Below are 72,089 nucleotides of genomic sequence, written 5' to 3' on the forward strand. Positions count from 1 at the left end.
GTTCATAGTGAAAATCGAAGTGCTGCTTCAGTGGACGTAGGCTATTGTCAAACCACGTAAATCTTGTGCGTTCTACTTGTGTTTTTTGTTCTTCTTATTATTCTTAATTTGCTTCTTGAGTATATTTCAGCATCGAGTGTTTGCATTGGTGGTAGTTAATTGATTCGTGTGTGATTGCATGCTTCTACTGCGCGTATTCGGCTAATGAAACAACAACAAGTGGTATCAGAGCCTTTGTTTATCACAAGAATTGGTATCTGAACTGAATACTTGTTGCTTGTTTGGGAATCGAATCAACAATTACCAACTCTAATTTGTGTTGAATACTAATTTTTCCAAGTCATCTGCCATTGATTAGTTTTTGGGATGACTTTGTCTTTTTAAAAACAAAAGCTAGGGGTAACACAAATGGTAAAACAATTTTTTTTCAAGCTTTTAAGAAGTTCATATTAGATTTTTTTTTTTTTTGTGTAGTTCTTAAAAGAGTTTGAAACTCTTCAAAATTAGAAGTTATTTTTAAAAATATTATTCTATTCTACGAATGTCCTTACTTTTTGAAGTATTAAAAAAAATTGACTTTGTATTCACATTCCTACAATACTTTATTCATTTAGATTATTCAAACATTTTAGAGAGCTTATAACTTTTTTCTCAAGATATTTCGAAAAATTTGTTACTTTCTAATAAGTCATTTTTATATATGAAAGGTAGGAAAATTAATCCATACACAACCCAAAGTAGCATTTTTCATCAAGTGCTCTTTAAAAGTTCTTTTTCATTAGCAATAGGAAGAAATAGAGGAGGGAACGAGGCTCCAATTGTTATATCCCTATATAATAGCTATTTATTTTTTTCGTCCTACTCCAATCCATGAATATACTAGCTAATTATTTTTATGTTGTTTAACCAAACTTTAAAAAAAGGTTTGTATTTTTAACCTATGAAATAATCTCTCTTTTTTTTTTGTCTTTTCAAGTCAATTGCAGATCCATGTTATTCCTTAGCTGACTACAGAATAAGAGACAAGTTATCTCTTATTTTATATTTTGTTCACCTAATTTTAAGAGTTGAAATAACGCCTCGAGCATAAAAATTTTAAGCTTTGATAACCGATATGTTTCCAAAAGACAAATAATCACTCGTTTTGCATTTAGTATGAATGGAATAGGATCAACCTTAAAATGAATTAATCACGTTTCTTACACGAAACAAAAAATCATTAAAAAATCTCATATTAATACTAATTATTAGCCTTCAGAGTCTAGAAGGTTTGACCATTATTCACAATGGTAGTTTGTCAAAAATACTTTTAAACTAGTTAGCGCGGTTGCTTTCATCATGCCAAGCTGGCGACTATTAACTTGATCCTCATTATGATCGTTTACTGTCAAACCAACAACCCTACTTGTGTAGATTAGACAGTTTCAACTTTGAAGGTCTTCCGAGATCTGCTTCCAAAGTTCGTTATCTTTGCCAGCTGAGATCCGATCTCAGCTTGCGCTTTCTTTGCCGCCGCTTTCATTTTTCTCATCATCAAGTCTTAGATGGTTTTCCATGTTCAGAGGAAACGTCCTGAGTTTGTGAAGGGCGGTCAGCAGCCACTGCCAGTTAGGTGCGCAGTGGTTTTTGCATTTTTTTAAAGGAAAAAATCCCCAAGGGGAGAGCTGGAGGCTTGGCTTCGGAAAGAAGGCAAGTTTTGTGGAGGGATGATGAGTCAAATTTCAATTTCCGTGGACATTTTCTGTGGGTTAACGTGGCATTGACTGTATTGAAAGCAGACATACATGACGCATCGAGCAAAAATAATTTTTTTTTTATTTTGTTAAACGATGTTATTACTATGCTAATTGTTCTAGAAAAAGTGTGTTTCGAAATGAAAGGTGTAGAAGGGATGGAAGGTCGGTTTGAAAATCAAAGGTGTAAACCTAAAAGATGTGGCCGTACTTAGCCCTTCTTCTTTTTTTTTTCCCTCACTTTATTGGGGGATTGCAAAACAAAACAATTTTGCAATTTAACTACAATAATCTGCACTTAAGAGGCTACAAAGAATGTATATGAGACTTGCATGTATTAATAAGTACAAAGTTGCTTAACTAGGTTAGCTCAAGTAGTAAGGGTGACCTATGACTTTGTGACCCTAAGGTCATGGGTTCGATTTCCCCTTAAGAGTTTATCCTAGTGAATTACCAGGGGTGCATCAATGGGTAGACGACTTTCACCCCTGCGGATTTGGTGCCCCACCATAGTGTCCAAAGTGGCGCAATGATGGCTAGAATTCCCATATTTTATATCTATATATAAGTGCAGAGTTTAAAAGGATTTTGACTAAAGAATTGTAGAGTGTTTTCCTGAATTCCAAAAAAAATTAACATCATATTGAGTTGCTTCTAACTCTAGCACTATATTTGTACTCACTCCAAATTGAACTTGAAAAACCAACTACTGGGTGCCAAGATTATCTCTGTTATGAATGAACTATGAATTGTATAGTGGAATTTAAACGCAACAAACAACGAAAAACGTATATGGAACACACACACGCAGTATATCTGAAAGTAAAACTCAACAACATAAAGATTTTCGTGATTCGACAAAGCATATGTCCATGGGAGCAATCGACAAAGGTTTTCACTATGAGAATCACAAAGTACACAATACAATACAATACAATACAATGATCTTCCACGCTCAGAATATACCCACAATGGTATATTTATAAACACTTTGGAGGCTTTCCTCCAAACACCCAACCATATTAACATTCACTTTCAAATTTTGAAATCATCCTCGCAGCTCCGAGCAAATCAGTTAACTAATTGGGTTAATTAGTTGACTGTTTTGGATAGAATGTAATAGTTACTGAACTTTGTATTTATCAGTCGATTGATTTAGCCTATTAGTAGATTGATTTTTGCTGCTTAGCACAAGTAACTTCAATTTATGTTTTCTTCCATGTTTATGTACTCCATCAAGTATATGAGCCACAAAAATACAACAATCTCCACATTGACGAGTATACCCCCTCTTAGGAGAACCTGAAAACATATCTCATTGCTCTACCTTGACTTTGGAATGTTAGGTTGGGTACGTTTCCCTTGTAACACTTAGAAACATGAAGTAAGTCCAAGTAATGCTTAAACTTTTCAGTAGTAACCGATTTTGTCAAAATATTCGCTGCTTTTCTGATGTGTGATCCTTCTCCAATACAAGTTCACCTTAAATAATCAATTCCCGGACCTTATGGAACCTTACATCAATATGTTTGGTTTTAGCATGGTACACTTGATTCTTCACTAAGTAGATAGCGCTCTGACTGTCACAACATAACTCAAGCCCATTTTGTTGTATACCTAACTCTTTGACCAATTGGTAAGCCATAAGGCTTCATTTGCATTTTTTGCAACTACCATATATTCAGATTTAGTTATAGATAATGCCACCAAGGATTGTACCGTGGACCTCCAACATATAGGATCTCTTACAAAAGTAAAGACATAACCTGTTGCAGACCTTCTCTCATACATATCCCCTGCATAATCAGCATCAACAAACCCCACAAATGAAGGACTATCCTATTGCTTGTCGAACATGATGCTATAACCAGAAGTTCCTTGTAAGTATCTGAAAATCCATTTGACAGCTTCCCAGTGCTATCTACCAAGATTAGAAAAAAACTTACCACACTCACTACATATGCTAAGTCTGGTCTTGTACACACCGTGACATACATTAAACTCCTTGCAATATTAGCATAAGGGACCTTTCACATGACTCGGATATCGTTATCCGTACTTGGGCATTCAAAAGTAGACAATTTAAAATGACTCGCTAGAGGTGTACATACTAGTTTAGCATCAGCCATGTTAAACCTTTCCAACACATTCTCCACATAACCGCCATAAGATAATCACAACCACCCTGCAGTTCTGTCTCGGCGAATCTCCATCCCAAGTATCTTCTTGGCCAGACCAAGATCTTTCATGTCAAATTTTTTATGCAACAATTCCTTTAACTGATTTACCTCACTTAAAATCTTTCGCAGCTATTAACATATCATCGACATTCAGCAACAAGAAAATAAGAAAACCATCATCATGTTTATTCACATATACACACCAGTCATATTCACATCTTCTATAGCCAATCTTGATCATATAAAAATCAAATCTTTCTTTTGACCTTATAAGTCACACCTAGTTTTGATAATGACAAATACTTGTTGTATTTTAGGGATGTTTGAGGATATGTGCAGGTGTACAGTTGACAAAACAAAATGATGGCACAAAAAGTAGAAGTTGAAGGCCTTAAAGACTTTACTTGTGATGTATTTAAATTTATTATTCATTATGAGTCTGTAATAGTAAATAGGATCTGGGTTGTAATAATCATATGCATCACATGCATGATATGATAGGTAAGTTCAAAACGAAAAAGACCTAGAATGACCCTAGGACACTCATACATTTACAAATATATTTGTTTATATGGAAAGGGTGATCACATAAAGAAATAGAACCGAAATGCACTTAAAATGCATGTTCGGTCGACCGTACTTCATGAGTATAAATATGTCGGTCGATCGAACCTGTCACAGGGTCAACAATCTGACCACTGCACGGTTGACCGAACCTTACTAAGTTTAAGTCACCCCGTTGACTGAACTCCCTCCAAATCAAACATTTGACCACATGGTTGACCGCACCTGATGATTAAGCCAACCACCTGGTCGACCGAGTTCCCACGTGTGTCTAGCCAACCGCCCGATCGACTGAATCACTTAGTTCAAATTCACACGGTGGAACAAACCGCGTGAAAATTGAAAAATCGCCTTGGAACCCTTGTGTCTAGTCAACCAAACTTCTAGTTCAAATCTTACTCGGTCGACTAAACTTGGACACTCAGTCAACCCAACCTCGCCTTTGGTCGACCGGCACTCTTGGATTGCCATATTATTTTTATCGTGGTTAAAATATTTAAATAGGGTTAATCAGGTTAAAATGTTTTAAAACATAATTAATAATTCCCTATGTCTCCTGGACGACTATAATCAATGGATATTCTATATATACTTCCTCATTTGAAATAATTAGCATCAGATTAGTAAACTTGATTAGTTAAAATTCTCTGAATTCCAAGATCTTTCTTACTCACTTCTAAGCTTCCTACACTCATACTTACCTTGCCATATTGCCAAAAATTTGTTTGTAAATGTGAATTGAGTGTTCTTGTCTTATAGGTTTGCTCTCTCAAATTTGTGAATTGATTGAAATTATTTTTTTTGAGAGCACGACCTTAAGTTTTCTTAGGAGACTTTAACAATAAGTCTTTCCTAAGAAGACTTCACTTGAGCTTCTGAGTATTGCACTATCATTGCAATATCTTAAGAAGTTCTTATTCGATTTTGGTTGCTAAAAATACTTTCAAATCATTTTTAAATATCTCGTGTGTTTTATTTTGAGAAAAATTCTTAGAGAGATAGTTGCTTATGATCTAAAGATCTTTGTTGCAATATTCTTTGAGTAGTATTATATTTTGAAAACAAAGATCAAACCCTTTTTGCTAAAAAAATCTATACATCCTTTGACGCATATATTCTGGAAAAAATTATTTGTTGAGATATCTGAAGTGTGGCAAGTATCTTTGTTTGAGCATTGTGATTGAATATATTATGTGATACAAAGATCATATTATTTGCACTCTCACGCTTTGATTGCAACATTTGCATAAGTATTTGAGAGTAGACATCTAAGACCACATTGAGCTTACTTCATTATATCATTTTGTGGTGTTTGTGATTGGCTATATTGGGTACATATCTGCTTTACATGAAACCATAATCACCGTACCAATTTAATTATTGTGAAGATACTGTGGTATTTCCAGGTGTGGTCTGAGGAAGCTGTAATCCAGCCCGGTAAGGATTGAGTGTAAAGGTTGAGATCAGTCTTGTGCTAATTGACCTGCTTCTTTAGGTGTCACTCCACCCATTTAAGTAAGCATTATAGTGGTAATCCTTGTACTTATTCGCCAAGGCGGGGACGTAGGCAATTTGCTAAATCTCGATAATACTTCTTCATGTCACTTCTCTTTACTGCTTTCTAGTGCATGCGTAGTTAATTAAATTGCGTTATTTAATTTCTAGTAGATATTATAATTGATTTACTTTACTTACACTATATTGACCTTAAGGTTTTGAATATATTGTTGTTAGGATATTGACCTAGAGCATTATTTTAAAAATACTAATTTACCCCCCTCTTTAGATCACGGTGAAGTTAACAATTGGTATCAGAGCCACATAGCATAGACTAATAGTTATTTTGCAAAAGATCTTATATGGCTTAAAGCTCTGTGACCCTTTTCCCTGAGGAACCATCTTCCACACGACCTCTTATTTTTAGTGGTGTTAATTACACATTTTGGAAACAAAGGATGCACATCTACCTTCAAAATGCAGATTGGAATGTATGGAGGATGGTCTCTAAGGGAAATTATGTTCCTATGAAAATAGAGGGTACAACTAGAATTCCTAAAATTAAGGACGAAAATGATGAAGATGATATGAAAGCTGTTGGTTTGAATGCCACTGCTATGAACATTCTGTATTGTAGTCTTGATGTGAATGAATTTAATAGAATAATGACATGTGCTACTGTAAAGGAAATCTGGGATATGTTAGAATTCACATATGAGGGTACTAGGGATGTGAAAGATAGTAGGATAGATATGTTGACTAGTGAATATGAGGCCTTTAGAATGAATGTAGGTGAGTCCATTCAGAGCATGTACACTAGATTTACACACATTATAAACTCACTATATGCATTAGGTAAGACCAATCCCATATATGAGATGATTAGGTAGATCCTTAGAGGCTGACCTCTTGTTTGGGAAGCTAAGGCTACTGCCATTTCTGAGAGTTGACACCTTAAGGCCATGACTCTAGATGCGTTGATAGGTTCCCTGATCACCTATGAATTAGTCATAAATGAGAGAGTCAATGAACATAATAGGGTGAAGAAAGTGACAGCATTGAAAACCTCCACTAACACATCTAGTGAATGCAGAGAACCTAACATAGATGATGATATGGTCATGCTAACTAGAAAATATAGTAGATTCTTCAAGAAGAATAGAAAGCCATATAAAAGATATAGGGAGTCTGCATCTGAGAAAGGAGAGTCTAACAAAAGAAAATAAAAATCAAATGCTCCCACATGTTACAATTGCAACAAAGTTGGGCACATCAAGTTAGACTGCCCACTACTGAAAAAATAGGCTAAGAAAAAGAAGAAAGCCATGAAAGCAGGCACTTCGTGGGATAAATTACGCAACAGTGACTCAGAATTAGACCGTAGCGACTCAAAGGTTGCTAATCTGTACTTGATGGCACATGGTGATGAGGTATCGCCCTCTTCCGTTTTATCTTCATATTATTCATTTGATGATTGAGATTCTGATTGCATGCCTACGTTTAGAGAATTACAATTTGAATATATTTGTGTATCTAAAATGTTGAATAAAATGACCAAAGAAAATGATGAATTAAAAGGTATCTAGTTCCAAGTAATTAACCTAAGAGCTTCAAAGCATCCATATTGATTTTAAATTGAAGTACTTGCATAAGACTTTCGTAAGACTTAAACATTCAAAGTGTGAAGTCTTCATATCTGTCTTCCTTTGACTCCATCTTGACTTTGAGCTTCAACATTCTTTAAGTTTTTCATAAGAATTGTCAATCTTTGATCTGTTGAGCTTTCTTTTGATCACTTGTTTGGAATATAGGCTATCAATGCACTCTTGATCTTGAACTCTAATGATTAATTCTTGAAACATCATCACTTCAACCAAAACATGTTAAATTCTCTTGATTAACCAAAACATGTTAAATTCTCTTATTTGTTATCATCAAAATAAGATTCGCAAACCTTGTTAGGCCAACACATATTTAGAATTAACTTTTGTCAATTAAATCATTTATTTTGCAAATAGTTTTAAATTAAAGTTAGGATAAATTGGCTATGTAAAATTATGGTACAATTAAATTATAAAAACCTAGACATTTTAAAAAATAATCAGCTAAAAAATTATCTTTATTATTTTATAGTTTTCATATAGAATAAGATTATTCTTGTAACAAAAGTGAGTTTTGAAATATATGAATTAAGCGAAATAATTATAATATTTTTTATTTTCAATTTTTTTAATTTTATTATATGAATCATTTTTTTATACTGTTATTCGATCTAGGGACAAAAATGAGTATTTGTTCAATCAACCGTTTAACTTAACAATAACTAAATCGGTCTGTAGATTTCCATTTTTAATTTTTGTTCTAAATTTTTAGTTCAATTTTTTATTTTCATTTTCATATTTCTCAAAACGAATCCAATGATCCCTTAAGAGTGGTTTTCTATTTGTGAAAAATACGTAGAAGCTTGGTGTGATTTTTTCAAACGTTGAGGCTAAACATTATCTATCACCCATAGAAATGATTAGCATTGCATGGCATTACAGGTGAGGGTGGTTGAACACTCTCCTTTATTTAAGAGGGTGGTTGAGATTAAAAATCAACTAGTTCAGATTGCTGGGGGAGTAGAGGCAGCTATGGAAATGATGAATAAAATGCAAAACAATTCGCACATGTGGTATGATTTATGGAGAGAGAAAAACTATAAAGTACCTTGGTTTAAAGTAGTATGGTACAATGGGTCTACCCCAAAGCATGCTTTTTTCTTATGGCTCGACCTGAAGGGGAAGCTACCAACTTGTGACAAAATTCAAGTTGAGGGGATTGATCAGGGATGCACATTTTGTGATGAAAGCAGGGAAACACTTGACCACCTCTTCTTCAAATGTAAGTTCTCGGCTGAAATTTGGAGTAGAATAAGGAAATGGTTAGGAATTAGGAGAGCCATGTCCACAATCAAGGCTGCTGTGAAATGGCTTTATAAATAGGCTAAGGGGAATGGAGTGCATTCTGCAGGAAAAAGAATTGGACTTGCTGCTACCGTGTACTGTATTTGGCATTTTAGGAACAGAAAAATATTTGAAAGTATTGTAATCCCCCCTATAAAATTAGTTAAACTGATCCAGAAACACGCCTATAGGGCGGTTTTTGATAAATTTGACATGTACTTAGTTTGATATTTCATGACATGTAAGTAGGCATTTAGAAGTGGCCATCCATGGCCCCTGGGTATGCCCAGGTTTGATGTATTATTTGGAATTGCACGGTGAGTGATCTCATTGTAGTCCTTTTGTCCTGGATATGTTCAGGGTTGTTGTATATTTTTCAGTTGATCAATATATTTACCCATTTTGATCAAAAAAAATAAAATAAAATAAAATATTTAGATTCCGAGGTGGTTAGCAATTTTACCATGCAAACCAACTCACGAAAATGACTAGTCTCCTTTTAAAATAGAAAAATTCAAAATTAAAGTATACTTTGTGCTTTAATAATTTTAATTGTATAATTTATTTGGTAGACAATAATTCAATGAAATTCAAATTAATTTTTATAATTTTATGAATTTGTTAAATAATTTTTTATTATATTTACTTTCAATTCGTCACATTCTATTATATCAAATATTAAGTTATATTTAATTAATTTAGTCTCTAAAGTTTTCGGCCTCTTTTGAACTACTTCCTAGTGATTCAAATTTGCACGATGTATTTTTCTATCACTACTCATAATAGTTTCAAACCAAAACCACAAGAGACGTAGAAGTGATATGACATGTCAAAAAAGTTGTCTTTCCTTGTGCATAACCTAGACCCTATTAAAAAGATAGCAAAAGAGATTTTAGGGAAATCAAGTGCAAGATTCTTGAACAGAAAAGAAAATTGGTGGTGGGATAAAGATATACAAAAAGCTATAAAGAAAAAAAAGAATTTGGCATAAAATGTGGCAAAAATGTAAAAATAGGGATAACTTTGAAAAGTATAAGGAAATTAGAAAATATGCAAAAAAAAAAAAAAAAGGCATTTGTTAAACTAAATACAGATCATTTAATAGTTTGTATGATAAATTAGATACAAAAGAAGGGGAAAGAGATATATTTAAACTTGTGAAAGTTAGAGAAAGGAAGAGTAAGGACTTAGGAAATATAAAATGTATAAAATGTGAGAATGATATTGTCTTGGTTAAGGAAAAAGCCATTAAAGAAAGATGGTAAAGTTACTTTAATAAGTTGTTCAATGAAAGTTTAGGGTTTTGCTGCGTGCATGTGTTAGAGAGAGAGAGAGAGAGAGAGAGAGGAAATGGTGAAGTTGCTGAAGCCAAACAAGGCAGTTGTCCTCCTCTAGGGCCGATTTGCCAGCCGCAAATCTGTGACCATTCGATCATTCAACGATGGCACCAGCAACCGTCCGTACGGGCACTGTTTGGTTGCGCGGATAGCAAAGTGTCCGAAGAAGGTGATCTGCAAGGACTTGACGAAAAAGATGGCGAAGAAGTCCCGTGTGAAGCCCTTCATCAAGCTAGTTAACTACAATCACGTAATGCCCACGCGATATACCCTCGACGTCAACCTCAAGGACATTGTGACGCTTGATGAGCTTCAGTCCCGTGACAAGAAGGTCACCACCACCAAAGAGATTAATAGCAAGTGTTACCTTTGGTGCAAACCTCAGAGGGTTGGGGGGGGGGTGTGAATTGGATTTTTAAAATTTATTTCCTAGGTTAAACTAGATTAACAGTATTACTTAACCTAGGGTCTGTCTAAGAAAATGTAAACCCAATCATTCACAATATAACATACATGTGCCGTAATTAAATTGCAAAAATGTAAATGAACATGCACAATATGTTATTGAGGTTCAGCCAACAGTGCCTACGTCCCCGCCTTGGCCACACCAGTACAAGGATTTCCATTATAATGCTCACTTAAACGGGTGGAGCAGCACCTATACAAACTAGGTCAATTCAAAGGGACCGACCTCAACCAACATGCCTTAACAAGATGGCGCACTTAGCTTTCCTAACCAGGTCTAAGCCAATCCAGGACTATTTCAAAGGCCTAATCTCCCTCTTCAGGCCCGTGCCTGGAAATACAATAGATTTGAAATACAATCAAATGGTACAGGATTGTGCTTTCGTGTAAAGCAGATATGTACCCAACACGCATAGTATAACTAATGCACTACCAGATGATAGGATATGATAAGCTCAGTGTAGTCCAAGTGTCTATACTCAAATATTTATGCAAATATAGCAATCAGTGCGTGAGAGTGTAAATGATAGGATCTTTGTGTCAAAATAATATTTCAATCACAATGCACAACCAAAGATCATAAGCACACTTCAAATATCTCAACAAATAATATTTCTCAACATAAACCACAAGAGATATTCATATTTAATTTATAAAGTAATTTGATCTTTGTGTTCAAGAAGATAAAATCAATCAAAGGCTATTTCAACAAAGATTTTTTTGCGTATGCACAAATATCTCAAAAAAAAAAAAATATTTCTCAAAGTAAATCACACAAGATATTTGAAATCGATTTGCAAAAAATTTATTTCACAAACAAAAAGCAATACGAATGCTTGAATATTGCAATGATGATGCAAAACTCACATGCTCTATGAAGTTTTCCTACGGAAGACTTATTAATGAAGTCTCCTAGAAAAATTTCAAGCTTACTCTCGGATAAAAATATATATCAATCAACTAGAACAAACGAGAGTGTAAGCTTAACTAGATACTTACAATAGCACTCTTACTGAACAAGATTTGCAATGAGGATGAGTAAGAATGAAGAAATAAGGCTTGGATGTGAGAAATAGAGCTTTTGAGAATCAGAGGATTTTTGCTAATTGTTTTTCTAATCTATTACTCATTATTCCAAATAATGGGGTATATATAGACTTCCCCCAAAATATAAGCGTTTAGGACACACTTGGAATTATTAGAAAAGTTTTAATACAATTTAATTATTTTAACCCCATTTAAAAAATTTAAGCACGGAAAAAAAATTAGGGACAACTCGAGAGGTCCGGTCGACCAGAAACATTTTCGGTCGACCAAAGTTCATATGGTTCGATCGACTGGGCCAAATTTGAACTACAGGGTCGATCGACTGGGAAGGCGATTTTTCCAAAACAACGCGGTTCGGTCAACCGAGAAGAAATGAACTAGATGGTTTGGTCGACCAGACCGTTGGGGCATCTCCCAAGGACCCTCGATCGACCAGAGCGTTAGCGTTCATTTTGGGCTCGGTCGCTTAAGAGGTCAAAGTGTTGACTCAAAGGGAGTTCGGTCAACCGGGTGTAAATGAACTATATGAGTTCAGTCGACCAAACTGTGGTCAAACTGTTGACTTGGTCCGGGTTCAGTCGACTAGGAGTATATGTACTGTGACGTACGGTCGACCAAATGTGCCTATTTCGAGCATTTTGGTCTTGTTTAAGCATGCAAACACCCTATTTAAATGGTCATTCATATATATGCATATGTGAGTGTCCTAGGGTCATTTTTAGGTCCTTTTTAGTTCGAGAACATCGAAAAAATAATGGTTTGATGAGTTTGTGTGTAGGACCAATCGAACGTATCAAATGGTGCACGCACATGGATTTGTAGACGACGAAGACTCAAAATGTGTATTCATTGTAATTTATATTTATCATATTGAGTTTGTAATAGTAAATAGGAAATGGTCTATAATAATTAATGCCTTACCTGAATGGTAAGATCAATGAGCTCATGACCATAGATTGACTTTAGGGAACACCCTTCGGTCGATCGACACCGGATTTTTTCGGTGTCCTCGAACTAAAAAGGACATAAAAATGAACATAGGACACTCACACATGCATATATATGAACGGTAATTTGAATAAGGTGTTTGCATGCTTAAAAAGGACCAAAATGCTCGAAATAGGCACATTTGGTCGACCGTACTTCACAATACATATACTCCTAGTCGACTGAATCCGAACTAGATCAACAGTTTGACCATAGTTTGGTCGACCGAACTCATATAGTTCATTTACACCCGATCAACCGAACTCCTCTTGAGTCAACACTTTAACCTCTTGGTCGACCGAGCCCAAAGTGAACGCCAATGCTCTGGTCGACCGAGGGTCCTCGGGAGATGCCCCAACGATTTGGTCAACCAAACCATCTAGTTTATTTCTTCCCAGTCGACCGAATCGCGTTGTTTGGAAAAATCACCCTTCCCGGTCGACCAACCCTGTAGTTCAAATTTGGTCCAGTCGACCGAACCATATGAACTTTGGTTGATTGAAAATGTTTTTGGTCGACCGGACCTCTCCAGTTGCCCCTAATTTTTTTACCGTGGTTAAATTTTTTAAATGGGGTTAAAATAATTAAATTATATTAAAACTTTCCTAATAATTCCAAGTGTGTCCTAAACGGTTATATTTTGGGGGAAGTCTATATATACCCCCTCATTTGGAATAATGAGTAAGAGATTAGAAAATTAGCAAAAATCCTCTGATTCTCAAAAGCTTTATTTCTCACATCCAAGCCTTATTTCTTTATTTTTATTCATCCTCATTGCAAATCTTATTAAGTAAGAGTGCTATTATGAGTATCTAGTTAAACTTACACTCTTGTTTGTTCTAGTTGATTGATATATATTTTTATCTGAGAGTAAGCTTGAAGTTTTTCTAGGAGACTTTATTACTAAGTCTTTCGTAGGAAAACTTCGTAGAGCTTGTGAGTTTTGCATCATCATTGCAATACTCAAGAGTTCGTATTGCCTTTTGTTTGTGAAATAAATTTTTGCAAATCGATTTCAAATATCTCATGTGATTTACTGTGAGAAATATTTTTTTTGAGATATTTGTGCATACGCAAAAAGATCTTTGTTGAAATAGCCTTTGATTGATTTTTTCTTCTTGAACACAAAGATCAAATTACTTTATGAATTAAATCTGAATATCTCTTATGCTTTATGTTGAGAAATATTATTTGTTGAGATATTTGAAGTGTGCTTATGATCTTTGGTTGTGCATTGTGATTGAAATATTATTTTGAGACAAAGATCCTATCATTTACACTCTCACGCACTGATTGTTATAGTTGCATAAATATTTGAGAGTAAACACTTGGACTACGCCGAGCTTATCATAACCTATCTTTTGGTAGTGCATTAGTTATATTGTGTGTATTGGGTACATATCTACTTTACACGAAAGTACAATCACTATACCATTTGATTGTATTTCAAATCTATTGTATTTCCAGGAACGGGCCTGAAGAGAGAGACTAGCCCTTTGAAATAGTCTTGGATTGGCTTAGACCTAGTTAGAAAAGTTAGGTGTACCATCCTGTTAAGGTGTGTTGGTTGAGGTCAGCTCCTTGAATTGACCTGGTTTATATAGGTGCTGCTCCACCCGTTTAAGTGAGCATTATAGTAGTAATTCTCGTGTTGGTGTGGCAAAGGCCCCATGTAGGCACTGTTGGCCGAACCTCGATAACTTATCGTGCGTGTTCATTTATATTTGCGCAATTTAATTACTGCACGTGTATCTTATATTGTGAATGATTGGGTTTACATTTTCTTAGACAAACCCTAAGTTAAGTAATACCGTTAATCTAGTTTAACCTAGGCAATAAATTTTAAATATCCAATTCACCCCCCCCCCCCCCTCTCTTGGGATTGCACCAAAGCTAAAATCAAGCTTGAGGAGAGGTTCAAGACTAGCAAGAACAGATGGTTCTTCACCAAGCTCAGGTTCTGGGCCTCAAAACCACCTCATTTTTATCATTTGGGTTGTCCAAAGAAATGGGCGTTTTTATGCTTTTGTGGTAAGATTATGGATATTTGTTTTCAATTTGGTTGTAGTTTAATTTTTTTTTTTTTGAGAGCTTTCTATTGAATGGAGTTTTTTTGTTGAACTTATTCTGAATGATAATTTGGGTGAACCTTTATTCGCAAAAAAAAAAAAAAAGAGGATAGAAGTTGTTCAATGAAAACAAAATAGATTACTTAAACTTAAAACTGTCAAATGAGCAATAAATAAATAAATAAATAAACTAAAAATATAAGATTTATTCACAAAATTAGAGTTAACGAAGTTAGGTTTGCACTAAAATTTATTCTGATGTCCTCATCTGTAGGCATGCACAATCTAGTACAGAACCGCAGAGCTCCATCATCTAATATACTAAACTCCTCCCCCTGCCCGTCATGCACTTTAGCTATTAGCTCTGTTAATTCTTCATCATCCCTTTGAGCAGCTTTAATCCTTTCTTGTATGGTAGGCTGCATCCCCAAGTTGGCAATAAATGTCTAGTGATCACTTCCTATTAACTCCACGCCAAGCCTCTCCAAGTCCATATGGATCAGGCGCTGAATTTTTGCTGCCGACAATGCTGCTATCATGGACTTTCAGCTCAGTGCATCTGCCACCACATTTGCTTTACCTGGATGGTAACTGATGGTGCAGTCATAATCCTTAATGAGCTTTACTATATTCTCTACTGCATATTCAACTCTTTCTATGTGAAGAAGTACTTTAAACTTTTATGATATGAAAATATTTCATATCTCTCTTCATACAGATAATGCCTCCAAATCTTCAGTGCATAAACCATTGTAACCAATTCTAGATCATGAGTGGGATAATTATTTTCATATTCTTTCAAATGTCTAGAGGCATCAATACACATCTGAGCCCCCTCAAAGATATGTCATAGTAGATTACATAATCATCACCTCCTGATGGAATAATTCATACTAGTGCAGTGATAAGCCTCTGCTTCAATTCTTGGAAGCTTTGCTCACAACTGTCGTCCTATTCAAATCTGACATTATTTCTAGTTAGTCATGTCAGAGGCCCTGATAATGCGGAAAATCCTTCTACAAACCATCGATAATAACTTGCTAGTCCTAAGAAACTCCTGATTTCCTGTACTTTCCTTGGCCTGGCTCAATTCACCACTACCTTTATTTTGCTAGGATTTACTGAAATTTCATCCCCTAATATAACATGCCCCAAAAACATAAATTTCTCTAACCAAAAACTTGGCATACAATTTCTTTTCCCTGAGCATCAGAAGTATTAGCCTTAGGTGCCTCTCATGCTCCTTAAAACTCCTTGAGTAGACCAGTATGTCATCAATGAAAACCATAACGAACTAGTCAAAATATTGATGAAAGATTCTATTCATCAAATCCATGAATGCAGAAGGAGCATTCGTTAGACCAAATGGCATGACTAGAAATTCATAATGCCCATACGTGGCCCTGAAAGCTGTCTTTGAGATGTCTTCAGTTTTAACTTTTACCTGGTGATAACCTGACCTAAGGTCGATCTTGGAATAGACCCGTGTATCCTAAAACTGATCAAATAAGTCATCTATACGGGGTAGAGGTTACCTATTGTTAACTGTTACTTTATTTATTTTCCTATAATATATGCACATCCTCATAAACCTGTCATTCTTCTTCACAAATAACACTAGAGCTCCCCAGGGCGATACACTAGGTCAGATAAACCCTTTATTCAATAAATCCTGCAACTGATCCTTTAATTCTCCTAATTATACTAGTGTCATATGGTAAGGAGCTTTAGAGATTGGCACCGTCTTTGAAAGTAGGTCAATAGAAAAATTTATCTCACGGTCGGGAGGCAACCCAGATAGTTCTTCTGGAAAAACCTCTAGAAACTCTTGAACACTGGTGTACTGACAAGCTTCTATTCATTTTCTGTCACCTCCTTTACAAGTTCCTTTAGTTAAGAGTTAACCCCTGTTTCAGTTAGAGTTAATTTGCAATCACACTCTTCAAACACAACAACTTCACAAGTACAATTGATATTCTATCCAATCAATGAAGTTAGCTTGATATCACAAAAATAGAAAATTCAACCAAGCTTCCAAAATTAAAATATCGATATCAAATAAGTATCTTGATTTTAAGTATGTAACCAATCAATATATTAATGAGCTTTGGTATTAATCAATCAACGTACTCCTTTGTGGTTTCTGCAATAATATTAATTAATCAACGTACTCCTTTACGATTTCTGCAATTCCCAAAATTAAACTAATATCCAGCAATTTAAATAAGCATCCACGCAGTTTATAGTGCTATAATTTAAAGAGAATAGGGAAGAGAGTAGCACTAAAAATTTTACGAGGTTCGGCTATACCCTCCTACGTCCTCATCTTAGGTACACCAGCCAAGGATTCACTATACCGCTCCCTTAATCGGGCAGAGCAAACCTTTTACACACTCCTTCAAATAGGATAGAGTACTCTTCTCCAAACGATACCCCACACTTGGTAAACCAACAATTGAACAACCTGAATCTTCAAAAACAACAAGACACAAGAACAAATTCTTGTGTATACACTCTCACAATAGAGCCAATTAGTCCAAGTTAGAGTACTAATATACTTCAAATTAAATATCAATAAAGAATGAATTTGAAGCTCAAGAAATTAATCATTGGGTTCTTCTTTAGATTGAATGAAACTTAATAAGGGTACAAGAATCGAGTGGTTGTATCAGTAGAAATTTAGTAGAACTTCAGCAAGGATGTGTGAGCAAGAGAGCTTTGAGAATTAGAGACTTTGATTGCTAGATTGTAAGTAGTTGTGTGTAAAAATCCTTTGGTTTTCCATGTAGTTATAGAGTTGTAAAAGTAATTTCTTATTGTCCAAGTTTGCTTGGAGTATTTTCCAAGTTTATACAAAGTTTGGAATCCAAAAACTCAATTTTTGAAACATTTCCACGCTACTTTATTTTAAATTTGGAAAGTCACTCGCTTGTCAAAAAGGGGTGATGTCACCTTCAACCAACTTTGAGTATTTTGGGTATAATCTTCACTATACAACTTCGATTTCAAAGTTCTTGTTATCAACAGAAAGCTAAGAGAAAATCTCACAACTTTCATTTTGGACACTTTTTAGGATAAGGAATTTTTGATAGAGAAGTGTTCATCAATGCAGATGTAAAAAAAAGAATAACGGAATTTGGAAAAACCTGTTTTGGTGCTTTGCATTTCAAAAATAATTTTAACATTTTTGAAATAACTTTTGACCTTAAAGTTAGGGTAAATTGGCTGTGCAAAATTATGGTACAGTTAAATTATAAAAATCTAAACATTTGAAAAAATAATCAGCTAAAAAATTATCTTTATTATTGTACACTTTTCATATAGAATAAGATTATTCTTGATGCAAAAGTGAGTTTTGAACTATATGAATTAAGCAAAATAATTATTATATTTTTTATTATCAAATTTTTTAATTTTATTATTTGAATCATTTTTTTTTTTATTGTTATTCGATCTATGGATCGATTTTTAATTTTTGTTCTAAATTTTTTGTTCAATTTTTTATTTTCATTTTCATATTTCTATTTGTGAAAAATACTTAGAAGCTTGGTGTGATTTTTTTCGAACGTGGAGGCTAAACATTGTCTATCACCCATAGAAATTATTAGCATTGCATGGCATTACAGGTGAAATGGAAATAAGAATGAATATCAAAAGAGTATAAAGGATTGACCAATGTAGAGAATACCCACACGCACGCTCAAGAAATAAAATATTTAGATACAGAGGTGGTTAGCAATTTTATCATGCAAACCAGCTCACCAAAATGACTAGTCTACTTTTAAAAGAGAAAATTTCAAAATTAAAGTATACTTTGTGTTTTAATAATTTTAATTTTATAATTTATTTGGTAGACAAGAATTCTATGAAAGTCAAATTAATTTTTATAATTTTATGAATTTGTTAAATAATTTTTTAATATATTTACTTTCAATTCATCGCATTCTATTATATAAAATATTAAGTTATATTTAATTAATTTAGTCTCTAAAGTTTTTGCCCTCTTTAGAACTACTTCCTAGTGATTCAAATTTGCACGATGTATTTTTCTATCACTACTCATAATAGTTTCAAACCAAAACCACGAGAGACGTAGAAGTGATATGACATGTGAGAAAAGTTGCCTTTCCTTGTGCATAACTTAGACCCTATTAAGCTTTGATCCTATTAAAAAGATAAGCAGAAGAGATTTTAGGTGAATCAAGGGGAAGATTCTCGAACAGGAAAGAAAGTTGATGGTGGGATAAAGATATATAAAAAGCCGTAGAGAACAAAAGCATTTGGTATAAAACGTAACAAAAATGTAGAAACAGTAATAACTTTGAAAAGTATAAGGAGACAAGAAAAAATGCAAAAAAAAAAAAAAAAGGCATTAGTTAAACTAAATACAGATCATTTAATAGTTTGTATGATAAATTAGATACAAGAGAAGGAGAAAGAGATATATTTAAACTTGTTAAAGTTAGAGAGAGGAAGAGTAAGGACTTAAGAAATATAAAATGTATAAAATGTGAGGATGATGTTGTCTTGGTTAAGGACGAAAACATTGAAGAAAAATGGTAAAATTATTTTAGTAAGTTGTTTAATGAAAACCAAATAGAATGCTTAAATTTAGAATTGTCAAATAAGTAAAAAAAAGCTAAAAATATAAGATTTATTTGCAAAATTAGAGTTAACAAAATTAAGTTTGCACTGAAAAAAATGAAACATGGGAAAGTTGTAAGACCAGATAACATTTCAATTGAAGTTTGAAAATACTTAGGTGATAACAGAATTATATGGTTAACTAATTTATTTTATTCAATTATAAAAACAAAGAAGATGACAGATGAATGGAGGAAAAACACTTTAATACCTATATATAAAAATAAAGGAGATATTCAAAATTGTAATAACTATAATGGAATTAAACTTATAAGTCATACGATGAAACTATGTGAAAGGATAGTTAAACAATGATTAAGGTTAGAAACAAATGTATTAGAAAATAAATTTGGTTTTATAGTTGGGAGATTTACCATAGAAGCTATATATCTTTTAAGAAGATTAATGAAAAAAATTATGGAAAAGAAGAGGGACTTGCATATAATATTTATTGACTTTAAGAAAGCATATGATAGGATTCCTAGGGAAGTTTTATGGTAGGTTTTAGAAAAAATGGGTGTATGTAGTAGGTATACTGATGTCATTAAGGATATATTCGATAGAGTATTGATTAGTGTAAGGACTATAGATGAAGAAACTAGAGAATTTTCAATCACCATAGGTGTAAATCAAGGATCTGTTTTGATCCTGATCTTTTTGCTTTAGTGATGGACTAACTGACTAAGAGTATTCAAAATGAGGTTCCATGGTATATGTTGCTTGCAGATGATATTGTATTAATTGATGAAACTAGGGACAAAGTAGAGATTGAGTTAGAATTATGGAGAGAAGCTTTGGAATCTAAAGGCTTTAGGATAAGTAGAAATAAGACAAAATATATGAAATGTAATTTTAGTAATGATAGGAGGAATATTGGAAAGAAAGTTAAATTTGATGATGAAGAAATAAATATCACTTGTAGATTTCGATATCTTGGATCTATTATACAAGTTGAATGAGAAATTGAAGATGGTGTAATACATAGAGTTAAAGCAGGTTAGGTAAAATGAAAAAGTGTTAAAGTGTGCTCTGTGATCGTAGAAAACCCTTAAAATTAAAAGAGAAGTTTTATAGGAAAACTATAAGACCAACTATGCTATATGGATGAGAACGTTGGGCAACGAAGAAACAAAATATCGAAAAAGTAAAAGTTACCGAAATGAGAATGCTTAGATGAATGAGTGTTATAATATTGAAAGATAAATTAAGGAATAAACATATTCGCGGTAAATTAGGTGTAACTCCTATAAAAGATAAGATAAGGGAGTGACGACTCAGATGATATGAATACTTATAAGGTAGACCACATGTTGCGCTAGTGAGGAATAATAAGTTAGTTACTGTGAGGAGTAGTAGAAGAGGTAGGGATAGACCTAAAATTACTTGGGAAGAAATAGTGAGTAAGGATTTAATATCCCTGAATCTGTCAAAAGAAATGGTCCATGATCGTATAAATTGGCGAAAAAAGATTAATATAATCGACTCCACTTAGCGGGACTTAAGGCTTGGTTTTGTTTGTTTGTTGGTTTATAGTAAAAATTCTCACATCTTCACTTTAAAGGTCATATTTTTTATTTGCTTGAATTTCCTTATTAAAAAAATTAATGTTTTTGGGTACCCTTATATTACGTTCGTTTTGGAATCATGTAATTGAGACTTTGGATTTTGGTTTTTGTAAAATTAGATAAAATATAATATAAAATCGTATTAATTTTCTTCCAAATAAATATAAATCCAAAATTCGAGACTCAAAATCTACTCTCAAACACTACTCAATACTCTTAAATTTATAAAGAAATACACTCTCATATATAAAATACTAGAACGCAGATGGAGATTTAACAAAAATAATAAGATGAATATGTGTACACATATAACCTCAAATTTATTCTCTCATAGGTAAACATAAGAAACCCTTCAATGATATGTCCATATCCCACATGCCATTTTTTTTTTTTGTAACCTCCAAACATTTCATAACTTAGGAGATTTGATTTCAAACCTTAGAATGACACCAAATAAGGAATGGAAAATAAATAAATAAATAAATCACTTCTCGTGGAAAAGGAATTACTTCTCGTCATATCCACCGAGGCTCAATAATTTTTTTACAAATTTCAGCATAAAAAAATAAATAAAAAAATCTGAAAGGGTTGGCTCCTAAATAATTAATAAGGATCGGATAAATACTACATCAGAGATTATGATTTGGTATAAAGAGTTGGTGAGAAGTTCAACTTCCTAAAAGCTGTAACTGATGTATCATTTTTTTTCTCTGTGTATTGCTTTTCAATGAGTGTTAGTTTAGGAGTGGTCAATGGATTAGAATTGCGAAAGAGAGTCGCCATCCATCATCCACTGAGGAAACTCCTCATCGTGTAAAGCATATAAAATATAATTATATGATATGTGTCCTTTTAAGTTGATTGCAACTGTCCATCCTTGCGGTTCATCTACAAAAGTGGACTTTTGCCTTCGTGTGCAATTATAATAGTGTTGATTCTTTTGTTCAATTTTTGCATAAATTAAATTCATAATGAAATAAAAATATATTCCTTAAAAGTAATGATGAGTTTGGTAAGATAAATGAAAGGGAATGAACGTTAGATAATAAATATATTTCTTTTCCTACCTCGTTCTTAGGTAAGGGGAAAGAGCAATATATTTTTGACGATTGAAGTTTGAATGAATTGATTTTCACCGCGAAAGAGTTTGAAATTGTAATTTTTTGCCATACTAAATTGTGCAACATTGTTGTTGTTATTATTACTATTATTCTTAAATATTAATTGCCCCTATGAGTACTGTCATCATATCAATTTTAATTTTTATTTCAAAAAAAGTAAAAAATATTTGTGCAAGTCAAAATGTCTACGGAAACTTTGGATAGGGGTTTCCATCCTAAGGAAACACCCGCACCCACATACACAATGTAAAAAGAAAGAAAACACATAAAAACACTTCATTCACTTTCAAAAGACTCTTGACGTGTGGTTTAAATGTTTTTAAATACTTTTTCACATTTTTTTCTAGAATGTCCCTGATTTTTTTTTGAAATTTAAAGATATATTTTTAAGATAATTTATAGATATTTTTGGTTTTAATTATAATATTGAATTATTAAGGAATTTCAAAATTTATGGATTTCATAACTTCTATACTTTTTCAAGTATTTTTTTTTTTTTTTTGAAAATCCTCCCCAATGTTTTTCATTCAAGGCATTTTTTCTTAATTTCTTTATGAATATCTAAAATAAATTTCCTACTTAATAGAAAAAGAAGAAAAGTGACGCTAGGCACATAAGGGAATGAAATTGGATGCAGAAACACTAACATCAAGGTGGTGTTGTTTGTTGACATCATCTTATGATGCCACCTAATAGGCTCGCTAAGGCTTGGGTCCTTAATTACTAAAAATAGATTTTCTATTAGAAGGCACGATGAGTCGAGGTACAATGGAGGTCATAAGGAACCAAAAGCTTAAATTAACCTAGCATGACATGAGAATGTGAAGATCAAGAGTTGAAGAATGAAGACATTTTTTTTCAATTAAATTATCATTGCATTAAGTTTGGTTTTTAATAATGCATATCATGCATGATGTAGTTTGATGCTTAAAATGACTATAGACTGACCTTAGGATAAAAAACACTTCACTTAAAATGTCATACCTCATACACAAAGGGTTGATAAGTGTTTTGGGTCAAAAACAGTGCTAAAATCGTATTTTAACTAAGCCCGGCCGACCAACCCCCTTATGTGTTATAAGCCCGAGTCGACCAGCCTTGATATTTGGGCAATTTTATATAGCCCTAGCCGATCGGTCATTTTTATACTTGAGAAGCCCAGCCAACTGGCCTTAGTACGCAGCCAATTTCTATAGCTCCAACTAACTGGCTATTTTAGAACAGAAAAGCCTCGGCCGACCAAACCATCGAAGGATTGAAAAATCGCCTAGGCCTAGCAGACCGACACTTTGTCTAGTCGACCAGACCCTTCGTTGGTTTTTTAAAAAACACTAAGACTAGCCGACCAGTGACTTGCCCAGTTGACCAAACCTCTCAGGAAAGCTTATGTTTTGCCTAAGGCCAGACGACCAACACCTTCCCTAGTCAACCGGACCTCTCGAGTTGGCCAAATTTTTCAGCACTAAACATCATTAATTTTTAATTATACAAATTCTAAAATGCGCAGCGTGTAACACCCCGACCCCGAGAGGCCTGGGATATTAACTTTTTACTACTAATTTACAGCGGAAGCAAAATACACTCAATTTTTTATTAAACCAGAGCACTAATATTCCATATTAAAATCATTTATTTCAAAAGAAGAAAATTACACAAACGTAAATATCTGAAATCATACTATATTTCTAATTAATCTTTATTTTTTTTTAATCCCCACCCGCATGCTTGCTAAGCCTGCTTGCTAAGCCTGATTTCCGACATGTCCTTCAGAGTTATCTGAAATAAAATATGATTGGGGTGAGACGACGCTCAGTAAGTAAATAAGATTATTATTAGTGTGTGGTCAAAATGAGCTTTTAAAGAATTTCGTAAAATAATATTTAATACTATAATTTCAAGACTGCTTTTAGAATAAACATAACTTTAAAGATTTCTGCATAAAACTTTTGTCATCAATTTTAACAGTAAATTTTTACAATCATATACTATAACTGTTAAATTAAACTTTTAACTTTAAAACTGTAAAAATATTTAATGATAAACATACATATATTTTTCTTTATACGTTTTCCTTAGATCGTCATTTAAGCACCAAAATGATCCTTTTCACGTAAACTTACACTTTCCCTTCAAATCATCAGTAACTTTGTACACGTAATTAAATATGTATAAATATATATTGTAAAAACCACCCTTAGGCCTGTTTGCCGTAAGTCATGTTTACCCCCATGACTGGGTTGTGCGGTCCGAAGACTGGACTTAGCTGGCTGGCCGACCAAACTAAATCAACGTACGTAAACTTTAAGTGAGATTTTCCTTATTAAGTCCTGGTCTGGAACCAGGTGTGCACTCAGGAGAAATCCACTAACATAAATAACCACTCTGTAAACAGTGTGGGTGCACTCTGATCCGTATAAACTTTAAGCTGCGGTACCGAGCATCTGTAACTTTGAACTTTCGTTGTCATAAGGGGTTTGAAAATCATCTTATTATCATTTATGCAATTTAAAATAATATCGTGAAAATCTCATCTTTACTCATATTTACATAAAAAATGTAACGTAGAAATAAACTCATGCCACACAATTTTTGTGTTAAAAATATATATAATTTTATTTTTTGAATAGAAAGAAATGCTGAAAATTTACCCGAGGGGATTGGAACATTTCTTAACCCAAAAATAGATGCAAGTATATTAAAGATAAAACTGGTATAATTAAATATGCGTGAAAATAAACTCATGAAAATTTTGTGGAACTAATTGACATAATTAAAATTTACGTACAAAATAAACTCGGGTATGAATTTAAAAGAAACTAACATAATCAAAATTTACTTACCTTCTTCTTTTACCGTGTGCTACGAACACAATAGTTATCTTTAAGAAATGAGATCGGAAAAAGTGGGTGATTGAGAATTTATTCAAAAATTCTCTCTCCACCACAAATTCTTTCACTCACTAATCCTTCTCTTCCTTGGAAAATTGTTGTGAAAAATGAAGGTTGAGAGCTCCCTATTTATAGGAAAATTTTGGGGAAGAAATAGAATTTATAAAAATGTGGGGAGATGGGTGAAATTATTATTTTTTTTTTTTAAATTAAAGAATGGGCAAGGGATGGGCAAGGTATGGGTTGAGTATGGGATGGGGATGGAGGCCATGTGGGAGTGCTTGCCACCATTCCCACTAAATAAATTTTTAATTAACTACTTACCTAATTAATTAATCAATTAGTTAATTAATTATTTTATTATTTTATTATTTTTCTTAATCATTATTGTCATTATTATTATCATTGTTATTACTTATAAACTATTTTAAGTATTTATTTATTTTATTATTTATTTTTGAACAAGAATTAAATTTAAATTTTAAAAACTCATGTGGGCCCCACATGGTCTTGTGGGCCCCACACAACTTCGAGACCCGAATGGATCCTACGTAACTCGAATAACTCTTATACGATTTTATGCATCTTACATAGCTTTGAGACTTGTGAAAACCTCCATACGGCTTCGGGACTTATGTGGGCCCCACACAGTCTTGTGGGCCCCGCATAGGATACCTATATTATTATTATTTTATCATATATCTCTACAAATTATATCAGTTAAAACATTATTTTATGTACTTATTTACGTATATAAACAGTGTCTTGTGGCTCCGGGACTCATGTGGACCCCACATAGTATTGTGGGCCCCACATATGATACCTATATTATTATTATCTTATTATGTATTTCGACAAATTATGTCTGTCAAAACACTATTTTATGTATATATACTTATTTACGTGTACAAATAGTGTCTATCCTGTTTATCCTATGAAATTCCATTTTGACCAGGCTGACCTCCAGGGAGCGACTGAGCCGCAATGGTCTCTGAGCACTCGCTAAGACAAGGTCTTTCTTAGGCATCAAATATGGAATCAAGGATCCTACAGAAAAATACTTATATATTGATATTAACTAAATGACCATTTTTATTATTTTATTATTATCATATATATATATATATATATTTTTTTTTTTGGGTCATCACAATCTCCCCTCCTTATAAAAATTTCGTCCTCGAAATTTGCTAATTTAAAATGAGTACTGTATAATTGGGTTACACTATTAGAAAGAGTAAATTGATTAACGATTTAACTAAATCTTAGAATAGATTGAGGGTCAATTTAATGAAGTATTTTATTTTGGGAATTGAAATGTGAATCGTTGGTCTAATAGAGGTTGAAATGGAAAAGAAATTCAGAAGATGTGGAAAAAGATAATTATATATATGTATATATATCATACATGTCCTATAAATAAATAAAAATAATAATAATATACGAGATCTGGCCTTTAGAGCCTTAGATCAACGTCAACATCTATCGCAGTACTAGTGGTGTCACTGCTAACCGCCTGGGTTCTTTCTTGGTAGAATTGACCTCTTATAATGTCGCCGGCTTGGGTCGGAAAAAGGGAGAGGACGCCCATTTGTTCGGCGAAGGAGGAAGAGCTGCTCTCTTCCCGAGTTATTGGTGGCCATATATGAGTCTCATTGCGAATCGGGTTTGCTTGAAATGGTGAAGTAGGCCAGCATTATCCGAAACCCTTAGTGTGGTGACTGCGATATTGCCATTATAAGGGATATGGCTCATTGGTGAGATATTAGTTGTAAGTTTCACAGCCGGAATATTCTCGATAGGGAAGAGGGTTGGAAGAATGGCAGGGGCACTACTTGGGTCGGTAGTGGCGGAAGAGGTAATATGGAGAATTGTTGGGGCAGTAGTTGAGATAGTGGCTTCTCCAACTGATCCCCGCCTACGCCTACGGTTCTCAAACCAAAAGCGTATATTTTTCGGCTCGATTTGACCATACTGTCGGAGTTGTGCTGCAAGCAAGATAGTCTGCTCCACTGAAGGGAGTTCCCCTTGACTGTTGTGGAAGACCTCCTCTAGAATCTCCAGCTGTGCCTTACCGGGTTTCCATCTTTGAATCGACGATCTAGTGCTGCTCTCAGCAACTTCGGGAGTTGGGTGATTTGGCAACATTTTCGAGTAATGAGACAACTAAGAGACAAGTTGGGAAGAGCTAATCACTACAAACCGAAATGTGATTGTTCAAGATGATAGAAAACTGTGATGCTTAGAGTTCGAGGAGGGCGTACCCTTTTTATAAGGGGATGACCGCGTGTTGTGGAAATCGAGAGAGAGCGACGTGTGTCACGGATATCGAGCAACGCATTTTGCACAAATCGAGAGAGAACGATATGTGTCACGAGAATCAAGAGAGGGCGACGCGTGTCATGGATATCAATCAACGCATTTTGCACAAATCGAGGGATAACGATGTGTGTCGTGAGAACCGAGAGGGGGTGACGCGTGTCACAGATATCGATTAACGCGTTTTGCACAAATCGAGGGAGAACGACGTATGTCACAAGAATCGAGAGAGAGCGACGCGTGTCACAGATATTGAGCAACGCGTTTTGCACAAATCGAGAGATAGCGACATGTGTCGCGGAAATTGAGTGAGTGACACGTATTGCAAAATTTGCAAATTCTAGGTTCTTTTTATGTTTTTACATCTTTATTAATGCTTTAACTATAATTAATTTCATCCTTAGATCACCACTTGGGTGGGTGGCCTAGTGGTAAGGAACCGGCCGTGCATCCATGTGATCGCGGGTTCGAGTCCCCACTTCGCCCAAGTGGTCTCATGCCCTGACCTTGCTTCGGGGGTAAGTGAGCTATAGCCGATGATTTCCACCCATGAGGCCCCCTTTTTTTTTTTTATAACTACAAGAGTACCCCTTATATATATATATATATATATATATATATATATATATATATATATTCCATTAACATTAGTATTATTATTATTATTATTATTATTAGATCAAATAAATGTTGGGCATGTTTAGCCGATTGATGATTTGACATTGGTTAGTTATTTGAAGGAAATTAGTAAATTTTTATACTGCTTTCATTAAAAAAATATATATATGTATATATATATATATTTTTTTTTTTATATAGAAAATTTTAAGTTGTATTAACTTTTATAAATTTATACAAAATTAAAAATTTCATCAAAATTTGTACTCCTAAATTAAACTTGGATACTTGATGGAAATTGAATATGTAATGGGAAAAAAAATAGATATACATATTTAACTTGCACATGCTAAGGGATTATATATATATTGAATTTAAATATAATAAGTAATATTTAAATGATATTTAATTCCTTATATACTAATACAAAATAAAAATTAAAGATTTTGTCAAAATATATATTCCTAAATCAAGCTTGAATGTTTTGTTGATAACTGAATATGTAATGTAAGAATACATATTCATATCCAACTTATACATGCAAAGAAATTTTGGGTAAATTCAGATTTCATAATAGACCATTTGTTCATATCTATTTGTATGTGTAGCACTTCTAAATTCAGTAGGGTCTAATAGGTTATTTCTTATAAATTTAGTGAAAATAACAACAGTAAAAATAATTAAATCTCAGATATTATTATTATATTTATATATAAAAAAAATTTTAAATTATTAATTGCATTTGACAATTAATTATGAATCATCAATATGGGTACGTGTTTCTACAAACATAAATAACATATTTAAATTAATTAACGTGTCTTCAATAATAGTACTATTTTTCTTAGAGAATTTATAATTATTACCTGTCTTTGGAAGCCTTCATGTAAATCTCATTTCCTTAAATGCTACTATCTTTAGGATCCATTCTTAAATAATGATCAAATGTTATTTTAAAATCATAAATCTATTATTAACGCATAATAATATAACAAACTAAAATAAATATTCTAAACTACTCAATCCTACCCAAATCATATTTTATACCTATGACCTGATAAAATTTATATATTAGATTATGCAGAACCTATATCCTATGCTCTAGTAAAATTATTTCTTTAAAGTCTACAGAACCTATAACCTATTGCTCTGATACCAAATGTAACACCCCGACCCCGAGGGGCCTGGGATATTAACTTTTTACTACTAATTTACAGCGGAAGCAAATAAACTCAATTTTATTCAAACCAGAGCGCTAATTATTCATGTTACAATCACTTATTTCAAAAGAAGAAAATTACACAAACGTAAATATCTGAAATCATACTATATTTCTAATTAATCTTTATTTTTTTTTAATCCCCACCCGCATGCTTGCTAAGCCTGCTTGCTAAGCCTGATTTCCGACATGTCCTTCAGAGTTATCTGAAATAAAATATGATTGGGGTGAGACGACGCTCAGTAAGTAAATAAGATTATTATTAGTGTGTGGTCAAAATGAGCTTTTAAAGAATTTCGTAAAATAATATTTAATACTATAATTTCAAGACTGCTTTTAGAATAAACATAACTTTAAAGATTTCTGCATAAAACTTTTGTCATCAATTTTAACAGTAAATTTTTACAATCATATACTATAACTGTTAAATTAAACTTTTAACTTTAAAACTGTAAAAATATTTAATGATAAACATACATATATTTTTCTTTATACGTTTTCCTTAGATCGTCATTTAAGCACCAAAATGATCCTTTTCACGTAAACTTACACTTTCCCTTCAAATCATCAGTAACTTTGTACACGTAATTAAATATGTATAAATATATATTGTAAAAACCACCCTTAGGCCTGTTTGCCGTAAGTCATGTTTACCCCCATGACTGGGTTGTGCGGTCCGAAGACTGGACTTAGCTGGCTGGCCGACCAAACTAAATCAACGTACGTAAACTTTAAGTGAGATTTTCCTTATTAAGTCCTGGTCTGGAACCAGGTGTGCACTCAGGAGAAATCCACTAACATAAATAACCACTCTGTAAACAGTGTGGGTGCACTCTGATCCGTATAAACTTTAAGCTGCGGTACCGAGCATCTGTAACTTTGAACTTTCGTTGCCATAAGGGGTTTGAAAATCATCTTATTATCATTTATGCAATTTAAAATAATATCGTGAAAATCTCATCTTTACTCATATTTACATAAAAAATGTAACGTAGAAATAAACTCATGCCACACAATTTTTGTGTTAAAAATATATATAATTTTATTTTTGAATAGAAAGAAATGCTGAAAATTTACCCGAGGGGATTGGAACATTTCTTAACCCAAAAATAGATGCAAGTATATTAAAGATAAAACTGGTATAATTAAATATGCGTGAAAATAAACTCATGAAAATTTTGTGGAACTAATTGACATAATTAAAATTTACGTACAAAATAAACTCGGGTATGAATTTAAAAGAAACTAACATAATCAAAATTTACTTACCTTCTTCTTTTACCGTGTGCTACGAACACAATAGTTATCTTTAAGAAATGAGATCGGAAAAAGTGGGTGATTGAGAATTTATTCAAAAATTCTCTCTCCACCACAAATTCTTTCACTCACTAATCCTTCTCTTCCTTGGAAAATTGTTGTGAAAAATGAAGGTTGAGAGCTCCCTATTTATAGGAAAATTTTGGGGAAGAAATAGAATTTATAAAAATGTGGGGAGATGGGTGAAATTATTATTATTTTTTTTAAATTAAAGAATGGGCAAGGGATGGGCAAGGTATGGGTTGAGTATGGGATGGGGATGGAGGCCATGTGGGAGTGCTTGCCACCATTCCCACTAAATAAATTTTTAATTAACTACTTACCTAATTAATTAATCAATTAGTTAATTAATTATTTTATTATTTTATTATTTTTCTTAATCATTATTGTCATTATTATTATCATTGTTATTACTTATAAACTATTTTAAGTATTTATTTATTTTATTATTTATTTTTGAACAAGAATTAAATTTAAATTTTAAAAACTCATGTGGGCCCCACATGGTCTTGTGGGCCCCACACAACTTCGAGACCCGAATGGATCCTACGTAACTCGAATAACTCTTATACGATTTTATGCATCTTACATAGCTTTGAGACTTGTGAAAACCTCCATACGGCTTCGGGACTTATGTGGGCCCCACACAGTCTTGTGGGCCCCGCATAGGATACCTATATTATTATTATTTTATCATATATCTCTACAAATTATATCAGTTAAAACATTATTTTATGTACTTATTTACGTATATAAACAGTGTCTTGTGGCTCCGGGACTCATGTGGACCCCACATAGTATTGTGGGCCCCACATATGATACCTATATTATTATTATCTTATTATGTATTTCGACAAATTATGTCTGTCAAAACACTATTTTATGTATATATACTTATTTACGTGTACAAATAGTGTCTATCCTGTTTATCCTATGAAATTCCATTTTGACCATGCTGACCTCCAGGGAGCGACTGAGCCGCAATGGTCTCTGAGCACTCGCTAAGACAAGGTCTTTCTTAGGCATCAAATATGGAATCAAGGATCCTACAGAAAAATACTTATATATTGATATTAACTAAATGACCATTTTTATTATTTTATTATTATCATATATATATATATATATATATATATATTTTTTTTTTGGGTCATCACACAGCGTGTCTCTAATGATCAAATTTTTTGAGAATTCTACATATAGCCCACTCATAAGCTTAATTAGCAACTTGATTAGCATTGAAATTTTCTCAAATAATTTGTGCAATTATTTTATTACTCTCACACATACAAACATATTTTTCATTCTCTTTCTTATACTCATTTGCAAAACCATATTAGAAAGAGATCATTAATTCATCTTCTTCATTTGCAAATTTATTGCAACGTGAAGATTTTTTGAATACTCATTCTTTTGGGCCTTATACATTTTATCTAAAAGCTTATACTCTAAGTTATTCATTTATTTTTTATAATAATTTTTTAGGGTAAGCTTTATATTCTTCCAATATTATTTTGTTGATAAATATTTTTGGGAAGACTCCATATAGCTAGTAAATCTTTATGCATTCCTTTGCAAGATTCAACAGCTTATATTGTGTATATTTTTATAAGCTAATCTCCAACATCTCCCACACTTCATATTTGAAAAATACTTTTGGAGATATTATTTTGGGCTTTTGATTTTGAAATACACTTAGTGAATATTTCATATTTGAATTAAAGATCATTTTCATTGTCATCTCTCACATTATTTCATAAATATATTTTTGAGAGATAAACAACAATTACTCTATTGAGCATAAACTCCCATCATACAAGAGTGCATTGATTTTATTATTGTACACATTTGCTTATTGAAGAAGAACTTGTACACAAAAATTTCATTTCATATCTTTGTATTCTTGGCATGTGGTGTCATCAGAAGAGCAAGACACCATCCCGTAAGGTGTGCTTGTAATAACCCGAATAATTATTGGAATTAAATAATAAAGAAAAGAGAAGGGAAAAGAATTTTAAAGGGGGATATAGCAGGGCCTACCTAGGCTCGGCGACATGGATGCGTGTCTCGTCGACGAGAGTTTACCGTGAGACTGTTTTTCAGGGCCAGAAATTCGTCGACGAGGCCACGTGGACAAAATTTTATATATAGCCCTAAAATGAATTTTTGACAAGAAATTCATTTTATAACTCTCTCTCTCTCTCTCTCTCTCTCTCTCTCTCTCTCTCTCTCTCTCTCTCTCTCTCTCTCTCTCTCTCTCTTTCTCTCTCTCTCTCTCTCTCTCTCTCTCTCAAACGCACCCTCCCACTTCTCTCTAAATTTCTAGCTCTGATTCTCCCCAGTTCGACGATCAAAAGCTACCACAATGATCTTAGAGAGATTCTCTACAACCTAACTAGAGTGGAAATTCAACTTGAGCAGTTTGGGAATCATTCCAAAATTAGGGTAAGTAGATTCTTAGGTATTCTTAGTATTACCAGTATTATTTGAGGTCAGATTTTATATACTATGAGAATATACTGGTGTTTTGTGAAATAAATTTGGGATGTCATATTTTCAAGAATAGGGTGTTTTGGGGCATTTAGTCATGGGTTGAGGACCTCAGCAAGTATCTGTTTGGGAACCCAAGTAAATTATAGTTTAAAAGATTTATGAATAGGCAATTTCAAGAATTATGGGTGTGTTGATTTACTGGAAAATATGTGTATATAAATGCAGGTTTTTGAGGTTGGTACATCGAAGGTGCCAGAGTGGAGTGTTGAATGGAGGCCAGCCTAACATTCAGATAGGTAAGGGAAATATGCTATGTTAGGGATTTTAGAAAGTATATCAGAAGATTATGTGCATATATATATATATATATATATATATATATATATATATATATCACCTTATTATTCAGTTTTTCCAGAATATTATTATTATTATTACAACAGGAGTTATAGATTTTAGAGCATGAAAATTTAATTGCTTAATTGTGTGGCATGAGTTCATAACAATTTAGTAAAGTATTAATACAATTTGACAAATATCATGTTTTACAGTATACTAGTAGAAGATATCCATATGCAGTTCCCAGAAAATATAGTTTATAGTATTTTTTAGAATGCCATGACTATAGAACCATAATACTCAGTTATTCAGTTATTTAGTTATTCAGTTATTCAGCCAGAAATACAGATTATGCAAATTAGTTTTGAAATGTATTGGTTATTTCAATATCATGGTAAAAATAGTAAGATAATTATATATATCAGTACTAAATAGTATCATACCCTGTGGAAATATTCAGTCAAATTTAGACAGTAGAGCACGGTACCATTGCTATTTCATATCAGAGTGCAACCACATACCTAAGATAGTGTGTGGATTCCATCTACTGTGCTAGGACAGATTGTAGTCTCCCCAGAAAGCTGGGTTGAGGTGGCCGGTTTGATGAGGTAGAGTAGTAGCGTGCCCGGAGAGACTGTAGTGGGTCAAATTGTTGATTGATAGAGATTCAAATTGACTTGCCTGGTAGGCCAACCAGAGTTAAGTATCGCCTATAGGCCGCACAACCCTGACATGAGGTATAGTGATCTTGAAAAAAATAAATAATAATAATAATAATAATAATAATAATAATAATAATAATTAAACATTATTAAATTGGATTTATTAGATAAAAAAAAATGTAATGGATATATAGAAATATATATATATATATATATATATATGGATAAAGTAATATGTAAATGTGTATATATATATATATATATAATATAATATAATATTTAAAAGTAAAGTTATAATATATAAAATATATACATAAAGTGACTTCTTGAGGAAGTCTTCCTCAGGAATGAAATTGGAGAATTTCATTTGAATAGCGCCCCTTGGAGACGTTAGTCTTCTTCTTGTCTCTCACTCTCTCCGTTCTCCGTATCTCTCTTCCCTCATTTTTCGATGGATATTCGGCTGATCGGGAAATGGAAGGTGTCTTAAGTTCCTAACTCTGCCACCGACATTTCTACTGGAGCAGATTTATCGTGGGAGCGGCGTAGGCACCACTCCTAGGGAAAGGTATATTTCCTATAAATCCTTAATTTCTCCTTAAATCTGCAGTTAAATCAACGATCAGGCACCACCACGGGGTCCTAGTCATGATCGTCATCGTTTTGGCGTGACTAAAGTTAAATTTGGGGTTTTCTAGGCCTTACCCCAAAGCAAGAGTGAGATTTGAGAAATTAGGTAAATTGGTTATATTTGAGGATATAATTATTTATTTGAAATTTATGGGCCTAGGAAATATTAAAAATATATTTTATTTAGGGTTAATTTAATGGAATTAGGATTTTTGATTTGGGGCTCAGGTGAGCATCGCATGTATTTTTTGGGGTCCCTGTTGGCGTAGTTCAAGAAACCAAGTAAGGGGGAAAATATATATTAAATCAGAATTTTTATGAATTTAATGGAAAATAAATTATGTTATATATACGTGTATATGTTTCAGTATAAGTTTAAAATGCCAAGCATTTAAATTATGTTTTTTCCGACCTTAGGGTTGTTTATTAGGTACGTATATGCGAAAAAAGAACTAATGAAAGTGAAAGATATTTTCAATATAATTATGTAAAATAAGAAAGGTATATTTTGAGTATATGAATGTTAAATGTAGGTTGGCTTATTTTACAGGAAATATATATGAATTTTATTGTTAAATAGTATGACATGAGTTAATAGGAATTCTGTGTGAAAATATGTTATATGTATGAGATCCAAGATATACAGGAAATGAACAGAGTATAAAAATGTTATATGAAATATGCTGCATGTGAGTGTTAATGTAACAATGTAAAATAGCTGAAAAATGTTGGGTAAAATAGTTAAAAAATGTTGGGTAAAACAGCTGAAAGATGTTGGGTAAAATAGCTGAAAGATGTTGGATAAAACAGTTGAAAGATGCTAGATAAAACAGTTGAAAAATGTTGGATATGTAATAAAATAAAATGAAAATGGAAATGAATGAAGTGAAAATGAAATGTGAAATGTGAACGGTGTAAATGGAAAAGAGTCACTTAAAGTGAAATGCAATGCAATGTTTAAGTTATGAACATGAACATATGTGAATTGTTGAATAATGACAGAAAGAATAATGTATTATGATATTAGAAGTATTTATGCTCGTAGAACATCTTACGATTGGGCGAGACATACTCTTCGCCTAAGAGCTTGCTGAGAAAGGCGAGTGCATTAGTAATTTCAGATGTAACAGTAGCTGCATAATGTACTAGAGTATAGGGAACTTACATGTATGGACGGGTAGATTTCCCTATCCTTGGGGTCTTCGATGGTAAACCTTTGTTTGAACTGTGTGAGTACGAGATCAATCTAATACTTGAGGGCTTACTAAGTAAGGTGAGTACCTTGGTATGCTTCAATAGCGACCCTAGGGTGCTTAAGTATCAGAGCAGAAATGTGCTACTTGTATGGGCGGGTAATCACCCTTATCATTGGGTAATCTCGTGTGTTAAATCTTTTGCATGTGATTAATTAGGTTCAGAGAATGATTTTAGAAATTATGTTAATGATTTTCAAATTTTAAATATTATGTTATTATATAAACTCATGTTAGCCACACGTTGTTTTAATATATTATTTCGTCCCTTACTGAGATGTGTCTCACCCGAATATGAATTTATCTATTTTAAGATTTCCTCAAGATTGAGCTTAGAGAGCTCGAGGTTTTATAGCATTTTTAGGAAATAGAAAGAGAAAAAGTATATTTTTATGTTAATTTTGAGATGTATAAATTTATGTTTTATTGTAACAACCCAAAAAGGGCTAGAGAAGATTAGGGGAGTGATTCCCAAAAAAAAAAAAAAAAAATTAATTAATTTAGTTTTTTTTTTAAAAGAAAAAATAAAAAAATAATAATAATAATTAAAAGTTATTTTTATTTTTATTCATAAAATATATTATTATTATTATTATTATTATTATTATATATATTTTATACCTTCCTGAAGGATCTCAAATCCTTCAAGAAGGTTTTTTTAGGATGCGCAAGTCTAGAGCCCCCCCCCCCCCAACTGAACTCTTTCTCTCTCCTCTCGTTCTCTCTCCCTCTCTCCCCAATTACGTGGCGGATTCTCGCCCGATCGAGAATCAGAAGATACCGTTGAGCTCCATTCTTCGCTGCCGTCATTTCTACCGAAATGGATCGGTGGTAGGAGCAGCGTGGACGTATCTCCTGGGGTAAGCCAATTTTCCTTTTTTCTTTAATGAAATTTGGAATAGCTTCCTAAGAGATGGGGTGAATTGGATTCTTTTCGTTTTTAATATTTTTAATGCTTATGACACCAAAATAATAAAGTAATTAACTAACAATCACACTTCAAGATGTTGAATTTTAAATTCACAAGTCAATCAACCAAATTAAACAATTCAACCAATTAAGTAAGAATTTTAGAATCTTTATCAGCTACCCTGTAGATATTCTCAACCTTCTTTGAACAAAACCTTTATATGCACTTCTCTTGATTAAGATTTTCACAGATTAACCAACGTACTCCCTTTGGAGTTTCCGCAAACGGTCAATCAAAACGTACTTTCTAAATATCAAGAGTCTTCCTTTGATTCTAACTTTAGATCCCACAATCTGCACTTTAAAACACACAACAACAGATTGTATAGAAAATAATAAGTAAAGAAGAAAGAAAGACACAAGGTTTTTACGAGGTTCGACTTCAACACAGCCTACGTCCTCGCCCTTGGCAAAACACCGAAGGGTTCCACTATAGCAGTTCCGTTACCGGGTGGAACAGCACCTATTTACAATCACTCCTTGTCCAAGGCTAGAGCCCGCCTTCTCCAAACAATATACCCTTGTTTGGTTAACAATCCAACAACCTGGTATCGTTCAAAATCTACAAGAGAAATAATTAGAAGATTGTGTACAAGAAATGCTCACACAAAGAGAAGGTTAGTACAATTTAAAACTATGTACTTCAAAAGATATATATCAAAAATGAAATACACTTTTGAAGCTTTAACAAGAATTTCACCAAATTCCTTTTTTCCAGATGAGAAATCAGCAATCTAACTTCAGGAATTGATGAACAAGAATATCAGAATCACAACACTTTTAGTTTGCAAGAGATGATCAAAATGAGGCTTTGAGAGCAAGAGAGCTTATGAGAGATTTTCAATGCTTGGTGCATTTTGATTTACAAAAACCATGTATTTATAGGCTTTCAAACAAGTTTCCTTGTTGCTGAAGTTTCCTTAGGGAATTTCCCAAGTTGTTAGAAAATTTGGAGCCCAAACAACTATTATTTAAAATATTAAATTTAAAAAATTTGCCCATTGAACAGTGTTCAGATGACTGAAGAGTCGAGTTCAATCATCTGAAGTTCCTGAGACCCTTTAAAAAATGAACTGGACACAGGGTCAGATGACCGAAGATAGGGTTTAGATGACCGAAGAGTCGGGTTCAGATGACCGAAGAGTCAAGTTTAGTCATCTGAATAGCTACTGCCTATTTTTGTTTCTTCCCAGAAAATCTTCAGACGTCTGAGCTTATTCTTTAAACGTCTAAAGTAATTCTTCAGACATCTGAACATGAAGTTCAGTCATCTGAAGTTACAATTTCTGTCATCTAAACAGAAAGTTCAGTCATCTAAACAGACAAAAAGCTGCTGAAAAATATTTTCCAAGAAAAAAAAAATGATTTGCTCTCTTAATCAAAACTTGTTTTAATAATCCTAAATTGGTTTTTAAGTCCTCATAATCTCTTAGAAATGCTTCAAAACATATTTCAATCGATATTTAACTTTGAAATACTTGCAATGGATTTCCTAATAACTTTATATGCCGTGCTTGAGATCATTCTCATGTTTTTTGCTTTTGAAGTTCTTTGAATATGTGCTTGAACTTGCTTTATCTGCCAATGCTTTAGTTTTTCTTTGGATTACTTGTTAGTTTAACTTTCTTGATGTCCCACACTTGATCCATACTTGATCTACACTTGATTCATACTTGATCCATACTTGATCTATACTTGATCCATACTTGATCCTTGATTTCCTGAAACAAAAACTCAATCTTTCCACATTAAAATATCTTTTTTTTTTTTTTTTTTTATCACCAAAACTGATTGAAAGACCTTATTAGGCCAACATTCTCCCCCTTTCTTATGATGACAAACAAGGAGTAAAGATAAAAGTTTTATGTGAAATAAAGTACCCCCCTTACTATAGGCATTAATAAGCAAACCAAGGAACCACGTAGCTAGCTATGTAGTTCATAAAAAATCCATGTTCATAATGTGTTCATAATCAAAATTCTATGTTCATAATATGTTCACATGTATCCATGTTCATAATATGTTCATATGTATCCATGTTCATAATATGTTCATTCTTTATTTATCCAAATTGTAAGATGTTGCTGATATTGTTGATATTGCTTATATATCCTTGCTTATTATCTTTACTTAGAACACTCTCTACCCCTTTGTCATTAGTTAAAAAGATTAATAGGATTATGAAAATCCATCAAGAGTCATTCTAATAACAAGATGTAGTCAGTACAAAGAGTCATCTAGAAAAAAAATTCATATGTTCCCTTACAAATAGCAGAAATGTAACACAAAAAGTTTCATAGCATCATGATTACAAACATATGAGGTATATAAGTCCTGATGCTCTATTACATTCAAAAAGTTTCATAGTGACCTAGGGTAGGTAGTTTCTAACTATCCTATTCTTCTTCTTCAGAGCCATCTCCTTGCCCTTTTTCTTCTTCTTCTTGGGTTCCTTCTTCTTCAGTATCTACTTCATTACCTTCTTCTTCAGAATTTCCTTCATTTTCTGCAGAGTCATTATCATCATCTCCACTTTGAGGAGCGGAGCTAATATCCATGGGATCACCTCCCTCAGAAGATCTAGCCTGATACTTTTCTATGTGAGTGACACGGTGATCAAGAGAGGTAACCTTTTCTTTAATATTCAGGAGTCCAATGCGTACTTCAGAGGAGAAACTGGAGAAATCCCTTTGGAATGATAAGAACCAAGAAGGTGTATCATGAGATGAACCAAGTTCCTGTGTAGAAGAAGATTGTGCTGCTGCTGATATTGATGCTGAGGCTGAGGCTGAGATTGAAGTTGATCCTAAGGCTGCAGCTAAGGTTGGTGTTGTAGATGCATATTGAGTCTTACCTGATTTCAAGTACCATCATGAACTCCCCTTGTCATACCCCATTTACTTTAGGGAGGTTTCATTGAAAAGATCATAGCGGGTTCTTTTGATAAAGAATTCAGAACTATTTGCAACATGAAGATGGTTGAAAAGAAGAGTAAGAATCCCTCCATAGGCAAGAACAACTCAGGAGGATTCAAGTTTGGTCCACATCCATCGAATGATTAAGGTAGCTAGGTCTAGTTTCTTTCCTTTAAGAAGACACCAAAGGACAAGGCATTCAATATAGGAGAGATAATCAAAAGTGCCTTGTTTAGGTAGGAAGTTGTTTGCAACAATTTTGTGTAGAATTTGGCCTTTTAAGCTTAATTGTTTGTATAATAGAGGATGCCCAAAATAGATAGGTTCTTTGTCCATGATCATTGGAAGGAAAATTTTAGGAGTGAATCCTTCTTCTAGAATCCAGGATTGAGCAAACATAGGATAGTTGAAATCACCTAGAGTAATTTTGAAAATGGAAGACAATATTTTAGAAATTAGCAAAATTTTATTTCCTTTAACTTCAGAAGAAATAATCCCATTTTCATTTTTCATATTAGCATAAAATATTTTGACAAGATGAGGATAACATCCTTTGGGTTGCTAGGTGATAAAATCAAACCATCCTATGGCATGAAATAAGGGAAGGATATCAGGAAATTCAGTAGTGAAAAATGAGATATCCAAAATTTTACCTAGGATTGGATCTACTGTACCGAGTGAAGTACGATAACAAAGTCAGGCTCGGGGTGCCACAAGCCACTTGTCAAGGTTTTGAGCATCTTTCCCAAATGCAGACCCTCGATTGGCAGTTTTCTTGATACGAGGCATGGAGATACTTGATTGTGGATGCCCTAGATTTCGCGGAGTGATTCTTTGAAGAGGGATACAAGCTTCGGATTGAGGGTTTTATTGAGTAAGGAGAAGAAGAGATAGAGAGGAAGATGTTCGGATGAGTTGAGCAACCAACTTCAAAAGTCTGAAATTAGGGTTTTAGTCTATGAGTTATATTTAAAACCCGAGACTTCAAATGACTGAAGATTAACTTTAGTCGTCTGAAGATTTTTAATTCCAGAATTTGAAGAGACAGTAAGCTCCCAGACGTCTGAAGTTACAGACAGGTTCAGTCATTTGAACCTGTTTGCTACAATGTTCAGTTGTATGGGGTGTGTAGTTCAGACGATCGAAGTTCAACGAAATTTTGTAATTTTTTTCTAATAAACCTCCCTGCTATGGATTAGCCCAAGTTCTCTCCTAATATGTATATATCTTTGTTGACTTAGGGGTTTTGTAAAAATGTCAGCCCATTGGTCATTTGTATTTATAAACTCAAGAATTATATCCTCTTTTTGAACATGATCTCTCAAAAAATGATGCCTTATATCTATATGTTTGGTTCTTGAGTGTGAAATTGGGTTTTTAGATATATTTATGGTGCTAGTGTTATCACACTTTATTGGTATTGTCTTATAATCTAGATTTAAGTCTTTTAATTGTTGTTTCATGTATAATATTTGTGCGCAGCAACTTCCGGCTACTACATACTTAGTTTTGGAGGTTGATAAGGCTATAGAGTTTTGTTTCTTTGAAAACCATGATACTAAGGAATGACCTAGGAAGTGACATGTGTCACTAGTACTTTTTCTATCAATCTTACATCCGGCATAATCAGCATCGGAGTAACTTTAATTTTAAAGTCAGTGTCCTTTGGATACCATAAACCTAGATCAAGTGTTCTTAGTAAGTACCTAAGTATTCTCTTAACGGCTGTTAGATGAGATTCCTTAGGTGTTGATTGAAACCTAGCACATGTACACACATTAAACATAATATCAGGTCTACTAGCAGTTAGATATAGTAAACTACCAATAATTCCTCTATAGTGTGTTATGTCTACTTGTTTTCCTTTTTCATCTCTATCAAGGCTTGTGGATGTACTCATAGAAGTTCCTATGGGTTTACTTTGGTCCATATCAAACTTTTTAAGCATATCTTTGATGTGTTTAGTTTGATTTATAAATGTTCCATTTTTAGCTTGTTTAATTTGTAATCCTAGAAAATAATTTAGCTCCCTCATCATACTCATTTCAAATTCTTTTTGCATACATGTGGCAAAGTCCTTGCATAGATCTTCATTTGTAACTTCAAATATAATATCATCCACATATATTTGAACTATTAGCATATCTTTGTTTTTGGATTTAATGAATAAAGTACTATCAACCATTCCTCTTGTAAATTCATTTTTAAGTAGGAATTTACTTAACCTTTCATACCAAGCTCTTGGAGCTTGTTTCAAACCATAAAGATCTTTTGTTAATTTAAATACATAGTTTGGATTTTTTGAATTTTCAAAACTTGGAGGTTGTTTAACATACACTTCTTCATTTATATATCCATTTAAGAATGCACTCTTTACATCCATTTGATATAACTTAAAATCCTTATGGGCTGCAAAAGCTAGAAACATTCTTATTGCTTCCATTCTTGCTATTGGAGCAAAGGTTTCATCGTAATCAATTCCCTCTTCTTGATTATAACCTTGTGCTACTAGCCTAACTTTATTTCTTACAACAACTCCATTTTCATCCTTTTTATTTCTAAACACCCATTTAGTTCCTATGACTGATTTATCTTTGGGTTTAGGTATAAGTTCCCACACTTGACTCCTTTCAAATTGATTTAATTCCTCCTGCATAACTATAATCCAAGAATCATCATTTAAGGCTTCTTTAATATTTTTGGGTTCATCTTGAGATAAAAAGGTATAATGGTTGCAAAATTTTTTTAATGAGGTTCTAGTGGTTATTTGTTTTGATGTTTCACCAAGAATTTGTTCTTTTGGGTGATTTTTATCATATCTCCATTCTTTAGGAAGCTTCAAATTTTCTATAAGGTTTTCATTTGGAGTATTATTATTGTTTTCTTCTTTTATTTCAAGATCTTCTTCTTTTTGTGGAGTATCTTCTTCTTCTTCTTCATCATTCTCAATTTTATTGTCATGATTGTTTGATTCATCAAATGTTATGTGTATTGCTTCCATAATAGTAAAGGTTTTTTTTATTATAAACCCTATAAGTTTTACTATTTATAGAGTAACTTAGGAAGATACCTTCATCAGATTTTGCATCAAACTTTCCTAAATTATCTTTAGTGTTAAGGATAAAACATTTGTATCCGAATACATGAAAATAGGAAATATTAGGTTTTCTACCTTTCCAAAGCTCATATGGTGTTTTATCTATTTTTGATCTTATCGATACCCTATTTACAATGTAGCATGCTGTATTTACAACTTCTGCCCAAAAGTATTTAGGTAGATTATTTTCATTCAACATTGTTCTTGCCATTTCTTGTAGAGTTCTATTTTTTATTTCTACAACTCCATTTTGTTGTGGAGCTCTCGGTGCTGAAAAATTATGATTTATTCCATGTTCATTACAAAATTGATCAACTTCCTTGTTTTTAAAATCTCTTCCTTGATCACTTCTAAAGCTTGTCACATTATAGCCCTTCTCATTTTGTAATTTCTTGCATAAGGTTATTAATAGATTACAAGCTTCATCTTTGTTTGCTAGAAATATTACCCAAGTAAATCTTGAATAATCATCTACTATTACAAAAACATATTGTTTTCCTCCTAAACTAAAGGTTTTAGTTGGACCAAATAAGTCTAGGTGCAAGAATTCTAGGGGTCTTTTGGTGGATATATATTTTTTCTTTTTGAAGCTTGTTTTTACTTGTTTTCCCTTTTGTAATGCATCACACATCTTGTCTTTAATGAATTTTGTATTTGGTAGTCCTTTTACAAGATTTTTCTTAGATAATTTGGATAGTAGGTCCATGCTTGGATGTCCTAGTTTCCTATGCCATAACCAACTTACTTCATTCATTGCTGCCAAACAAGTTATGTTTTGATTTACTAATTTCTCAAGATTTATGCAATAGACATTATTTATTCTATAAGTTATAAATAGAGTTTCTTTGTTCTTAGGGTTTTGGATAACACATTTTTCTTTCATAAAGATTATTTCGAACCGTTTGTCACTTAATTGACTAATACTTAGAAGATTATGTTTTAATCCTTCTACTAATAGCACATTATCTATAGTGAGTGAAGGTTCTTTTCCAATTTTTTCTATGCCAATGATTTTACCTTTGGCATTGTCGGCAAAGGTGACATATCCCTCATCCTTTTGTTTTAATGTAGTGAACTTGGTATTGTCACCGATCATGTGCCTTGAGCACCCGCTGTCCAAGTATCATTTATCTGTTGACGTTGTTGTCTTAAAGCAAACCTACAATGAAGGATACTATGTGTTAGTTTTTGGAACCCAAATTCTTTTGATTTTCTTTATTTTGTTGTTAGTTCCACTATTGACTTTCCATTCTCCTTGAACTTTAACATACTTTCTTTTTAACGGGCAATTAAACATGACATGACCGTTAGTCTTGCACATATAGCAAGTGGTGTGTTCATATTTGTTGTTTGATGAAGTGCTAGCATAGTACTTAGCTTCCTTAACAAAGTATCCCATGTATAACTTTTTGTTCCTTTTATTTGCTTTACCGTTATAACCTATTCCTTCTTTTTTTCCCATGAAGCCTTTCCTGTCCAATTGTCTTTTCAAAGTTTTCTTTACCTTTGGTAAAGTTATAGATAATTTTTTCTTTATCCTCTGCTGCCTTTTTGAGTTCATTTATTTCTAGATCCTTTTTATTCAAATTATCTTTATGAGTTTTACCTAACTCTTGAGTTGCTATATTTATTTTTTCTTCCAACTTCTTAATACAAGAATTTTTTTCTTCTTCAATAGCTTTGAATGATTCACGTTGCTTCACTAGTTCTTTATTTTGATCTTTCAAAGTTATGTTGCTCTTGGAAATTTTTATGAATCTTTTATGTAGTGAGAATAACTTAGCTTGTAATTCCTTATAAGAAGGCAAACTATCACAGGACTCATCACAAGATTTATTTTGAGATTTGGTTGAGGAGTAGTAGGAATTTACCTCTTCATCATTCGCCATGAAGCACATATTAGCCATCTCTTGTCCACTTGTTTCGTTTTCTATTTCGTTGGATATTGAGTCATCCCAAGTAGCCTTCATAGCTTCCTTTCTTTTCTTCTTGTCTTTCTTGAGCAACAAACAGTCCGGTTTGATATGCCCTGGTTTCTTGCAATGATAGCATATTGGTGGTTCATTCTTACCTTTATTTTCTTTCCTACTTGTCTCTCCTTTTTCGGGTTTCTTTTTATTGAACTTTCTAGAAAACATTTTATTCCTTCTTTAGAATTTTCCTAGTCTCTTAGTAATGAATGCTAATTCGTCTTGATCGAAGTCACTTGTTTCACTTTCTTCTTCACTAGTGCTGTGATTAGATGCTTTTAGTGCTATGGAACTTTTATGCTTTGGTTCAGGATTTCTTTCTTTTAAGGCCATTTCATAGGTAAGAAGTGAGCATATAAGTTCATCTAAAGAAGTAGTCTTGAGGTTTCTATCTTCCGTGATAGCTGTAGTCTTTCATTCCCATATGGAGGGAAGGCCTCTTAGAATTTTTTTGATCATTTCGTAGGTAGTATAAGTTTTCCCTAACGTGCTTAAGGAATTTATTATGTGGGTAAATCTAGTGTACATACTTGATATTGTTTCATCAGAATTCATCTTGAATGCTTCATATTCGCATGTTAACATGTCTATCCTATTGTCTCTAACATCAACTGTTCCTTCATATGTTTCTTCTAATTTGTCCCTAATCTCCTTAGCTGTTTTGCAAGCCATGACAGTATAACCTATTTATAGCTCTTGAATTTATTTGAAGCATTTTATAATCTAAGTCAGTCATATCTTTCTTTTCTTTTGGAATATGTTTTCCATCAACTATCTTAGTGGGAATAAGGTTTCCATCCATAACAACTTCCCATGCTTTCCAATCCATGTGTTGGAGATACATTTCCATTCTCCTTTTCCAAAAGGTATAATTGTGTCCACAAAAGATTGGTGGACGGGTTGAGGATTGGCCTTCACCGAAGGGTGCTACTCCAATGTTTGCCATTTGATCCTTTCATAATTTCTTGTTAGGAATTTCTATAACTTAGCTCTGATACCAATTGAAATTTGGAATAGCTTCCCAAGAGGGGAGGGGGGGGGTGAATTGGATTCTTTTCATTTTTAATATTTTTAATGCTTATGACACCAGAATAATAAAGTAATTAATTAACAATCACACTTCAACATGCTGAAATTTAAATTCACAAGCCAATAAACCAAATTAAACAATTCAACCAATCAAGCCAGAATTTTAGAATCTTTATCAGCTACCTTGTAGATATTCTCAACCTTCTTTGAACAAAACCTTTGTATGTACTTCTCTTGATTACGATTTTCTGCAGATTAACCAGCATACTCCCTTTTGGGTTTCTACAAACGGTCAATTGAAACGTACTTTTTAAATATCAAGAGTCTTCCTTTGATTCAAACTTTAGATCCCGCAATCTGCACTTTAAAGCACACAACAACAGATTGTACAGAAAATAATAAGTAAAGAAGAAAGAAAGACACAAGGTTTTTACGAGGTTCGGCTTCAACACAACCTACGTCCTCACCCTTGGAAAAACACAGAAGGGTTCCACTATAGTAGTTCCATTACCGAGTGGAACAACACCTGTTTACAATCACTCCTTGGCTAAGGCTAGAGCTTGCCTTCTCCAAACAATATACCCTTGTTTGGTCAACGATGCAATAACCTAGAATCGTTCAAAATCTACAAGAGAAATAATCAGAAGATTGTGTACAAGAAACGCTCACACAAAGAGCAGGATAGTACAATTTAAAACTAGGTACTTCAAAAGATAGATATCAAGAATGAGATACACTTTTGAAGCTTTAACTAGAATTTCACCAAATTCCTTTTCTCCAAATGAGAAATCAGTAATCTAACTTTAGGAATTGATGAACAAGAATATCAGAATCACAACACTTTCAGTTTGCAAGAGATGATCAATATGAGGCTTTGAGAGCAAGAGAGCTTATGAGAGATTTTCAATGCTTGGTGTATTTTGATTTACAAAAAACATGTATTTATAGGCTTTCAAACAAGTTTCCTTGCTGCTAAAGTTTCCTTAGGGAATTTCCCAAGTTGTTAGAAAATTTGGAGCCCAAGCAACTATTATTTAAAATATTAAATTTTAAAAAATTTGCCTATTGAACAGTGTTCAGATGACTAAAGAGTCGAGTTTAGTCATCTAAAGTTCCTGAGACCCTTAAAATGAACTAGACACAGGGTCAGATTACCGAAGATAGAGTTCAAACGACCGAAGAGTCGGGTTTAGATGACTGAAGAGTCAAGTTCAGTCATCTGAACAGCTACTGCCTATTTATGTTTCTTCCCGGAAAATCTTCAGACATTTGAGCTTATTCTTCGGACGTCTGAAATAATTCTTCATACATATGAACATGAAGTTTAGTCATCTGAAGTTACAACTTCAGTCATCTGAATAGAAAGTTCACTTATCTGAACAAACCAAAAGCTGCTGAAAAATGTTTTCCGAAAAAAAAAATTATTTGCTCTCTTAATCAAAACTTGTTATAATAATCCTAACTAGATTTTCAAGTCCTCATAATCTCTAGGAAAAACTTCAAAACATATTTCAATCGATATTTAACTTTGAAATACTTACAATGGATTTCCTAATAACTTTATATGCCATGCTTGAGATCATTCTCATGCTTTTTTCTTTTGAAGTTCTTTGAATATGTGCTTGAACTTGCTTTATCTGCCAATACTTTAGTTTTTCTTTGGATTACTTGTTAGTTTAACTTTCTTGATGTCCCACACTTGATCCATACTTGATCTACACTTGATCCATACTTGATCTATACTTGATCCATACTTGATCCTTGATTTCCTGAAAGAAAAACTCAACCTTTCCACATTAAAATATCCTTTGTTTGTTATCACCAAAACTGATTGAAAGACATTATTAGGCCAACATTTAATTTCTTGTAAATTATAAGCCCGATTGACGAACGGACACCACCACGAGAATCTAGAAATGATTCTGTAACGACCTCAAAAATATTAATATAAAATGAAGTATAATAAATAGAAAAGTCAACTCGAACCCGTGGGTAACGAGGACACCTATGAATCACAGCAAAAACCTAAGCAGCAGTAAATATAAATCACATTCTCAAAACCATAGAATACATAATACCAGAGTCTACTACATTCCCAAAATACAGTATTTGAATACAATCTCCAAGACATCAAAATAGATCTTAGGATCTTACAACAAAAATCTCTTGATCCTAGATCAAAGCTTACCCTTCTAGCAGGGAAGCTCAACTCACTCAACGACGGCCACGACCCGCCAGTCTTTTAGGGTCTCCTGAAAAATTAATTAGGTTCGGGGGTGAGACATATCTCAGTAAGGGAAAATAAACTAAATACAACTGTGTGGCAACATGAATATTTATTACAGTTATACATACTCAATACATTTCATATATCTAAAAACATCCATCATAACATGGTGAAATAATCATACACTTTCACATTTTCTAATAAATCATATTGTACATCTAACATCTGTTATAACTGATAATACTAAAAACATACCCAGGATGAATAGTTAGCTGATGTCATGTATTACCCCCCATGACGGATTGTGCAGCTTGAAGGCAGGAACCAACAATGGCTGGCCGACAACTGTCGAGTCAAAAAATATCTGTAAGTACGATGGGCCCGCCACACCCTGGTCCAGATTGCCAGGTGGACGTCCAAACTCTACTGAAAGCCACATCGACTATCCATCTCCCACCCCTTTGTGGGGTGGTTAGCACTAATCCGATCATAGATATCTAATCTATAAGCTACGATACCGTGCTCCTAAACTGAACTGAACTAACATCCGAGTTTTGATAACATATATTACCCGATAATATAGCATCTTTCCTAATTTCATAAATAAGGCCTAGTGCCGAAATTATTTCACAAATACGGCCTCGCACTGAACATTTCATAAATACGGCCTCGCGCCGAACATTTCTTAAATTCGACCTTGCGCCGAACATTTCATAAATATATACGACCTTGCACCGAAATCATTTCCTATATATTATTCTAAAAATAAATCAATTATCATGTATTTTCAACATCACTTGTACTGTAACATTTCATATTCCTAAAAACATGTTTCATTCGTAACAAAGTCATATCGTAATACATTTCACGTAAAATAATATTCATGCCACACATTTGTTGTATAAAGTCATACATTGTATTCTAAAATCATAATTTATGGCATCTCATACATATATATACATTTCAACATAATAGCAGTATTTTCCCAAACGTGCATTTCCTTTATAATATTAATTTGTATGGAAAATAACTGCTTTAGTTTATTCCCTTACCTGGCTACTGAGAAAGCCCCCAAAATATCCTGGTCTAACACCTGTAGGATTTCCTGCTCAATACTCTGAAAATGAAAACTCCCAACACTAAACTTAAGTATTTTCACGTGTATATCATTTCCTTTAACTACCGTAAGACCAAATTTGGCTTAAAAAGCCTTACCTCAACTTAGGAATGATATTCAACGGAGTTCCACAGATGATCCGCTCAGGAAAATATGGAGAGAACTTGCCCATGAGCATCGTGGTGGCTTCAGATCCAAACTAGCGGAAATCCGGCTCGAAATCGAAGTTAGAAGAGGAGGGAGCCAAAGGGAGAGAGAGAGAGAGAGAGAGTGAGAGATTTCTTAATTTTGAAGTAAAAATCTAGGTTTTTGATATTTATAGGACTGGATTCGTCGAAAAGCCACGTCATCTCATTGACGAGTCCTTTAATAATTTGGTCAACAAAACCCACTCCTCGTCAACGAAATTCAGACTGCTCAAACCTCTCTCGGTATTTCCTCGTCGATGAATCTTGCCTTCATCAACGAGGTCCTCTTATACTCTCATCAATGAATCCCCTATGGTCATCGATGAGGCCCTAGTAATTTCTATCGGTTATTCCTTCTGTTACTATTTCCATCTTCCTTCCTCTTTATTTAAATACCATTATTAATATTTGGGTCAATACATTCTCCCTTCCTTATAAAATTTCGTCCTTAAAATTTACTATCTGTATTTCCTTCTATCATCCCATAAAGGCAAAATTGTCTACTTATTTTATTACTTACCCTCACTTATGGCGGAGGAATACCGTGGCTACATTTAAAGTCTTGGGAGATTACATATACCAAAAGAAAATTTCCCCCAAAACTAAAATACCTCTTACTACTAGAATATTACATCTACCTGCAAAAGAAATATTACATATTTACTTACATTTCTCAATCACATATGGACTTCTTGGAATAATTTCGGGTATTTCTGTCTGATCTGTTCCTCGAGTTCCTAAGAAGCCTCTTCTACTGCGTGATTCCTCCATAAAACTTTTACCTGTGGAATCTTCTTATTACGTAGTTCCTGTTCCTTTTTGTCCAGAATCTACACTGGTACCTCCTCATAGACTAGCAAATCATTGAGCTCTAACTCACCATAACTGATAATATGAGAAGGATCTGGGACGTATTTCCCTAACATAGATATGTGGAATACGTCATGCATCCTGGATAGTGTAGGTGGTAAAGCTACCTTGTAGGCCACCGGCCCCACTTTCTTTAAAATCTCAAACGGACCGATAAATCTAGGGCTAAGTTTACCCATCCTACCAAACCTCATAACTCCTTTTAATGGAGCTATCTTCAAAAATACGTGATCACCCACATCGAACTCCAAACTCCTGCGGCGATTGTCAGTATAACTCTTCTGTCGGCTATGAGCTGCACTGATTCTATCCCTGATAAGCTGAACTTTATCATACGCCTGCTGTACTAGCTCTGGCCCCACAAATCGCTACTCACCCATCTCATCCCAATACAAAGGAGATCGACATCTCCTACCATACAGTGCCTCAAACGGTGCCATGCGAATACTAGATTGGTAACTGTTATTATATACGAACTCTACCAACGACATGAGTTGAATCCAACTACCCCCAAAATCTAAAACACACGCTCAGAGTATATCTTCTAATATCTATATCATCCTCTCAGTCTGCCCATCTAACTGAGGATGGAATGTTGTACTAAATGAAAGCTGAGACCCTAAAGCTTCCTGCAAGCTTCTCCAAAACCGTGATGTGAAACGCGGGTCTCGATCTGCCACTATGGATACTGGAACTCCATGAGAACGAACTATCTCCTAAACGTAAATCTCTGCCAATTGGCTGAGGGGATAGCTGATCTTGATAGGGAGGAAATGGGCGGGCTTAGTTAACCAATCTACTATCACCCAAATCGCATTCTGGCCATGGGATGTCGACGGCAGCCCTAAAACAAAGTCCATGGATATATAATCTCACTTCCACTCTAGGATAAATAACAGCTACTACTGAACTGTCGACCTCTGGTACTCAGCTTTTACCTGCTGGCACGTCAAGCACTGTGCTACATACTCGACAATCTCTCTCTTCATACCACTCCACTAGTAAAACTCTCGTAGATCCCTGTACATTTTCATACTGCCGAGATGAACCGTATACAAAGATCTGTGAGCCTTCTCCAAAATAATCTTCCTAATGTCAGTATCGGTAGGAACACATAATCTAGTGCGAAACCGTAGAGCTACGTCGTCTACAATGCTGAATTCCTCCCCCCGACCACTCTGCACTCTATCCATCACCTCTACTAATTCTAGGTCTTCTTTCTAAGAAGCTTTAATTATTTCTTGCAGCGTAGGCTGCATCACTAAAATGATGATACATACTAGAGTTTTACTTTCAATCAATTCAATGCCAAGTCTCTCTAGATTCATCATGATCGAACGTTGAGTCTCCATAGCTGCCAATGCTGATTCCCTAGATTTCCTGCTCAGTGCATCAGCTACCACGTTTGCTTTCCCTGGGTGGTAACTGATAGTACAGTCAAAATCCTTAATCAACTCTAATCACCTTCTCTATATCATGTTTAACTCCTTCTGGGTGAAAAAAATACTTTAAGCTCTTGTGGTCGGAGAAAATCTCGCACTACTCACTATACAGATAATGCCTCCAAATTTTCAATGTGTACCACTGCAGCCAACTCAAGATCATGGGTAGGGTAGTTCTTTTCGTATTCTTTCAACTGTTTGGATGCATATGCCACCACCCTGCCATGTTGCATCAGTACACAGCTAGAGTCCCTTCAAGGACGCATCACTGTAGATAGTATAACCCTCACCCCCAGACGGGATGATCAATATAGGTGCTGTGACTAACCTTTACTTCAGTTCCTGAAAACTCTGCTCACAGCTGTCGTCCCATTAAAATCTAGCATTCTTTCTATTCAGTTGCGTCAAAAGCCCTAATGAAGCTGAGAACCCCTAAATTAAACGACGGTAATAACCAGCTAACCCCAAGAAACTCCTGATCTCCTGGACATTCCCCGGTCTAACCCAATTCACTACCGTCTCAATCTTACTAGGATCTACAGAAATCCCATCCCCTGAGATAACATGCCCCAAAAACACAACTTTCTCGAGCCAGAAGTCACATTTTTTGAACTTGGCGTACAACTTCATTTCCTTGACCATCTGCAAAACTTGCCTCAAATGTATCTTGTGCTCCTCATAGCTCCTCGAATAGACTAGTACATCATCAATAAAAACAACCACAAACTGATCTAAATATGGATGAAAAATCCTATTCATCAAATCCATAAATATCGTAAGAGCATTCGTCAGACCAAATGGCATAACTAGGAATTCGTAATGCCCATACCTGGTCCTGAAGGTCGTCTTCGTTACATCTTCTATTCTCACCTTTAACTGATGGTAGCCTAACCTGAGATCAATCTTGGAATACACCCGTGTACCCTGGAGCTAGTCAAACGAATCATCGATTCGGGGTAGAGGATACCTGTTCTTGATTGTCACTTTATTAATTTCTCTGTAATCTATACACATCCTCATAGACCCGTCCTTCTTTTTCAGAAATAGCATTGGAGCTCCCTATGGAGATGCATTTGGTTGTATGAAGCCCTTATCAAGCAAGTCCTGTAATTGATCTTTTAGTTCTTCTAACTCTGCTGGCGCCATTCGGTACGGTGCTTTAGAGATCAGTGTCGCACTTGGAAGCAGATCAATAGGGAAATCTACTTCACGATAAGGTGGTAGAACCATTAATTCATCTGGGACACACATCTGTAAAGTCTTTCACCATAGGCGTATTGACAAGCATCAATTCATTTTCGGCTATTTCCTTCACAAAAGCCACGAATCTCAAACAGCCATTCTGGAGCAGTCTCCTCACCTGAACAGTTGAGACCATCTGAGGTTAAGATTGCACTCGTAACCCTGTAAATCTAATTTCTAGTTTCCCTGGAGGTCTGAATATCACTTCCCTTACACGAATAATAGCAGAATTAGCTGCTAGCCAATCCATGCCGAAGATGATGTCAAACTCGTGCATATCCAGCAACACCAAATCAACAGATAAAATTCTCCCCTGAACATCAACTAGACAACCATGAAGCACCCTACTACATCTCACCGCTGACCCGGTCGGTGTAGCCACTAATAACCCAACATCTAATGATTGTGTTTCAACCCCACACAATTTAACACACCCCAAGGACACAAACAAATATGTGGCATTAGAATCAAAAAGTGTAATAACTTTAAATGAAAACATATTAACTGTACCTGTCACCATGTCACCGGCCATCTCAGCATCACTTGACGTCAAAGTGAAAACCCAGGCTGGGGCCAAATTCCTCTTCTGGCCTCCACATGGCTCCTGGTAGCCTCCTCGAGCAAGTCTAGGAGCAGGAGTAACACCAATCTGTGTCAGACACTCCCTCATCATAAGTCCTGGCTCCTCGAACTTGTAGTAGACATCTCGCCTAGCATGACACTCCCCTAGGTGTCTCTTCCCGCAAGATGGGCAAGCTGGAGATGGTTGTACACCCTGGAAACCGTGATTCCCGGTCTCCTATCTCTGGTCTCTATAATGGAAACCTCTCTTCCACGAAAGCACGGCCGACTCCCTGCTGGGAACCAAAAGGTGCGGATCTCTTCTTCTGCCTCTGCTCCTTAGCCTCCAACCGCTTCCTAATCTCTGTTATAGTGTCTTTATCCACTAGCTCAGCAAAATCCTACAACTTCAATATCGATACCTACTTATAAATTTCTCTCCCCAGGCCTCTCTCAAACTACCATACCTTCTTTGCTTCATCTGGTATGATGTACGGGGTGAAGCGGGATAACTCGATAAACCTCTCCACGTATTGTTATACGATTTGCTGTCCTTGCTTCAGATTTAGAAACTTCTCAATTTTAGCTTCCCTAGACGAGGCTGGAAAATACCTATCGAAAAATGTCTCCTTAAACTGCTCCTATGTCATCTCCACAGGTACTGTCCTCTACTGCTCTAAAAGTCTCACTGCCGACCACCACCTCTCAGCCTTTCTAGTCAGTTTATATGTGGCAAATAGTACCCTTTGCTCCTCCGAACACTACAGTACTGCAAACACTTTCTCTATCTCCTGCACCCAGTTTTCAACGACTGCAGGATCTATTCCTCCTGAAAAAGATTGAGGATTCATCTTTATGAACTTCTTTATAGAACTACCGTAGCGTACCAATGGACCACCTTGTTCCCTCAAACTCTTGGCAATTTCTGCCATAACCTGCTATGCCACGCTGCATAAGACGACATCTGAATCACTACCCGCAGCGCTTGAGGGTCCAGTACCCTCACTCCCACTAGCGTGGGCACTATTGCCACCAGGGTCCATCTTAAAAAATAGGTAACTTAACTTAGAACCCCTTTCACTATACATACCATCAAACTCATATAATATATTCTCCTGATTGATTCGTCACTCCTGATCTTAATTCAAGGTTCAATCCTGCAACCTAGATACCCAACCCGATGATAGTTTACAATGAATTCCTAAAATCATCACCCCAAGAAAATCACACAAACCACCACAGAAGTCCTAAATCTAGACCACAAAACCAGACCTCAAATCGCCTTATCCTATACTATGGTATTATTACTGCTGCATTCTAGAGTCTATAGAACCTAAAATCCTAGGCTCTGATATCAAACTGTAACAACCTCAAAATCTTAATGTAAAATGAAATATAATAAATAGAAAAGTCAACTTGAACCTGTGGGTAACGGGGACACCTGTCAATCACAGCGAAAACCTAAGCAGCAATAAATGTAAATCACATTCTCAAAACCATAGAATACATAATACTAGAGTCTACTACATTCCCAAAATATAGTATTTGAATACAATCTCCAAGACATCAAAATAGACCTTAGGATCTTACAATAAAAATCTCCTGATCCTAGATCAAAGCTTACCTTTCTAGCAGGGAAGCTCAACTCACTCAACGGTGGCCACGACCCTCCAGTCTTTCAAGGTCTTTTGAAAAATTAATTAGGTTCGGGGGTGAGACATGTCTTAGTAAGAGAAAATAAACTAAATACAGTTGTGTGGCAACATGAATATTTATTGCAGTTATACATACTCAATACATTTCATATATCTAAAAACATTCATCATAACATGGTGAAATAATCATATACTTTCACATTTTCTAATAAATCATATCGTACATAAAACATCTGTTATAACTGATAATACTGAAAACATACCCATGATGAATAGCTAGTTGATGTCATGTCTTACCCCCCATAACGGGTTCTGCAGCCCGAAGACGGGACCCGACAATGGCTGGTCGACCACTGTCGAGTCAAAAAATGTCTGTAAGTATGATGGGCTCGCCACACCATCGTCCGGACTGCCAGGTGGACATCCACACTCTACGGAATGCCACATCGACTATCCATCTCCCACCCCCTCGTGGGGTGGTTAGCACTAATCTGAACATAGATATCTGATCTATAAGTTACGGTACCGTGCTCCTGAACTAAACTAAACTAACATCAGGGTTCTGATAACATATATTACACGATAATATAGCATCTTTCATAATTTCATAAATACGGCCTAGCGCCGAACATTTATTAAATACAGCCTCACGCCAAAATCATTTCATATATATTATTTTGAAAATAAATCAATTATCATGTATTTTCAACATCATTTGTACTGTAACATTTCATATTCCTAAAAACATGCTTCATTCGTAACAAAGTTATATCGTAATACATTTCACGTAAAGTAATATTCATGCCACACATTTGCTATATAAAGTCATACATTGTATTCTAAAAATCATAATTTCTAGCATCTCATACATATATATATATATATATATATATATATATATATTTCAGCATAATAGCAGTATTTTCCCAAACATGCATTTCCTTTATAATATACAAATATAATACATGCTTTCCTGAAAATAAGTTTACTCATACATAATATTAATTTGTATGAAAAATAACTGCTTTAGTTTATTCCCTTACCATGCTACTGAGAAAGCCCCCAAAATATCCTGGTCTAACACCCGTAGGATTTCATACTCAATACCCTGAAAATGAAAACTCCTAGTACTAAACTTCAGTATTTTCATGTGTATATCATTTCCTATAACTACCGTAAGACCACATTTGGCATAAAATGCCTTACCTCAACTCAGGGATGATTTTCAATGGAGTTCCACCGACGATCCGCTCTGGAAAATTTGGAGAGAACTTCCCCAGGAGCGTCATGGTGGCTTCAGGTCCTCGAACTAGCGGAAATCTGGCTCGAAATCGAAGGGAGAAGAGGAGGGAGCTGAAGGGAGAGAAAGAGAGTGAGAGATTTCCTAATTTTGAAATAAAAATCTAGGTTTTTGATATTTATAGGACTGGACTCGTCGAAGAGCCACCTCATTTCGTTGACGAGTCTTTTAATAATTTCGTTGACGAAACCCACTCCTTGTCGATGAAATTCAGAACTCAAAACCTCTCTCAGTATTTCCTCGTCGACGAATCTCGCCTTCGTCAATGAGGTCCTCTTATACTCTCATTGACGAATCCCCTGTGTTCGTCGACGAGGCCCTGATAATTTCCCTCGGTTATTCCTTCTATTACTATTTCCATTTCCCTTCCTCTTTATTTAAATACCATTATTATTATTATTCGGGTCATTAGAGATTATTTACAAGTCTTGCGGGATGGAATGCTCGTGGGGTCGTCGTGGGCGAAACCCCAAATTCGGGGTATGGGGGTTATTAAGAAGCTTATTTTTAATTAATTAGGATTAATTTAGAAATGCTAAAATGTTGAGCATCAGGAGTTGAAGTAGAATTTTTGGAATTTAGGGTTCGGGTTAGCACCGCGGGTGTAATTTTGGGACCCGCAGGAAAAATTCAGAAAATTAAGTAGGGGTGTCAAATATTGGTTTAAATGTTAATTTGGAGTACATGGGGCCTAGGGAAGACTAGATGGGTAGTTTTTTGGGGAAATGAATTAATTAATCTAGGAAGAATGTAAATTGCAGGAGTTGAATTTCGGGCACCAAGGGCAAAGGATTGCATCCTAACGAGACTCTCAATAAGTCAGGTAAGTGGAATAAATTATAGCTGTTTTTTTAGATTTACCGTTTGAATTAATATATGAAAATGAGCATATTGTATTTTTCCTAAAAATTATTATGATACAAATACCAGATAAATTATGTGGCATTTGAGTAATATTAATTTGTGATGCTTTGGAGTCTCAAATTAATATATTATGAATATTAGATGAAAACTGTGTGGCACATGACATGTGTTAGAAAATGTGAAATATAACGATAGCTATTTTCTGAGAAAATATTGAAATGAGAATGATTGATGTGATTAGTAGAAAATAATGAAATGTGGTATTTATTTGTGAGTGAAAATTATTTACATGAGAAATGAGTTTGTACAAATTATTGATATGAGTATTTTGGGAAAATGTGAAAATACGTGAAATATGATATATATTATTATGAGATGATGAAATGTGCATAGAAAATGATGAGAATATTTATATTGAACTAAATTGTGATATACTGAAATATGATTGATGAAATGCTAATACCGCATAATGATTGCGGGTATGTGGTAGTGAACCCTAATGGATGGTTATGATATTAAGCACGGTACCTTTGCTAGTGGTGTAGTGCAACCACGCGGACTCTTGGAGCGTGTGGTGTGACAATCGACTGTGCCATTTTGTAGGGTTGTTGGGCCCCTTGAGTCTTGATCAGGGCTATAGGCCGGCCAGTCATACTACTAACGTGATATGTGATATGATATTTGATTTAACCGGGTCGGCCAACCGCAATTAGATCCAGCCTTTGGGCCGCACAACCTTGACCATGGGGGGAAGTATGACATGGATAGAATGATCCTCAGGGTGGCCATGAGTTACAGACGCGATGTTGGTATATGATACCAAGGATACTCATTGAGCAGAAAGTAAAATGGAAACGGAAAGTGAAAGAATGATAAAATTGGCTAAAATGAGAAATGAAAAAAAGAATGGAAATTGAGAAATAAAGAATGTTAAATATAAGAAATGAATCGTGGGAGTTAATGGCATAAACAATTGAGGCGAAGTAAAACTCTCCGCTTGAGGGCTTACTGAGTAAGGTGAGTGCCCTGATAGGTATCATATGTGGTCATACCTGATTGCATAACGTGTTAAGGTAGAGGGAAGCTATCTATATGGGTGGGTAATCTTCCCTATTCTCAGGAACTTTGCAGGTAAAAATGTGTTAGAACGATTGGTTTTGAGAAATGGTTTTTAAGCTTATAAAAGCTTGTGTTGTATATCTATATGATTGTGAGAACTTGTATATTAGTGTATTTTCTCAGATGAAACGATGGTTTGAAAAGTAAAGTGTATTATAACTGAACTCATATTGCCACACAATGTAAATAATTTATTCCTTCTTACTGAGACGTGTCTTGCCCAAATTATCTAAATATTTTTAGGGAACAGGGATAGATCAGGTGATAGAACTCCATGATCACAGGGAGCTGGGACCCTGACACACAGGGTGAGTTTTATGGACTAAGGGAGGTGTAATTCCCCTAGAGTTGTGTTATTTTTTAGGTTGTGATGGTAGCGTATATATTTGTATGTATGTTGATAATTGGTATTGTATTCTGGTTGTTAAGTATGAATTAACTTCCGCTATTAGGTTATATAAATAAAATAACTTTTACCTGGCACTCAATGCCGGTCGGGTCGTATGAATGATAGTAGGATTGTTGACGTGGACGATTTATGGATGTTGTCGATGATGAGTGAAAATTCATTTATTATTGAAAAAAAAAATTATACGAAAATCGGGGCGTCACAATTTGGTATTAGAGCCTAGGTTTCTAGGTTCTGTAGACTTTAGTAGACAGTGGAATACAATACCAGAGTATAGGAGTGGATTTTGAGGAAAGTAGGTGATGGGTACATTGAAATGTGAGTTAGTGGTTGTTAGAGGATGATATGAGAATTTAGGATTCTATCTTGTGCTCAAGTGGCAGAAGTAATCGGGTTGTTTCTGTGTTTTTCCTAAGGTGACGATTTTAGGAAAACCATGGATACTATCGCTAGGTCTTGTTTCTGAGTGGTGGGACTGAATCTTAAATGGGGATTAGGGATGTGGAGATAAATGGTTGTAGAAGGGTAATTTATGAATTATTGTAGTGTATGGGTTGTGTGATAGTAATTGTATGCTGAGATTAGTTGCTCCCTTTGCAGGATGGATCCAAGGAACAGTAACACGAATGCGGGAGGTGATGGAGTAGGACCTTCCAAGTATGGGTGGTGCAGACCCTGACGCGGTGTTGCGTAGTGTCACTCAGGAGGTGATGGCTAAGATGGTTAGGTGCTCAGGGGAGCGGAGCAGTACGATTGACCAGTTCACGCTTATGTGACCCCCGTATTTTACTAGAGGAATAGACCCACTGGTAGCAGGGAACTGGGTTCAGGACATAGAGGATATACTAGCAGTCCTCTCATGTACAGACGAGCAGAGGGTGTTATTTGCCATATTTAAGTTGACCAGGGAAGCAAAGCGCTGGTGGAGGTCAGTGAGATTACTTGAGAAGCAGAGTTCTGGCCCTATAGCGATGACGTGGAGTCGCTTTAGGGAGATTTTCTTTGAGTGGTACTTTCCCGCTATAGTCAAGAGCATAAATGCATCGGAGTTTCTGTATCTGACACAGGGGTCTATGACGGTGCAGCAGTACACAGCGAGGTTTGTTGAGCTGTCTTGATTTGCCCCGTATATGGTGCTAGATGAGGAGAGGAAGGCAAGGAAGTTTGAGGAGGGCTTGAGATAGAACTTGTATGAGCAGGTGGTAGGTTTTTGAGCTCAGACCTTCTCAGAGATAGTGGACATGGCTGTAGTGATTGAGAGCAGCATACAGAGAGGCGCAGTAGGCCAGAGCTAGAGGAAGAGGGCTGTGCTTTCTAATTTTTAGGCAGGGTCCAGTTGAGGGCCGTGGAGGAGATATGATGGCAGAGCAGGACGACGACAAGGAGGAGGAGATCGAGTAGTATAGGGTAGACAGATGCTCCCTCCTTGTCCTAGATGTTTAAGGAGGCACCCAAGAGAGTGCCAAGCAAGAAAGGTTTTCTGCTATCAGTGCCACCAGCCTAGGCATATCATGAGGAACTATCAGGCACAGCCAGAAGTAGCAGCTACTCCTCAACCATATAAAGGAGGCTACCAGGCACCTGGAGGTGGACAACAAAGGAATACTGCCTCGGCACGAGTTTAAGCACTAACGTCGGGAGATGCCGAGGCAGCAGGAGATGTGGTGATAGGTACTGTTTCAATACTGTTATTTAAAGCTAGTGTCTTATTTGATTATGGGGCGACTCATTCTTTTATCGCTTAGGAATATGTTAAATTGTGTGGGTTTGAGCCTCAGCAGTTAGATATTAGTTTGTCTATTGCTATGCCGACTGGGGCTGTAGTACTCAGAGACTGTCCAGTGGATATTCAGGGGAGGCCTTTGCCAGCTAATCTGGTTATTTTAGATATGCATGGGTTTGAGGTAATCTTGGGAATGGACTGGCTAGCTGCCCACTATGCCAGCATTGATTTCTATCCGAGAGAGGTAGTGTTCAAACCTCTAGAGGGACAGGAGTACAGGTTCGTGGGATCACGTGTGCGCACCCCACCTCGGTTACTATCTGCTATTCAAGCACGTAGGTTACTATCAGAAGGCTGTCAAGGATATTTAGCCTGTGTGAAAACAGTATCAGAAGGGGAGTTGAGGGTGGAGGAGATCCCAGTGGTGAGGTATTTTCTTGATGTATTTCCTAAGGATTTTTCTTGACTACCTCCTGATCGTGAGGTAGAGTTTGTTATTGATCTAGTTCCGGGGACAACACCAATTTCAAAGGCGTTGTATAGAATGGCATCGGAAGAGCTTAAAGAATTGAAAGAACAGTTATAGAAACTGTTAGATAAGGGGTTTATTCAGCCCAGTGTGTTGCCCTGGGGAGCACCAATTTTGTTTGTGAGGAAGAAGGATGGCTCGATAAGGTTGCGCATCGACTACCGGGAAATAAACAAAGTGACTATCAAGAATAAATACCCGCTCCCGTGTATCGATGGTTTGTTTCATCAGTTATAGGGGACACAAATCTTTTCGAAGATAGACTTATGCTTCAGGTATCATCAGGTGAAAGTCAGGCAGAAGATGTTCCGAAGATGGAATTTAGAACACGATATGGTCATTATGAATTTCTAGTTATGCCGTTTGGGTTGACGAATGCTTCTGTAGTATTAATGGATTTGATGACTAGGGTTTTTCACCAGTACTTGGACTAGTTTGTGGTGGCATTTATTGATGATATACTGATGTATTCGAAGAGCCCAGAGGAGCATAAGAAGCATCTGAGTATAGTGCTGCAGGTATTGCGGGAGGAGAAGCTTTATGCGAAGCTCAAGAAGTGTGAGTTATGGCTGGAACAAGTTACCTTCCTTGGACACGTTATATCCAGGGGTGGTATTTCTATTGATCCGAGTAAGATTGAGGCGGTAGTAGACTAGGAACGACCAAAGAATATGCACGAGATTAGGAGTTTCCTAGGATTGGATGGGTACTACCGCAGGTTTGTTGAGGGCTTCTCTAGACTGTCAAGCCCATTGACTAGATTGACTAGGAAGGTAGTGAAGTTTGAGTGGTGTGATGAATGTGAACAGAGCTTTCAAGAATTGAAGCAGCGACTCATCACTGCGCTTGTGTTGACGATTCCTTCAGGAGAAGAGGGGTTCGTAATTTACAGTGATACGTCCTATAAAGAGCTTGGATGCGTATTGATGCAGCAGGAGAGTGTAATAGCCTATACCTCATGACAGTTGAAAGAATATGAGAAGAACTACCCTACCCATGATCTGGAATTGGTGGCAGTTGTTTACGTGCTGAAGATTTGGAGGCATTATCTATATGGGGGTAGGTGTGAGATATTTACTTACCATAAAAGCTTAAAGTATTTCTTCACGCAGAAGGAATTAAATATGAGGCAGAGGAGATGGCTGAAGCTAATAAAGGATTATAACTACACTATTAGCTACCACCCAGGAAAGGCTAACGTGGTTGTTAATGCTTTGAGCCGAAAATCAGTGGATTCATCTGTGTCTGCAGTGGAGATTCAGCATCCGATCTAGATGGATCTAGAGAGGCTCAGTGTGGAGCTGGTAGAGGGCGATCACCAGGCGTTTATGGCTGACTTGGTTTTACAGCCGACTCTACATGAGAGGATTAAAGCAGCTCAGAGGAATGATGCAGAACTAGTAGAGCTTATGGGGAAGGTACAGGATGGTCAGGAAACTAAGTTCAACATCTCAGATGATGGAACCTTGAGGTTCCGTACCAGGTTATGCGTTTCTGCTGACCCTGAGATCAAGAAAGTTATTTTAGAGGAAGCACATCGATCCCTATACACTGTACATCCAGGTAGAACTAAAATGTATAGGGATCTTCGAGAGTCCTTCTGGTGAAGCAACATGAAGAGGGAGATAGCCCAATATGTGAATCAATGTTTGATGTGCCAGCAAGTGAAGGCTGAGCATCAGAGATCGGTGGGATCATTGCAGCCACTCCATATTCCTGAGTGGAAGTGGGAGCATATAGCAATGGATTTCGTCATAGGATTACTATCGGCGTTGCATAGACAGGACGCTATTTGGGTAGTGGTGGATCGATTGACAAAGACTACCCACTTTTTGCTGATTAGAGTTAGGTACTCCATGGACAGATTAGCTGAGTTATATATCTAGGAGATATTTTGACTCCGTGGCGTCCTAGTGTCCATAATTTTAGACAGAGACCCATGGTTCACATCTCATTTTCGGAAGAGTCTACATGGGGCCATGGGTTCTCAGTTGTCGTTCAGCACAACTTTTCATCCTTAGACAGATGGGCAGACGGAGAGGACGATACAGATTCTGGAGGATATGCTGCGAGCATGTGTGCTGGACTTTGGAGGTCGTTGGATGTAGTATTTGCTACTGTTCGAGTTTTCGTATAACAACAGCTACCAGGCCATAACTCACTCGAAAAATGAGCAGCTCGGAAGGATCTGTTGTGGCTGATATTGAGGCGGAGGGTTGTTTGGGCAGTTTGGTGGCTCGTATACATCTCCACCACCGATTGTGCTGATAGGGTGTGCAGTTATGGGTGTTTGAGTGCATCGTGTGTTGCATTGTGGGATATTGTCAGCTAAGTAATCAAAGAATGATAATACTTGATTTGGATCCTCGTTGACGAGTTGTCCATTGCACATGGTCTGGACAAAATACTTGCAATCAAGGGTAAGAGCAGTATAAAAATAATCAACTAACCTCCATGAGTCAAACCCGTGATGTGGGCAAGTACTTAGCAGATCCTTGAATTGCTTCCAACAAGCCCCAAATGTCTCCTCATCCTGCTGCACATAATTAAGAATCTGTTCCTATAAAAATTGAGTTTTATGTGAGGGACAAAATGCATGCAGGAATTCACACTCCATATCAACCCAATTAGTGATAGAGTGAAGGCTCAATGAATGAAACTAGATCAGTGCCCTATCCTGCAAAGTAGCAAGAAATAAATTCAGTCTAATAGATTCATCAGTTTTAGCAAAAGAGAAAAACATGTTGCAAGTGTACTCAAACTTTGTTAAGTACTGATAGGGCCACTCAGATGTCGTCCCGTAGAACTCGGGTAGCAATGACGTCCTCCCACGCTGCATCATGAAATTAAGTTCGTCATAAGGCAAAATAGTGGAAGAGGATGCAGTAGCATATTCAAGCTGCAAAAAGTCCATTATCGTGCTCGGTGTAGGTGCAGCCATTTTTCAAAACTCAAAATTTTTTCTGTTTCCATTTTCTATTTTTTTTTCTTTTTCATAAAACTAACAAAAATGATGGGAAAAACCCAAATTTGAGACTAAGACCAACATTCCCCGGCAACGGCGCCAAAAACTTAACTCACTCGAAAAATGAGTAGCTCAAAAGCTATCCCAAGTATAGGAGTTACGTCGTGTAATATTTAGCCCAAGGGCTAGATCGTCTCCTCAGGGGATGCGTTTTAATCTCAAATTTTATGTTCGCCCAATCGAAAAATAAAAGTTACTGAACTCAGTTCAAATTCGGATTTTCAAGATGGTTCAATTTCACTTTTGACTAATTAAATGACACGTAATTTAAAAACCTTAAACCTGACAAGCACTGAATTAACGAGCAAAGATGGAAACTCTAATCTACTCAAGGAAATACTGAAACACACGTTAATAAAAGATGACAACCTAGAACATGGAATTAAAAACACACAATAGAAGCTAAACCAAACACACACACACGCGCAATAAAAACCAGACCTTTAACACGAATTAAAAACTCGAACTAAAATTAAGTATTAACGATTTAACTGATAACAGAATATGATAAATAAAAACATAAACTCTAATAAAAACCGAACCTAAATTAAATCGAACTTCAATCAAAAATCAAATTTTACGAAAGAAAGGCAACTAAATTACTTTCTAAAATAAAGACAATTTTTTTTTTCCTTTTTTTATTTTATTCAAGAAATCAAACTTAACATACTCAAACATAAAAAACGAAACCAACAAAAAAACAACTTTAATGGAAACATAATACTCAATAAAACAAAGAATTTAAATTCCCTAAACAATAACAATTTGACTTAAACTTTACTTGGAATAAAAAAAAAACAACTAAACATTGAAGGAGAATGGAAGAAATACGAACAAAAAAACAAATAATAAACTAAAATAAAATAGAGGGAGAGAGAGAGAGAGGCAGCCATGGGAGTGTCTGGAGCAGCTGGTCGTAAGCTTGATCTGCAGAGTTGGAACAGCATGGATGGTGGTGGCTTCGGGTCTCCATGGGGCTGCTGTGCGCAAGTGCTGTCTACTGGAGCTGCTGGTGCTGCTCGAGTTCCAGCAGGTGGCTGGAATAGAGGAGGGATTGCTGAGATCTGCCGTGGAGTTCAACTGAGAACCAAGGGGAGACTTGCAGAGGCTAAGCTGGAACTGGTATGGCAGTGGCTTGTGGTCGTGTGCATAGGAGGGCTGGAAGAGAAAGGAGATTTGTGAGTATTGGAAAATAGGGGAAGAGAGAAAGAAGAAAAAAGAGAAATAAAATAAAATAGAGAGGAACTAGGGCAAGAGAGGGAGATAGCAAGCAAGAAGAAAAGAAGAACAAGAGAAGAAGAGGAAGAAGAAGAAGAAGAGGAAGAGAATGGTGCGGCTGGGCAGCGCCCGACAGGCAAAAGGAAGAGCAAGATACTATTTAAAAGGGCAAAAAATTGGCTTTCCCTAGACCCATGAGACCAACCCGACCCGGCCATGCATGGCCGGGTCACATCAAATACCCATTCATATATGTATTTTTTTATTTTCTCGTTTTATTTGTTCTCTGCGTTCATAGCCTGTTTTGATCCTTCTAGACCCCGTTTCTCACAAAACTCAAAACACAAAAGTTGTATATAATCCTTTCCTCTTTCTCTAAAAATTTGAATTGCCTTAATCGGAACTCGAACGAAAAAGTTATGCACAAAATACAAACAGGTGTTGGTTTTGATTCCAGAGAATTTTCCTGCGCTACGATATTACCAAAAATTCATAAATTGTGCAATAAAACTCAAGAATGATAATTTTGGAACTTTATTAAAATATTGGACAAATTTGAACATTTAATTAAAAATATACGCCGTAAAGACTGGGTTAAAGTGCCTAATTACGCAGTTTTGACGCGTAATCAGGCCAGCATTGGGATGGCACCATATGAGGCGTTGTATGGCAGGAGGTGTCGATCCCCATTGTACTAGGATGAGGTTGGAGAGAGACAAGTATTGGGGCCAGAGGTGACACAGCAGACTCATGATAAAATCAGACTCAGGAGAAACAGGATCAAAATAGCGCAAAGTCGGCAGAAGAGTTATGCGGATACTCGCAGGCAAGAATTGGAGTTTGATGCTAAAGATCACGTGTTCCTGAAGGTGGCACCGATGAAGGGAGTTATGAGGTTTGGGAGGAAGGGTAAGCTGAGCCCTAGGTATATTGGACCATTTGAGATTCTTGAAAGAGTGGGTCCAGTTGCCTATCGTTTACCATTACCACCGGTCCTATCTAGGATCCACAACGTATTTCACGTTTCTATGCTAAGGAAATACTTCCTAGACCCCTCCCATGTGATCAGATATGAAGCACTGGAGTTGGATGATACTTTAGCTTATGAGAAAGTGTTAGTGCAGATTCTTGACTAGAAGGAAGAGGAGTTACGCATGAAGAATATTCCACTGGTAAAAGTTTTGTGGTGCAATCATGCCGTTGAGGAGGCTTCCTAGGAACTAGAGGACTAGATGCGACAGAGATATCCACACTTATTCAGTGGAATTTGGAGTTGAGCCAGTCAGAGTGAAGGGAATAATACTATGTATTTTTATTTGTATGGTGTAACGTAGGATAGATAAGATTTTTAGTTTTGAAATACAAATGGCTTTGGGAGAATTTTGGAATAGTTGTAATCTCCTAGAACCTTCATTGTAACCACGGTGTTCCTTCGCCATAAGTGAAGGTAATTAATAAAATTGGAAATATTTTCGCTATGGAAGGGAAGCAGGGGAATAGCAAATTTCGAGGACGAAATTTTTATAAGGTAGAGAGAATGTAATAATCCCAAAAAAAGGCTATAGAAGATTAGTGGAGTGATTCCCAAAAAAAGAAATAACAAATAAAAAATTAATTAATTAGTTAATTAAGTTTATAAAAAAAAAAGAAAAAATAAAAAAGTAATAATAATAATTAAAAGTTATTTTTTATTTTTATTCATAAAATATATTATTATTAATATTAATTTTATTATTATTATTATTATTATATAAATTTTTATACCTTCCTAAACAATCTTAAATCCTTCAGGAAGGTTTCTTCAAGATGCGTATCTCTAGAGCGCCCCCCACTGAACTCTTTCTCTCTCCTCTCATTCTCTCTTCCTCTATCCTCAGTTACGTGGTGGATTGTCGCCCGATCAAGAATCAGAAGATACTATTGAGCTTCATTCTCCACATCTATCATTTCTACCGGAGCGGATCGGTGGTAGGAGTGGCGTGGACGTATCGCCTGGGGTAAGCCAATTTTTCCTTTTTCTTTAATTTCTTGCAAATTATAAGCCCGATTGATGAACGGACACCTCCATAAGAATCTAGGGATGATTCTCTACAAGTCTAGCGAAACAGAATTCTCGTGGGGTCGTCGTGGGCAAAACCCCAAATTTGGAGTACGGGGGTTATTAGAAGGCTTATTTTTAATTAATTAGGATCAATTTAGAAATGCTAAAATGTTGAGCATCTAGAGTTGAAGTAGAATTTTTGGAATTTAGGCCCCGGGTGAGCGCCGTGAGTGTAATTTTGGGACCCGCATGCAAAATTCAGAAAATTAAGTGGAGGTGTCAAATATTGGTTTAAATGTTAATTTGGAGTACATGGGGCCTAGGGCAGGCTAGATGGGTAGTATTTTGGGGAAATGAATTAATTAATCTAGGAAAATTGCAAATTGCAAGAGTTGAATTTCAGGCGCCAACGGTGTAGGATTTAGGTCCTAACGAGACTTTCAGTAAGTTAGGTAAGTGGAATAAATTATAGCAGTATTTTTAGAATTACCTTTTGAATTAATATATGAAAATGAGCATATTGTATTTTGCCTAAAAATTATTATGATATAAATATCAAATAAATTATGTGGCATTTGAGTAATATTAATTTGTGATACTTTGGAGTCTGAAATTAATATATTATGAATAGTAGATGAAAACTGTGTGATACACGACATGTGTTGGAAAATGTGAAATATAACGATGGGTATTTTCTGAGAAAATATTGAAATGAGAATGATTGATGTGATTAGTAGAAAATAATGAAATGTGGTATTTATTTGTGAGCAAAAATTATTTGCATGAGAAATGAGTTTATACAAACTATTGATATGAGTAAATTGGGAAAATGTGAAAATACGTGAAATATGATATATATTATTACGAGATGATGAAATGTGCACAGAAAATGATGAGAATATTTATATTGAAATGAATTGTGATATACTGGAATAAGATTGATGAAATGCCAATACCGCATAATGATTGCGGGTATGTGGTAGTGAACCCTGATGGATGGTTATGATATTGAGCACGGTACCGTTGCTAGTGGTATAGTACAACCACACAGACTCTTAAAGCGTGTGGCGTGAGAGTCGTCTATTCCATTTTGTAGTGTTATTGGGCCCCCTGAGTCCTGATCAGGGCTATAAGCCGGCTAGTTGTACTACTGACGTAATATGTGATATGATATTTGATCTAACCGGGTTGGCCAACTGTAGTTAGATCTAGCCTTCAGACCGCACAACCTTGACCATGGGGGGAAGCATGGCATGGACAAAAAGATCCTCAGGGTGGCCATGAGTTACAGACACGATGTTGGTATTTGATACTAAGGATACTCATGAGCCGGAAAGTAAATGGAAACGGAAAGTGAAAGAATGATAAAATTGGCTAAAATGAGAAATGAAAGAAAGAATGGAAATTGAGAAATAAAGAACGTTAAATATAAGAAATGAACCGTGTGAGTTAATGACATAAATAATTGAGGCGAAGTGAAACTCTCTTCCTGAGGGCTTACTGATTATGGTGAGTGCCCTGATAGGTATCCGATGTGGTCATACCTGGTTGCATAATGTGTTAGGGTAGAGGGAAGCTACCTATATGAGCGAGTAATCTTCCCTATTCTCAGGAACTTCGCAGGTAAAAATGTGATGGAACGATTGGTTTTGAGAAATGGCTTTTAAGCTTATAAAATCTTGTGTTGTATATCTATATGATTATGAGAGTTTGTATATCAGTGTATTTTCTCAGATGGAACAATGGTTTGAAAAGTAAAGTGTATTATAACTGAAGTCATATGGCCACACATTGTAAATAATTTATTCTTTCTTACTGAGATGTGTCTCACCCAAATTATCTAAATTTTTTCAGGGAACAGGGATAGATCGGGTGATAGAGCTCCTTGATCATAGGGAGCTAGGACCTTGACACACAGGGTGAGTTTTATGGACTAGGGGAGGTGTAATTCCCCTAGAGTTGTGTTGTTTTTGAGGTTGTGATGGTAGCGTATATATTTGTATGTATGTTGATACTCTGGGTATTGTATTCTGGTTGTTAAGTATGTATTAACTTCCGCTGTTAGGTTATATAAATAAAATAACTTTTACCTAGTACCCAATGCGGGTCGGGTCATGTGAATGATAATAGGATTGTTGACGTGGCCGATTTATGGATGTTGTCAATGACGAGTGAAAATCAAGGCGTCACATTTATGTTCTATGTGTCAAGTCTTTTGAGAAACAGATGGTTGTGAATACTGGAAGTGCAGGTTATGTTTTCAAGACATGTATATATGTGATTACATGTGGTGAATAGTTAATTTGGATTATAGATAGGAATAGTAAACTCTGGTATTATATTTGTTGAGATTATATTTATGTTTTCTGCTGCGTACATGATATTGGTATGTGGATTATTAGGTAAATGAATGGATTAGTAGCGCTTTGGACCCACGTAGAGGGTTGGAGCATTATAGATGGTATCAGAGCAATCTCCAACCGGAAGTGTAATTAATTTCACATCGCCTAGACATGGAAATATTAGAGTATTAGGTTAGGGATGATTTGTACCAAAGTATAAGATTGAGTTGCGATAAGGATAGGGATGGGTAGATTAAAATACCATTAGGAATTCTTAATTGTATTTCGCAAGCTTGGGGGCAAAAATCCCTTGATGGTCTTCTGCGTTTTTCTAAAGAAATAGCTAACTTCAGAAAATCATGGTAAATTCATCGATGGTGATGTTTCCGAGCAAAGAAATTAGAACTTGGAATTTGAACTCGAAGGTTAGGTTGGTTGATATAGGGAGAAAAAATTTTGAAGGAGAATAATTTAGATGTTGTGGTTTAACAGTTTGTGGTCAACTTGGGTGTTTGATTATTAAATTGGAGTATATGAAAATGTGTGGTATGAGGTTGGTTAGTTGATTTTCAGAGGTTAGGGTATCGGAGGAAACTAGCAAGTACTCTAGGTAGAGGTGGACCACGACGAGTGAACTCGTTAATCCCGACAGAGGCGGATATTGCCAAGGGGGCAGGTATGAGTTTATGATTAAGATAATTATGATTTAATTTGGCTATGGATGATTGAAAAGTTTATATGATGATTTTATTTCATTGTGGATAATGTAACAATTCATTGGATTGAGATATATGAGATGTGTTGGGTTATGAATTCCTGAAATGAGGAAATGATTGATTAGTTAATAAAATTTTGAGAACGAAATTCTTTTAAGGAGGGGAGAATGTAGTGATCCCGAAAAAATAAAAATAAAAAATTAATAATAATAATAATGAATGAATTAATTAAAAATTATTAAATTGGATTTATTAGATAAAAAAATGTAATGGATATATAGAAATATATATATATATATATATATAATATAATATTTAAAAGTAAAGTTATAATATATAAAATATATACATAAAGTGACTTCTCGAGGAAGTCTTCCTCAGGAATGAAATTGGAGAATTTCATTTGAACAGCGCCCCTTGGAGACTTCAGTCTTCTTCTTGTATCTTACTCTCTCCATTCTCCGTCTCTCTCTCCCCTTATTTCTCGATGGATGTTTGGCTGATCGGGAAACAGAAGGTGCCGTTGGGTTCCTAACTCCGCCACCGATATTTTTATTAAAATGGATTTATCGTGGGAGTAGCAAAGACACCACTCCTAGGGAAAGGTATATTTATTCTAAATCTTTAATTTTTCCTTAAATCTGTCGTTAAATAGATGATCAGGCACCACCACAGGGTCCTAGTCGTGATCATGGTCGTTTTGGCATGAGTAAATTTCTTATTGGAGTTTTTTAGGTCCCACTCCAAAGCGAGAGTGAGATTTTATAAATTAGGTAAATTGGTTATATATGAGGGTATACTTATTTATTTGAAATTTATGGGTCTAGAAAATATTAAAATAATATTTTATTTACGGTTAATTTAATGGAATTAGGATTTTTGATTTAGGACTTGGGTGAGCGTCGTAGGTATTTTTCAAGGTCCCTATTGGTGTAGTTTAAAAAATCAGGTAAGGGGAAAAATATATTTTAAATCATAATTTTTAGAAATTTAATGGAAAATAAATTGTGTTATATATACGTGTATGTGTTTCGGTATGAGTTTAAATGCCAACCATTTAAATTATGTTTTTTTTCAGCTTAGGGCTGTTTATTTGGTACGTATGTGCGAAAAAGAACTGATGAAAGTGAAAGATATTTTTAGGATAGTTATGTAAGATAAGAAAGGTATATTTTGAGTATATGAATGTTAAATGTAGGTTGGCTTATTTTATAGGAAATATATATGAATTTTACTACTAAATAGTGTGGCATGAGTTAATAGGAATTCTGTGTGGAAATATATTATATGTATGAGATGTAGGATATACAGGAAATGAACAGAGTATGAAAATTTTATATGAAATATGATGCATGTAAGTGTTAATGCAACCATATAAAACAATTCAAAGATGCTGGGTAAAACAGTTGAAAAATGTTAGATAAAATAGGTAAAAGATGCTGGGTAAAACAGCTGAAAATGCTGGGTAAAACAGTTGAAAAATGTTGCGTATGTAATAAAATAAAACGAAGATGGAAATGAATGAAACGAAAATGAAATGTGTAATGTGAACAATGTAAATGGGAAAGAGTCACTTAAAGTGAAATTGTAGAAACTCGAAGAATTATGGTATTTAAATAATAAAAGAGG

At 35.1% G+C, this 72,089-nt stretch overlaps 1 pseudogene; it reads left to right on the forward strand.

The window, feature by feature from the left end:
* The first annotated feature begins 10,269 nt into the window (after positions 1-10,269).
* LOC131167600 (large ribosomal subunit protein eL27y-like) lies at positions 10,270-39,923 on the forward strand (annotated as a pseudogene).
* Positions 39,924-72,089: the final 32,166 nt, after the last annotated feature.

This window comes from Malania oleifera, chromosome 11 (assembly GCF_029873635.1).
Source record: "Malania oleifera isolate guangnan ecotype guangnan chromosome 11, ASM2987363v1, whole genome shotgun sequence".
Classification (NCBI taxonomy): domain Eukaryota; kingdom Viridiplantae; phylum Streptophyta; class Magnoliopsida; order Santalales; family Ximeniaceae; genus Malania; species Malania oleifera.